The sequence below is a fragment of the Schistocerca cancellata genome, chromosome 2 (assembly GCF_023864275.1).
Source record: "Schistocerca cancellata isolate TAMUIC-IGC-003103 chromosome 2, iqSchCanc2.1, whole genome shotgun sequence".
NCBI lineage: Eukaryota > Metazoa > Arthropoda > Insecta > Orthoptera > Acrididae > Schistocerca > Schistocerca cancellata.
Window position 1 is genome coordinate 125001400 of NC_064627.1, and position 68644 is coordinate 125070043.

The 68644-nt window shown below is 44.1% G+C and overlaps 1 protein-coding gene and 1 non-coding gene across 2 annotated transcripts; both read left to right on the plus strand.

Annotated features, from left to right (window-relative positions):
* Nucleotides 1-16657: 16657 nt before the first annotated feature.
* Nucleotides 16658-40018, plus strand: LOC126151607 (trypsin-1-like). Its single transcript, XM_049915955.1, has 7 exons — nt 16658-16769; nt 17228-17326; nt 27317-27450; nt 29550-29641; nt 35101-35213; nt 39230-39429; nt 39726-40018. The coding sequence occupies exons 1-7, from the start codon at nt 16658-16660 to the stop codon at nt 39873-39875; spliced, it is 900 nt and encodes a 299-aa protein (XP_049771912.1). The 3' UTR covers nt 39876-40018.
* A 918-nt stretch (nt 40019-40936) lies between these two features.
* Trnat-ugu (transfer RNA threonine (anticodon UGU)) lies at nt 40937-41011 on the plus strand. Its single transcript has one exon. It is a non-coding gene; the product is annotated as a tRNA-Thr (tRNA).
* Nucleotides 41012-68644: the final 27633 nt, after the last annotated feature.

Below are 68644 nucleotides of genomic sequence, written 5' to 3' on the forward strand. Positions count from 1 at the left end.
CTGGTATGGAGCCCCGCGGTCACAAGCTGGATCAGGCAGCTTCTTCCACTTAAAGAGAGCATCCCTGCATCGCCCATGGCTGGTACGGATTCTGTTGAAAGAAGATCAGGTCTTGCGTGGTAAGTCGAATCCACTTGGAAGTTTAGCACCTGAGAAGATGTTATGCAGGTGCACATCGGTCACTGCTTCCCACCGACATTTCCATTCTTCAAGAGGTTTGAAATTCTTAGCAACCATGTCAGCAGCATCACACAGAGTTGGATGACGTGATTTCAGTCTCCTGCGATTTAAAAGTGGCAGGTCGCTATGCACGGGTAGGTTAGAATTCCTTGAGATCTTGTGGAACTCTCTCATGAGGGCAGTACATCTGCGTAGATCAGGAGGCATTATACCGGTTAACAGTGGAAGCAAATAAACTGGAGTAGATCTGATTGTGCCAGATATTATGCGCATTGTCGTATTCAGCTGGGTATCAACAAGCCTTGTATGATGACTACTCATCCAAACAGGTGCACAATACTCAGCACTTGAGTATACCAAGCCCAGAGCTGAAGTTCGCAGGGTGGTTGCTGAAGATCCCCAGGTAGTTCCGCATTGCTTATGGAGGATGTTGTTTCGAGTCCTCAGCTTTTGAGCTAAGTTAAGAATGTGTTGTTTGAAGCATAGTGTACGATCCAGGATGACACCAAGATATTTTGGGTTCCAGTTTGTGACGAAGAATTCTGCTTCTGAAACTTACTTCCAGTTTTACGTTCGCCAACTGGTTATTTAGATGGAAGCAACACACTTCTGTTTTACTCACACTGGGTTGGAGTCTCCAGATTTTGAAGTAATTGTCTAATGCAGACAGGTCATTGGCTAAAATCTCTTCTGTTGTCTTCATTTCTTGGTGTTTGACGGCTAGAGCCAGGTCATCGGCATAGCAGTATTTTCTGGACGAAGTGTCAGGTAGATCAGATAGGTATAGGTTGAACAGTAAGGGTGAGAGGACTGAACCTTGTGGCAATCCGTTGTTCAGCTTCCTCTCCTTACTTATGTTGCTTCCAGTGATTACCTGGAACTTCCGATCTCTTAGCACGCTGTTAATCAGTCGAGCCATTGTTCTGCAGTGTATGATGCGGAGAAATTTGTAGATAAGGCCTTCCATCCACACAGTGTCGAAGGCGGCAGTTAGATCAACAAATGCCACAGATGTTTTCTGCTTCATTTGGTATCCTGACTCTATGAAGGATGAGAGAGAAAATACTTGGTCGCAGCAGCTACGCCCTGGTCTGAAGCCTGCCTGATCAACTGGAACGTTCTGTAAGATAGCGCTACTTATTGTGTTATATATTAGCCTTTCAAAAAGTGCTACTACCTCAGTAGTCGGTATTCCTTCGGAAAATACAACGGAAAAACAAAGAAGGAACAAGTTTTGAACGGAGGTTTCCGTTTACTGGCGGTTTAGCTGCGGGCTAGACGCGGTTCACGTCTGATGGTGCCTGATCAGCTGTCGTCAGAGAGCACGGAACACTGTTCTCGTGAAGTCTTCTTCGACATGAAAGATTAAGGTCTAACTGTGTTAGTCCTCATGAACTGAACAGTTTTGTGTTGGAATACGCCCAGATAATAAACTCCAAGAGGCGCTGTTCTGTTGAAAGTAGACAGATGAAAGTGGTTAGAATTGACTGTGCTGCGAAACGGAATGGCGAAGAAACGACACAGACAGCTAAGGGTCCGCATGGTCGCCAGCCGCGTCACGTCAGGTACGTGCCCTCGCGGATGTGGTTCTCTTATTCATCCAACAGACTAGGTATATGGCCAAAAGCTTGCTCGTTCTGTGGGCCTGATTCACTCTATGTTATCTAAGAGGGGGTAGGCATGTGGTATGTCCCCCCCCCCCCCAGATAAACATTCAAATACAAATGAAAATAAAACATGGTTACATTTTAAATTACCATTTTAAAAAAAATTTCTTACCTAAGGAATCATTATTACTAAGCACTTAAACAATTGGCAATACTCGGGAACTTATTCTAGAATACTTGAAATCCCACAAAAATGATTATCCTCATCATTCTATTAACACAGTGACACATGGAAACACTCGGTTGATGCAAATACTAAATTACTGTTGCTGTCAGACTCTAGCTAAGACTCTCTAAACATTTAATAATAGGATAAATGAGGCATGGAAAAAATGAACAATAGTAAAAAAATAACACATCGACATAAGTAATTGGACATAAATAACTAGACATAAGTAATTAGCAACTCGTCATAGTGATACGAGCGGTGGCAAAACCGCAACAAAAGCAAAAGTTCAAAATATAATTTCTTCAAACAAAACTTCCTTATCCTCCAGTTACATTTCGTAGCAAAATGAATGCAAGTATCCCCTGGTTTTCCTCTATGCTCTCATTTATATTTTCATGTCAACTGATAGTCTTTGGTACTTTTACCTACAATAAAACTGTCGTTGAGTCATGGCAATGTTGTGTGTAATGCTGTGGAATAGTGCAATGTCATGTCAAAACTTCCTTTAAGAAGATTCTGATGAAAAATGGTTCTATGTCTCCTTCAATGAACCGACAATTATTAAACGTGTGATAAGCAGTTTCCTGTGTTGACTTCTTAAATTAGCATTCCAAAACAATTTTTTACCTAAGGCATCATTATTACTAAGCACTTAAACAATTGGCAATACTCGGGAACTTATTCTAGAATACTTGAAATCCCACAAAAATGATTATCCTCATCATTCTATTAACACAGTGACACATGGAAACACTCGGTTGATACAAATACTAAATTAGTGGTGCTGTCAGACTCTAGCTAAGACTCTCTAAACATTTATTAATAGGATAAATGAGGCATGGAAAAAATGAACAATAGTAAAAAATAACACATCGACATAAGTAATTGGACATAAATAACTAGACATAAGTAATTGGCAACTCGTCATTGTGATACGAGCGGTGGCAAAACCGCAACAAAAGCAAAAGTTCAAAATATAATTTCCTTCAAACAAAACTTCCTTATCCTCCAGTTACATATCGTAGCAAAATGAATGCAAATATCCCCTGGTTTTCCTCTATGCTCTCATTTATATTTTCATGCCAACTGATTGTCTTTGGTACTTTTACCTACAAGAAAACTGTCGTTAAGTCATGGCAATGTTGTGTGTAATGCTGTGGAATAGTGCAATGTCATGTTAAAACTTCCTTTAAGAAGATTCTGATGAAAAATGGTTCTATGTCTCCTTCAATGAACAGACAAATAATTATTAAACGTGTGATAAGCAGTTTCCTGTGTTGACTTGTATTTGCAAATATTGGTGATCATCAGTCACCCAGTTAATCGTTCAAGCATATGACTGTTGTTCCTTTTGTTAATTCTCTCACCTACCTGCTTCCATATATTCATTATTGGCAGCTCGACGAAGCTAGTTGCATCGTCGATATGACTTACCTGTCGGAGCTCTTGTTTTTAATAAAATTAGAGTTCATTTGCCATATATAAAGTGTGTAGGGTGCAATGTAAGGTCCTTTGTATTGAAAAGATGCGTATAGTTATTCAAAGGGTTCGTTATATAATGGTTAAGAATTTCTGTGTGGAGATTCAGTGCAGCTTGAGGTGCTAAGGTGCGACACGCGTCGCGCTTGAGAGATTGTAAGTTGCTGACAGCACAGCTGACGGTACGACTGCGTCCGGTTTCATCTGGCTAGGCGGTAGTACTGGCGTTCACACTGGGTCTGTCCTCTTTCTTTGCGTGGACTTAAGTTCCTCGGTATGGTCACAAAATTTCCTTCCAGAGTCAGCTTATGTTGTTCACGACAGTTATGCATGGAGGATGTTCTTTTCCAAGGGACTCTAATAACTTCAACCGCTAGAGGTCAGAAAACTATCGGGTTACAATTATTTTACTTTAATACTCCGTTCTTCTAAAATTTAGGTAACTGGCTTCTAAATAAACTGTATTTTGCGATGTCATTCCAAACCCAACTCCTTGGCTAACGCGTTTCCCACACAGTGGTCGTTTACAGGATAGATATAGCGGCAAGTGCCGGCTTCCTTGACGCCATATAGATTCGTTTATTAACCATGGTGGCGATACAACATAGCCGGAGATCATTCTGAAATTCCAACGTTTTCTAATCCTGATGGTTTAGACAAGTGAACAAGGAAAAACTTCTTCTCTCTCACGATTTTGTTCCTTACTGAAAACTCAAACAAACAACACAAATAGATTCCTATCTTTAGATAAGACTAGTAAAATCTGTAGGACAATATTAAGCTGGTGAACTTATTTCTACAACTATCCCTTTAGGTTTGCAGTTTATACTGCAACGAATGTACAAAGACGTAGCGTGTAGCTGAATTCGCGCAACGGGGCAAGGGGCACGTGGCCAAGGATGGTGTCGTCGAGGGGCGAGGGAAGAGGTGAAGATGCTACCCGCGCCAAAGACAGAGGCGGTGGGTGGGGGAAGGGGGAAATGCAATGGCCGCTCTCCTCGGCAGGCAGGCGGGAGGGAAGTGAAGGGGGCCGCATTGACAGCTGACAGGGAGGGCGAGACGCGCCGCATGTGAACAGCTGTAGACAACAGCGGCGGTATTTACGTGACTCCTTCAGTGGCATTTAATGTACAGAAATACGTGGAACCAAGAAAAACTTACCTTGTTGTCTGTTCACACCGTATCATGAAAACAATAAAATAGAATTTGAGGAAGACTCCTTTTACTTTAGAGTACCATATTTGTTGTTTAACTTGGACGTACTTATTCATGTTATTATCGTTGTGTGATCGTTTAGCAAAACATACATGTAATAGGGCGTATTTCAATGACAGGTAGATGACAGCATGTAGTCACTGATCTACTGGCAGTTACGATGGCGTGTTACTATCATGTTCTTATGGTAAAGCTATGTTTGTGCACTATTCACTAAATTAACAGGTGAAGTGTGAATCCCTTTGACATATACACGATTAACCCATTCTTAACTCAGCGTATTCTTTTGATAAGGACAACTTTCCCCTTAATTCCATGATTAAAAATGATTTGTGTTTTTAATTCTCGACTGCTGCGATAACATTACTGGAGACGTTAAATGACACAAGACAGCCCGCATCTCGTGGTCGTGCGGTAGCGTTCTCGCTTCCCACGCCCGGGTTCCCGGGTTCGATTCCCGGCGGGGTCAGGGATTTTCTCTGCCTCGTGATGGCTGGGTGTTGTGTGCTGTCCTTAGGTTAGTTAGGTTTAAGTAGTTCTAAGTTATAGGGGACTTATGACCACAGCAGTTGAGTCCCATAGTGCTCAGAGCCATTTGAACCATTTTTTTGACACAAGACAAAATGATTAAAAACCTCATTCACTTCCATTAACATGTGACATCATAAATTCTATTACCAATGGTTTTCAATTCTTATCTCTACTTATAATTAACATGCACAACTTAAATAAATGTATTGTAACGACGATGTTTTCCGTCAATTAATTCTCTTGCAGCATGCAGGACTTTTCCCACTGTTTACGTTCCATTTCAGATCTACTTTCTGGAACGTAACTCATAGGGCTCTGACCTTAGAGCATATTTACCTTGCTGTCTAGGCTGTTTTATTACCTTCTTTCTTGCTTTTTCGGGTGGAACTACTGGAATAATAGGCCCGGTTTCACTGTTAGGTGGGGGTGGCTCGCGTCCTCTATACAGTTTCAATCTCTGAAAATGTGCGTTCTGCTAACTGAATTTTCGCATTTATTGGCGTAGTAAGCCGGATGATACGGTGCGGCCTTTATAAGTAGGTGTAAACTTCTTGGTTCTTCCCTTTTTTACTACTGGATTGCTCAACATAACTAGGTCTCCCTCTTTGTACTCAGGCATTTTTGCTTTTTGATTGCTTCTCTTTAACAGTTGGGCGGTGGCGTGGGCATTGTTCCCTCTTACTTTTTTTCCAAATGGCTTTTAGATGTCGTGCTAGACCTTTCACATCTTTGGATTCAATTCCAGGGGGCAGTTTGTCAATTTCGAAAAGCGTATTCATAGGGCGGCCATATACTGCTTCATAAGGTGAGTACCCTGTAGCTTCATGGACACAGCTGTTATATGCTGACGTAACGTAATGAACATACCTGTCACGGTCAGAATGATGTTTATTAACATAGTAAGACAGCATGCGCATAACGGTGCGGTGGACTCGCTCCAGTCGACCGTTCGCTCTTGGGTGAAACGGTGTCGTTCGCCACTATTTAATTCGCAATAAACGACAAACTTCTGTAAACAATGCACACAGGAAATTTGTGCCTTGGTCTGTGAGTACAGCTTCAGGGCCTCCGTACGGTGACACCAAATGGGTGACAAAAGCACGCGCTAGTGTTTCAGCGGACATATCCGGTATAGGAATGAGAATCAAGAACCTAGAAAAATTATCTATAAGGGACAAAATCTACCGATTATTTTGGGGGCTCACAGGAAAAGGACCGACAATATCTGCTGCTACTACGGCCCAGGGATAAGTGGCTTCTGGTACCTGCTGTAAACGCACTTTCGTTCGTGGTGGTAATGGCCTCTTAGCGCAAGGTAGACAATTTTAAATGTACTTTTGCACGTCTTTCCGTCTTCCTGCCCAGAAATAACGGGTGACTATTCGGCAATTTGTAGCGCGAAGGCCGTTATGACATGCTTGCAGGCTATCGTGACACTGTGCGATAATCTTGGAATGTAATTCTTTAGGGATTACTGCCTGTTTACCCAAGGGAGTCTTTCGATATAAAATTCCATCTTCGACTGAAAATTCAGGCAAAGCCACATATTTCTGACATTCGACATCTCTTTACTGTGCCTCCCTTAATTATTCAATAGAAACGTCATTAGCTACGATCACTCTGACTTTTCGGCTTAATGCGTCGGCGTTTTGATGTAACTTGCTCGGTTTGTGTTTTACTTCATATTCTAATTCGCCCAATTTCTATGTCCAGCGAGTTAGCCTACTACTAGGGTCCTTTAAGCTCAACATCCACCGTAACGCTGCGTGATCAGTGATGACAGTGAATTTTCTCCCATACAAATAACATCGGAAATAAGTTACGCCAAACATGAGTGCTAGAATTTCCTTCTCAGTTGTGCTGTAATTTGACTCTGCTTTATCAAGCTGTCGAGACGCATTACCAATTGGTCGTCCTTCGCCGTATATCTATCGTGACGGAATGCCTCCTACAGCATAATCTGAGGCGTCTACTGACAGTATGAATGGTTTTTCAAAATCCGGGTATTCTAGTACAGTGGCTCTAATTAAAACATGTTGAATTTGTTGCATAGTTTCATCACATTCTTTGGTCCAAATAAAACTTACTCCTTTTTTCAATAAATTAGTAGGGGCTTAGCAAGGGTAGCATAATTATTCACAAAACGTCTGTAGTTGTTTGCAAGGCCTAAAAATAACTGTAGTTCCTTGACATTTGTCGGTGTTGGAAATTCTCTTACTGCGGTGGCCAAACGGGGGTCCGGTTAGACACCTTATCTACTTCTTATATGACCTAAATATTGTACTTGTGATTGGGCGAAAGCACGATTTTCTAATTTTACTTTCAAATGAGCTCCTTTTAACCTTTGCAAAACATTCCTCAGTCTTTCTGCATGTTCTTTCATTGTTTTATAAAAAGTAATAATGTCATCTAAGTACACCAAGCATGTTGTGGGTTTCAACCCACGCAGCAGCAAATTTGCAAATCTTTGAAAAGTTGAGGGGGCGTTTCTCAAACCAAATGGCATTCTTACAAATTCATACAATCCTGTAGATACAACAAACGAAGTTTTATGGCGGTCCTGGGGTGCAACAGGGATTTGATGGTACCCAGAACGCAAATCAAGATTGGTAAAATACTTACAGTTGCCCAGTCAGTCTAATGTGTCATCAATGTGCGGTAACGGTTATGTGTCTGGTGTCGTTACCCGATTTACTGCCCGCATATCGACACATAGGCGATAGGCTAATTGCTGCTGAAACGTGTCTTCAACTACAGACTGCAAATGGTATGGTATACGGTAAGATTTTTGTGCAATTGGCCAAGCTTTTCCGGTCGGAATTTCGTGCTGAACCAAATCCGTAGCCGGTAGAAACTGCCTCTCATCAACCACGATAATTCCTCTAATACTGCAACATCTTTATCTCCTCACTGTTTAAATGACCTAACTTCTCTGCTAACTGACTCCTTAACGTCGACGCGACATAGCGCACTTCTCTAACTGAAAGTTTCTTTCTTCTCCTTCCTTTCTGATCTTTACCTCGCTGCTCGTCAGCTCCTCCTATTTCCTCAAAAATTTCCTGTCCACTGGCAACAATAGTACCCTTCGGTATCACAACATCTTTTACGCCAAAATTATATATACTTACGGGTATCGCAAAACCCTTCTGTCTCCTTTCCGGTCGGCAGATACTTCTCTTTATAAGTACTGACTGACGATCTAAGATATCATTCTAGGTGAGCGGGTCATCCAGAATGTCTGTCTTGCGCTGTTCTTGATTTCTGACATCTATCCAGAGAATCTTTCCACTTCCGCCTTTTATCCTCACAGGGTCAGTGGTTTTTATCGCCCACATCTGCGGTTTTGTGGGGGACTGTGAACGGCGCCTTTCACAGCTCCCTCGTGTCTGACGGGGGTGCGGACTACCAAATCTGTGAATTGCTTCACCGAACTACACAGTTTGTTTGATAATCCACCATCCCCTGATAACTGTGCAGAAAGTCATTCCCTAGTATGATATCAAATCCACCTTCTTTAGCCTTACTACTTGCATCCTCTGACTGTATTTACCCTCGTCTATTTGCAGATTCGCTACACATGAACCTGCAGGGACAATTACTTCCTCTTCAAGGCCACTGATATGGAATCGAGGTGGCTGTAACACCCTTCGATGATTTTTCTCTACAAACAATACATTAACTTGAGCAGCAGTATCAACTAAAATTCTAACTGTTTTGTTCCCGAGTACGCCAACTAGACTAACGTGTACCACCTCTTTACATTTTCCGCTCCTAACCGGGTGTATTACTTTTGTCGGGGGGTTTGGGGGGGGGGGTGGCGGAACCTGCTCCCCACGCGTTTCCCTGATTGGCGCGTTGTGGCGGTGGCAACGTATCTTATTTGAAAATGGTCACTTTGTGGGGCAAACATTATTAGCATGCCCTACTGTCTGTATCGGAGTAACGCCTAGTTAGTCCGTGTGCCAATACTTCAAAATCATGAGTGTCACGCAATTCGTCCACCGTTTCTATAAACATTTGGGCTTCCCCTGTCAACTTCGGTCTGGCTACATTGACCAATAGATCATCCGGCCAGGCACAAGTGCGACCCACATCACGAATATTTTGTAGGAACATTGCCAGATTTTCCCAGAAAAGATGGGAATGAAATCAGACGCAGGAAAATTGCTTACGGTCGCCATGTTAGCAGGAATTGTGGCGTTTGCATTAGAGACAGAATCAGTGTTAGTTGGCACTGCTTGAGCATTTGTTACAGGGTTGCAGTTCATGCACTAGCTTCCAGCGTCTGTTTCAAGAGGCGGTTTTGTTCAAGTAACTCCAGATTTTGTCTGAATAACTGGCGCATTTGAGCATTAATGGCCTCTAGTAGGGTCTTGCGAGCCAGGTGCCTGTGCGGGAGTATCCCGTTCTGTCGTTCGTGTTCCCAACGGCATGTTTACAAATTTAACGGACACCAGTGACCAAAAAAATTAATAGTTGTTACCAAAATAGGACGGCAACAAAGTTTCCTAATGCCGTGGCGGACGATCGACAAAGATAATGTTGAAAGCATCGCGGCGACTTAAATGGCGGTGCGACGTGTTGGTGGCGGCGATGGAGTGCCAGAGCGGCAGCTGGCGGGCGGCAGCGGCGGCAGGCCCCTGGCGCGTCGGCGACAGCGGTTGGGCGGCGGTGGGCGGCGGGGCGACGGTGGGCGGCGCGGCGGCGGATGACGGCGACCGGGCCGGTCGCGCAACGCAGGCCCCTCCAACTCAGGCAGCGTCCGGCTCACGTGGACGGCTAACGTGGGCTGCCTCGCTGCAGCGCGCGCTCTGTGAGTGTTCCGTGGAGCAGCCATGGGTCGAGTGGGGCAAACGGGGCGGCCAGTTGGCGCATTCCATGCGCGGTGTGCACGGCGTGTTGCCGAAAAGGATTTAGTGTAGCGACAAAGTCGCTACGGGAACGGGTCCACACTTCTGACAACAGTTGTATAGGATGGGCGTATGGGCAGGCTGTGGGTGTTATGAAATGAATAGGACAAAATTTAGACAAAGGCCATTTATTGGAGAAAGCATGCTAAAAAGGGGTCACATGGGCCTAGGGACGTGAGGGTGAGTCAGAGTTTGGCGGAACATAGTTCGCGAAATACAGTAGAAGAAGAATGGGTAGCTTTGAGGAATGAAATAGTGAAGGCAGCAGAGGATCAAATAGGTAAAAAGACGAGGGCTAGTAGAAACCCTTGGCTAACAGAAGAAATATTGAAATTAACTGATGAAAGGAGAAAATATAAAAATGCAGTAAATGAAGCAGGCAAAAATGAATACAAACGTCTCAAAAATGATATTGACAGGAAGCGCAAAATGGCTAAGCAAGGATGGCTGGAGGACAAATGTAAGGATGTAGAGGCTTATCTCACTAGGGGGAAGATAGACACTGCCTATAGGAAAATTAGAGAGACCTTTGGAGAAAGGAGAACCACTTGCATGAATATCAAGAGCTTTGATGGAAACCCAGTTCTAAGCAAAGAAGGGAAAGCAGAAAGGTGGAAGGAGTATATAGAGGGTCTACACAAGGGCGATGTACTTGAGGATAATTTTATGGAAATGGAAGAGGATGTAGATGAAGATGAAATGGGAGATATGATACTGCGTGAAGAGTTTGACAGAGCACTGAAAGACCTGAGTCGAAACAAGGCCCCCGGAGTCGACAACATTCCATTAGAACTACTGACAGCCTTGGGAGAGCCAGTCCTCACAAAACTCTATCATCTGGTGAGCAAGATGTATGAAACAGGCGAAATCCCCTCAGACTTCAAGAAGAATATAATAATTCCAATCCCAAAGAAATCAGGTGTCGACAGATGTGAAAATTACCGAACTATCAGTTTAATAAGTCACAGCTGCAAAATACTCGCGCGAATTCTTTACAGACGAATGGAAAAACTGCTAGAAGCCGATCAGTTTGGAATCCGTAGAAATGTTGGAACACCTGAGGCAATACTGACCCTACAACTTGTCTTAGAAGAAAGATTAAGGAAAGGCAAACCTACGTTTCTAGCATTTGTAGACTTAGAGAAAGCTTTTGACAAAGTTGACTGGAATACTCTCTTTCAAATTCTGAAGGTGGCAGGTGTAAAATACAGGGAGCGAAAAGCTATTTACAATTTGTACAGAAAGCAGATCACAGTTATAAGAGTCGAGGGGTATGAAAGGGAAGCAGTGGTTGGGAAGGGAGTGAGACAGGGTTGTAGCTTATCCCCGATGTTATTCAATCTGTATATTGAGCAAACAACAAAGGAAACAAAAGAAAAGTTCGGAGTAGGTATTAAAATCCATGGAGAAGAAATAAAAACTTTGAGGTTCGCCGATGAAATTGTAATTCCGTCAGAGACAGCAAAGCACTTGGAAGAGCAGTTGAACGGAATGGACAGTGTCTTGAAAGGAGGGTATAAGATGAACATCAACAAAAGCAAAACGAGGATAATGGAATGTGGTCGAATTAAGTCGGGTGATGCTGAAGGAATTAGATTAGGAAATGAGATACTTAAAGTAGTAAAGGAGTTTTGCTATTTGGAGAGCAAAATAACTGATGATGGTCGAAGTAGAGAGGATATAAAATGTAGACTGGCAATGGGAAGGAATGCGTTTCTGAAGAAGAAAAATTTGTTTACATCGAGTATAGATTTAAATGTCAGGAAGTCGTTTCTGAAAGTATTTGTATGGAAGTGAAACGTGGACGATAAATAGTTTAGACAAGAAGAGAATAGAAGCTTTCGAAATGTGGTGCTACAGAAGAATGCTGAAGATTAGATGGGTAGATCGCATAACTAATGAGAAGGTATTGAATAGAATTGGGAAGAAGAGGAGTTTGTGGCACAACTTGACTAGAAGAAGGGATCGGTTGGTAGGACATGTTCTGAGACATTGAGGGATCACCAATTTAGTATTGGAGGACAGCGTGTAGGGTAAAAATCGTAGAGGGAGACCAAGATATGAATACACTAAGCAGATTCAAGAAGGATGTAGGCTGTAGTAGGTACTGGGAGATGAAGAAGCTTGCATAGGATAGAGTAGCATGGAGAGCTGCATCAAACAAGTCTCAGGACTGAAGACCACAACAACAACAACAGTCCGGCCAGTCCGAGCGGCAAGCCGGGCGAGAAAACTTGTTCCCCGGCGCCGCAGCACGGTAGAAGCGGGAGATGTTGACCGATACAGGGCGCACGTCCAAGAGAGCAAGAAGACGAGAGAGCGGACCCGGTGACGGGCGGCCGGGTATATTTGACGCACCACGTGCCTTCCTCCCCCCTGATTGGTCGGGATCGAGAAAATCATGTGGGCAATATGGATTTTTCCAGAGCGTCGTCTGCTAAGCAACGCCTGGGGTGGCGTCACCTCGTCAGCACGTGGAGGAGGCGCGTGGCCAAGGTGCCCTTCATCGGTGCTGTTTTCCTGTCGCTAAACTGTGGGACGAAAGAATTTACAGCCAGTTAACACTGCCGGCCGTGGCTTGGCCCCAGTGGGAGGATGAAATAACCGTTTGGAAGCTCATACAATTAAATAAAATACCCTACTGTCTGGCTCTTCCTTTACAGTACCCTCGAATAGAACTTGTGCTGTGTTGATGCATTTTAAAGCAAAACCATTTGCAGGACCATTTCGCAAGAGAATGATGCCTTATATGACATGTTAGCTGACTATCATATATGAGGACAGCTGTTGGAGAGGAAAGCGGAAATTCCACGTAGAAACCGCTACCATCTAACGGAAGTTCCACAGCGTGACTCAAAATACAAACAACTGGAAATACCTACTACCATGACACAAACACTTTTCCTGTCACAGTTTCACTAGGTACGATGCTGGCTTGCTAGTTGAGCACTTGGGCGATTTCGGTTTGGAAGTAGAGTGATCGATGTCATACCTGACACTGTGGAAAATTGGATGTAATATTCCAAACGAATTATGCCAAGAATAAAGCTCTGCTTCCTGGATTCGCTATGTTCCACGCACACATCTCTTCAGGCACTAGCTGAAACAATCCGTCAGGAAGCAGTATTGTACGAGTACACTTGCTCGTAGACGTTATTGAGAAACTGCAGTGTGTATGCATCGACACATACATGCTGGGTCCAGCCTTCTATTATACCACACCAGGGCTTTCTTGGGACACAGTGTTACAAAGAATACATGATAGTATCAAACTGTTGATAAATATTGACATGTTGTTCATTTACGAACGTGTGATTCACAAGGAACGGACTTTGCCAGTGTGTCTCCACAGGTACGCCGAGAGAAATAATCCGTGAATGAGTGAGAAGGATTACATGTCATGTGATGTTGTCAGTTACATGCTTTACTTGGATGGAAGCAACATCTAGGTGCACGCCATTAACAGTCCCTCGAGATTTTACGCTGTCAGAAGAGAAAATCATTGGATTGGATAAGTTCCGGAATGTCACACTGTGCTTTCTGGCAAAGGTTATGTCGTGGAGGTGCACCTGGCATATCCTATTGAACTGCGGCTTGCCACTGTGTACGTAGCGCCTAATTCCATACAGTGGTTTCGCCCCCAAGCAACAAGATCAGACGTCTCACCCATCCATTCATGCCTACTTATTTCCTGCTGTTCGCAAAATCATCAATGCAAGAAAGAAAGCTACAAACCTTTTTTCTTCCACTAAATATTGATAAACACTCAACAAAAAGGGCTGTTTGCGTTTTGAAACTGTAACTGAGGCACACCTGTATTTTTACGTATATTAATATTCTGAAATCACATACGCTTGTATCTAGTTCATTCCTTACTTCTGACAACAAGCCGAAATCTGAGTTGTGTAACGTAGGTGGAAAGTTGACAAATCGCGTAGAAATTCGACAAAATTCATTGCATGAAGAACCAAACTACTTTAAAATCTGAACTGAATTAAAAATCAGTACAAATGTGTTTTGCGAATAAGTACACTGAAGTGCCAAAGAAAGTGGTATAGGCATGCTCATTCAAATACAGAGACGTGTAAATAGGCAGAATATGGCGCTGCTGCCGGCATGTCGTATATACGACAAGCGTTAGGCGCAGTTGTTAGATCGGTTACCGTTGCTACAGTGGCAGGTTATCAAGACTGAAATGAGTTTGAACGTGGTGTTGTACATGGTGCACGCCAGTCACTGTGCCCGAGTTCTAGGCTATTCAGTCCGGAACCGCGCTGCTGCTACTGTCGCAGGTTCGAATCCTGCCTCGGGCTTAGATGTGTGTGATGTCCTTAGGTTAGTTAAGTTCTCAGTTCAAGGGGACTGATGACCTCAGATGTTTAGTCCCATAGTGCTTAGAGCCAGTTGAACCACTTGGCGCACGAGCAATGGAACACAGCATCTCCGAGGTAGCGATGAGGTGGGGATTCTCCCTTACGACCATTTCACGAGTTTACCGTGAATATCAGGTATCCGGTAAAACATCCAATATCCGGCATCACTGCGGCCGGAAAAAGATCCTGCAAGAATGGGACCAACCACAACTCAAGAGAATCGTTGAAAGTCACAGAAGTGCAACCATTCTGAAAATAGCTGCAGATTTCGATGCTGAGCCATCAATAAGTGTTAGCGTGCGAACCGTTCAACGCATCATCGATATGGGATTTCGGATACGAAGGCTCACTCGTGTACCCTTGATGACTGCACGACACGAAGTTTTACGCCTCGCCTGGGTCCGTCAACCGCGACAATGGAATGTTGATCATGGGAAACATGTTGCCTGGTCGGACGAGTCTCGTTTGAAATTGTCTCGAGCGGGTGGACGTGTACGGGTATGGAGACAACCTCATGAATCCATGGACCCTGCACGTCAGCAGAAAACTGTTTAAACTGGCGGAGGCTGTGTAAGGTGTGGAGAGTGTGCAGTTGGAGTTATATGGGACCCCTGATACGTCTAGAAGCGACTGTAACAGGTCACACATATGTTAGCATCCTGTCTGATCACCTGCATTCATTCATGTCCATTGTGCATCCCGACGGACTTGGGCAATTCCAGCAGGACAAACCCCACACGCCCAGAATTGCTGCAGAGTGGCTCCAGAAACACTCTTCTAAGTTTGAACACTTGCGCTTGCCACCAGACTCCGCAGACATGAACATTATTGAGCATATCTGAAATGCCTTGCAACGTGCTGTTCAGGAGAGATCACCACCCCCTCGTAACCTTTACGGCTTTATGGACAGCTCTGCAGGATTCATGCTGTCAGTTGCTTCCAGCACTTTTTCAGACATTATTCGAGTCCATGCCACGTCGTGTTGCGGCACTTCTGCGCGCTCGCGGGCGTCCTACACGATACTACGCAGCTGTACCAGTTTCTTTGACTTTTCAGTGCGTAAACTATAAAAATGAGAATTATGTGTACCGAAACCACTTCCATGCACAAGTATCCCTCACAAGTCTCTGCCTAGTGACTCGGATCAGTTCAAAGATAAAGACCATGCTCCTTCCTTTCCTCCTGCACATTGTTAGTCTGGAACGTGCCTAGACGACCTTGCGAATCGATGACCTGAGTGATTTTGACTGCTACATGCTGACCACCAACAGCCTTCTCAAAGAAATATTTACAGATGTACAATAAAACTTGAATGAGATTATATCGCACAATTTCAGAGTTGTAAAAAATGTAAGAGGGCTACAAAATTTGTTTTTTTTTCTAAGAACATATCATTCCTAAGAAATTATATGTGGACATGATTTTTTTTAAAACAAAAAGCAAGGTACACCGAACACAAAAAAACAACTCGCTTACGTGTTTGCGTAATTTAAATGAAAATGCATTGTTAAGGGAGCCAGCATTTCATACAGTAGATTCTTAAATGACTAATCCTCAGCTGAAAAGAGTACAAATGGAGAAATGTGATCCACATACTCTTGTTTCTATTGCACTGTGTTATAGATATGTTACAGTAGAATAGAGTTTTAAAAAACTTAGGGAATATTTTTGTTAGTTTACTAGTTACATAATCTCTGTGCTAAAGTTCAATTCTAAAAATTGCGTTGTCTTTAATCCATACAATTACCCGACCTCTCGGAATGCTCTAATCATGTGCGTTATGGCTTTATACAGTGCTTCTACCGTAAGAGCATACACGTCGCATGCACAGTTAACAACACTCACATCCTCGCACGTTGTGGGCCTGAAATAGCTTTCTGGAAAATGATATTATCGAGCTTGGTCCAAAGGCTACTCTTGTGCCCTCTGAATACACTCCAGTGAACTGCTAAATTAGCGCCCACTTACTGTAAGTGAAATGGAAGACAGATATCCCACGATGACGCAAAACTATGCATTATCTAAAACCAGATTTCCGTTACTTGTTGTTACAGTAAATGGAGTACCGGAGATAAGACCAGATGCTACATATCTCAGGTATTTATCGTGGTTCCCACGATAACCAACGGTCACATGTCCACAAGCCACATAGATAAAGCATCGCGCGCTGTTGTGACCACAGCACGACTCCTCAAGATGCTCAGACAGACATTCCTTGTCTTGACCCTCGTCGCTTGTGTGTTGGGTGAGTACTCACAGTGGAACAGTACGCAGTACTGAAATTAACAGGTCAATCTTTAGTGGAGCAGTAGCTGCCCTAAGCTTTTGTGTCAAGTGAAGACAGACTATAACTACCTAAACTACATCTTTCAAACTGTGTTCCTTGGAATAACCGAATGATGGTAATTTACACGATCATGTAACACTGTTATGTTCCATTGTACTCATAGTCTCCATTCTAAACCGTGCCCCGACGATGCTGAACTCATTCGTCGTGAGAGAGCTCCAGTGAGGAATAGGTGGAGGGCCGAGGAATGAGCGGTAGAATATAAATGTCGTGTGCAATTCTGAATAGTACGTCAATCGCTCATCTGCGAGAACGCTGCCCGTCAACATTTTGGCTCGCATCTGATGCATGGGTTTTGTTAGCTCGTTGCTTTAATGTTTGCTGGGTTCGCTAAGTGATGCACGCTTTGTCTGCAGGTGCGTCGCTGCCAGTGCGTCGTGTACCCCACACTGGACCGGCTCGTCGTTTCGCTGTCTCCAGGGGGCGCATCTTCGGGGGACACGACGCCGCCAGAGGTGAGTATCCGTCCCCTAAGGGTCTTCCGTTGTTATTACTAGATTAACGAAGCGTGGTACACATCAAGTGAAGAGTGTGGTGTCACCGCCAGACACCATACTTGCTAGGTGGTAGCCTTTAAATCGGCCGCGGTCCCTTAGTATACCTCGGACCCGCGTGTCGCCACTATCAGTGATTGCAGACCGAGCGCCGCCACACGGCACGTCTATTCTAAAGAGACTCCCTAGCACTCGCCCCAGTTGTACAGCCGACTTTGCTAGCGATGGTTCACTGCCTACATATGCTCTTATTTGCCGAGACGACAGTTTAGCATAGCCTTGAGCTACCTCATTTGCTACGACCTAGCAAGGCGCCATAATCAGTTACTATAAGAACTATCTTCAAGAATGTATTCTGAACAGATATTGTGAATCATGTACCGTCAAGAGCGACGTTCATCATTAATGGATTAAAGTTAAGTATCAAACTAATTATGTCCGAAACATCCTGGCAGATTAAAACTGTGTGCCCGCCCGAGACTCGAACTCGGGACCTTTGCCTTTCGCGGGCAAGTGCTCTACCACCTGAGCTACCGAAGCACGACTCACGCCCGGTCCTCACAGCTTTACTTCTGCCAGTATCTCGTCTCCTACCTTCATTCTGGTAATTATGTCCGCTTTCTGAATTCTAATTCCTTGTTGTTGTGACTTGGCAAGACAGCCAAGCCACTATGATTGGTAGCCGAAAGGCACGCGTTAAGCTCACGCAGGCTGGCGTGAGGTCTGGAACATTTAAGGAAGTTAGGCTTTAGCAAAAAAGGTCTTAGCTGTTGGAATACTTAACTTAAATCCATAATTGGTGAACATCGGTCTGACGGTACATGCATCACAAGATAAATAGCAAATGATAATGGCGCCTTGCTAAGTCCTAGCAAATGACGTAGCTGAAGGCTATGCTAACTATCGTCTCGGCAAATGAGAGCGTAATTTGTCAGTGAAGCATTTCTAGCAAAGTCGGCTGTACAACTGGGGCGAGTGCTAGGAAGTGTCTCTAGACCTGCCGTGTGGCGGCGCTCGGTCTGCCATCACTGACAGTGGCGACACGCGGGTCCGTCGTATACTAGCGGACCGCGGCCGATTTAAAGGCTACCACCTAGCAAGTGTGGTGTCTGGCGGTGACACCACACTTGTCATGTTCCAGACCTCACGTCAGTATAGTTCTTCCCTCCTCACGCCAGCCTGCATGAGCTAAAACGCGTGCACTTCGGCCTCCACAGGTAAGACTTTGTTGGCTCTTCTGCCAACACAAAAAAGAACATTTATTGTTTTCTATGGGGCAGCGTACCCGACTCCGCAACACACTAACACAGCAGAAAAAACTGTAGATGAAGTTCGATATCGTGTGATGAACAGGATGTCAGCTAGTGTCCTTTGTTAAACACGCACTCCACACGACTCATCAGTGTCTAGTGAGAGGTCGTTTGTTGCCCATATATGTCTTAATAGTGTTCGAAATGTAGTATTTAAAAATTAATAGACACACTTGCAGTACTTACAGCCTAACTGAAATATTAACGGAGCCATCTTGTATAAAACGAAACCACAGGGGATAAGCAGAATAATGTGAACAATGGTAGTAATGGGATGATTGTGTGTCACGGTCAACAACGCAGGTAAGGAACGTGTCCCGCTGGACAGTGCGTGTTCAGTACGGACGAGACATCAGTGCAGGCTGTTTACGACTAGTGCACACTTCGTATTTGCATTCAGAGACCGACGTCGACGTGCAATGAATTATCAGTGTTCCAAAGAGGGCAGATTCTGGGCTCCCGATTAGCTGGAGCATCGGTAACCAAGACAGCCAACTTATTGAATTTTTTTTTTTTTTTGCAACAGTCATAACAGTCTGCACAAAACATGGAAAGACATACTGGGGGCAAATCAAAACTAAATGACAGAGATCGTCGTACGGTAACACGGATTGTGTCAAAACAACACAAAACTACGGCGGCTAAAGTGACTGCAGAACTCTTCGAGACGCCGTATCCATCGCCAGTGTCCGCCGAGAACTCCAAAAACCCATAACGCGAATATTCATGTACGAGCCGCTATACCGAAATCATTAGTAACGACAGCCAACGCAAAGAAGAGTAGAACATGGTGTCAGGAGCATAACTCCCGCATGACTGATCAGTGGAAACACGTCGTATGGTTCGGCGAGTCATTGTTTTCGGTATTTCCAACTTCGGGTCGAGATGATGATGTTTGGTTTGTGGGGCGCTCAACTGCGTGGTTATCAGCGCCCGTACAATTTCCCAACCTTTGCTCAGTCCAATTTCGCCACTTTCCTGGATGATGATGAAATGATGAGGACAACACAAACACCCAGTCATCTCGAGGCAGGTGAAAATCCCTGACCCCGCCGGGAATCGAACCGGGGACCCCGTGCTCGGGAAGCGAGAACGCTACCGCGAGACCACGAGCGGCGGACCACTAACTTCGGGTCGAGTGAACGCCTGGAGAACGTCAAAAGAAGCCTACAACCCTGATTACTTGATTCCAACTGTTAAGCTCGGAGGTGGAAATGTGATGGGGTGGGCAGCCATATAATGGTATTCTGTTGGTTCCATCATTACCCTCAAAGGCCGTGTTGCAACCAACGACTATGTGAACATTTTAGGTGATCGGGTGCAACCCATCATTCAAATGTTCCCCAACAGTGATGCCATATTTCTGGACGATAATGCACCCATTCGCACAACCAGGACAGTATGAGGGGCAGCGTCATCCCTGGCCAGCACAGTCCTCGGACTTGAACATTAACGAACGCTTGAGGGCGGTATTGAAGCGCAGACTCCGGATCCTCCCTCGTCGCTACAGGAGTTAGAAGAGGTTTTGATCGGCCACTGGAAAGTATATGATCATCATATGGCAGTATTCCAAGAAGACTCGCAGCTGCATTGTAGACAAATCAGGATCCATGCCCTTGCTAGGAAACCATGCCCAAGCAAGTACAGGTGTTCACATTATTTTGCCTATCCACTGTACTATACTGTATCGTTGTTGTTGCTGTAGTTGTTTGCGTGCCGAAAGTACACTGCATCTCTAAAGTGCTATACATTTTGTGAATAAAGAGCAAGGAAAATACATGGTACTGAACAAATTTACGAAAGCGGTTCTAAAGGTGTAGGACATTCACAGTATAAAGTTACTTGAATAAATAAACCAACTTTTGGCGCGGTCGCAAAGAAGAACTAATGGACATTAAAATAAATAAGTTGGATGATTGCATTCGAACCACAGCCTTTGCCCCCTCACTACCATATGCTTTGTCTTTCCAATGTCGTATATTCATCCACTACACCGTGATGTAGATTAAGATCCCAGGTATCGCGCACTAAGACCATTCACCCTGGTGGGTCCCCGTTTGAGAGTAATTGACGAATAAAGAATTCGGAATTTTGTGTGATACTGAATGGCGTTAGAAAAGTTGCATTAATCAGTCTCTTTGTGGGGTATATGGGTTAGGCTAACTGATTTGCATGCAGGAAGCTGTGGGTTCGAATATCATCAGGTACAGTAACTATCTCGAATTTTTAAATCTTTATCTAAATGATCATTATTTTTATTAATGTAATAGATTTAAATGTAATTTTTTTATTTCCACTCCTATGGCACATAATTCTAATTGTAATATAAACTTATTTTTAGCTCTCTGTTTACTTCCTGCCATCCTTTCTATACAAGAAATCTTTGTTCTTGTGGTTTTAATTAAGTTTATATATTAATTTCCATTTACTCTCTTTTGTTTCATCACCCTATTTTTCCGTCCATATTATTGCGTTCATTATCCCTATTTCTCATTTGGTTGAATATTCTTTTACTAATGAACCTGTCTTTAATTTATTTTTCATCTGAGTTATTTTGTCCATAGTGCAATAGATATTTAGGTTTCGCTTAAAATGTTTACCTGACGATTACCAAGCAAAAAAAAAAAAAGCACATCTCGTAATAAAAATACATTTCTGACTTCGTTGCACAAATATAAACAGATTTCGTCTTCCGTTTTTTTTTACTGACAGATCGAAATTTTCAAATAACTGAATTTTATAACAGATAAACATAACTAAACTCATATTCACAAAAATCGCAATTGTAAAAGGAATTATACAAAGAAAAAATGCAATAAATGAAAAAGTTCATGATTTTAGTGACTAAAATGATGAGACAAGGGAACAGAAATAAAACATTACATTTAAACCAAATAACTGACTAACAATAACGATCCAGGTAACCTCAATAAGGATTTAAAAATATAAGTTTTTGTATACTTCACAAGATTCAGACCCACAATCTCCTGCTTGCGAAGCTCTTCGTCTTTCCATTACATCACGCAACGAGACTACAGAAGATACCTTCTTAACGCTATTGAGTATCACACAAAACACCGATGTTTTTTCGTCAATTACTCGCAAACAAGGGCCCACCAGGGTGAATGGCTGCAGTGTCTGATGTCTGCGATCTTAACCAACATCACTGTAAAGGTAGTTTCAAAAAGTCCGTCGTACCACCAGCGACCTCTCCTTGTAAGGGGAGATTACATCAACAAATATTTTGCTACTGTAGGTATTGTGCAGGATTGCTAAGCTGCTACACCTACTGTGTAATTGCGTTGAATTCCCATGTACCTAGTACCCTTACTTTGTCACTCCATTTAATGGAAGCTAAACACGATGGGCACTGAGATAGAATGAAAGAGCGAGTTTGAGTGACTGGGGGCGATTTTGTGAAGTAGTACGGCCGAAGACGTTGTTTTCATACTGAATCTTGCGGATTCCCTCTCAATTATTTAGTTGATGGATGGTTGCCGCCGGCGTTGCCTAATACGCTTGTTGAAACGGTAGCGGGGCATCCGTTACAGATATAATAACTTTGCTTTTCCGAGTCTGCAGTATTTTTAAGTGTCTGTAGCCGGCCATATCTTCCATATCTCACAAGACAGCTGAAAGTATGTTGGTGAGACAAACTGTTACATTTCCGTTGTCAGGTAGTGCATCATTCTTCAAGAGTGCAATATTGAGTACAACCAGTAAAATAGACCACAATCCTCACTGGCGACTCCGGCTACGTGCGATTTCTACGCTAGCAACAGGTGTTTGCAACAGATAACGAATGCCTTATAGAAGAGCTACTGTGTGGTGTTCAGTGACCTTAAATGAGGATAGGAGCACGAAGGTGCGAGTCAAGCACGCAGCTGAACTGCCTCCCTACGTCTCTGCTTGGTGTTACAGATTATCATTGGGCTTATGGACAGATGGTAGACACATATGCTCGGAAGTCGCTGATTGCGTATCACAGACATCGCAAGCCTTGCTAACTGATTAGGTTTCGCTTCACTGGACAATTATTTAATTTAATTAAGACTGATGTGAACCCGACGCCTTCCAGGAAATTGATTACACAAACTGCTTCAGTGCGATAGGTCTCTATTCATCGTATCTAAATCAGCATGTGACGGTGTACACCAAGACAGTACCAATTCCGAAAAACAGCTCGTTCTGGCTGGCTACTTTCCCCTCAGCATTTCTTAGCCTCCCGTAGCTGACTGGCTCCTGGCGGGCCTCCCTCCCTCCCTCCTCCTCCCCCCCTCTTACTCTCTCTCTCTCTCTCTCTCTCTCTCTCTCTCTCTGTGTGTGTGTGTGTGTGTGTGTGTGAGTGTGTGTGAGTGGCAACTTGATACTGTCTCTGTGCGTGACGCCAGCCAGCAGGAATACAGGGTGTTACAAAAAGGTAAGGCCAAACTTTCAGGAAACATTCCTCACACACAAAGAAAGAAAGAAAGAAAATATGTTATGTGGACATGTGTACGGAAACGCTTCCTTTCCATGTTAGAGCTAATTCAAATCACATTAATCATGGAATGGAAACACAGAAACAGAACGTACCAGCGTGACTTCAAACACTTTGTTACAGGAAATGTTCAAAATGTCCTCAGTTAGTGAGGATACATGCATCCACCCTCCGTCGCATGGAATCCCTGATGCGCTGATGCAACCCTGGAGAATGGCGTATTGTATCACAGCCGTCCACAATACGAGCACGAAGAGTCTATACATTTGGTACCGGGGTTACGTAGACAAGAGCTTTCAAATGGCCCCATAAATGAAAGTCAAGAGGGTTGAGGTCAGGAGAGCGTGGAGGCCATGGAATAGGTCCGCCTCTACCAATACATCGGTCACCGAATCTGTTGTTGAGAAGCGTACGAACTCTTCGACTGAAATGTGCAGGAGCTCCATCGTGCATGAACCACATGTTGTGTCGTACTTGTAAAGGCACATGTTCTAGCAGCACAGGTATAGTATCCCGTATGTAATCATGATAACGTACTCCATTGAGCGTAGGTCGAAGAACATGGGGCCCAATCAAGACATCACCAACAATGCCTGCCCAAACGTTCACAGAACATCTGTGTTGATGACGTGATTGCACAATTGCGTGCGGATTCTCGTCAGCCCACACATGCTGATTGTGAAAATTTACAATTTGATCACGTAGGAATGAAGCCTCATCCGTAAAGAGAACATTTGCATTGAAATGAGGATTGACACATTGTTGGATGAACCATTCGCAGAAGTGTACTAGTGCAGACCAATCAGCTACTGATAGTGCCTGCACACGCTGCACATGGTACGGAAACAACTCGTTCTCCCGTAGCACTTTCCATACAGTGACGTGGTCAACCTTGTACAGCAGCAACTCCTCTGACGCTGACATTAGGGTTATCGTCAACTGCAAATGGCTCTGAGCACTATGGGACTTAACATCTATGGTCATCTGTCCCCTAGAACTTAGATCTACTTAAACCTAACTAACCTAAGTACATCACACAACACCCAGTCATCACGAGGCAGAGAAAATCCCTGACCCCGCCGGGAATCGAACCTGGGAACCCGGGCGTGAGAAGCGAGAACGCTATCGCACGACCACGAGCTGCGGACTCAACTGCACGAAGAATTGCCTCGTCCATTGCAGGTGTCCTCGTCGTTCTAGGTCTTCCCCAGTCGCGAGTCATAGGCTGGAATGTTCCGTGCTCCCTAAGACGCCGATCAATTGCTTCGAACGGCTTCCTGTCGGGACACCTTCGTTCTGGAAATCTGTCTCGATACAAACATATCGCGCCACGGCTATTGCCTCGTGCTAATCCCTACATCAAATGGGCATCTGCCAACTCCGCATTTGTAAACATTGCACTGACTGCAAAACCACGTTCGTGATGAACACTAACCCGTTGATGCTACGTACTGATGTGCTTGATGCTAGTACTATAGAGCAATGAGTCGCATGTCAACACAAGCACCGAAGTCAACATTAGTCCGCCGCTCGTGGTCTCGCGGTAGCGTTCTCGCTTCCCGAGCACGGGGTCCCGGGTTCGATTCCCGGCGGGGTCAGGGATTTTCACCTGCCTCGAGATGACTGGGTGTTTGTGTTGTCCTCATCATTTCATCATCATCCAGGAAAGTGGCGAAATTGGACTGAGCAAAGGTTGGGAAATTGTACGGGCGCTGATAACCACGCAGTTGAGCGCCCCACAAACCAAACATCATCATCATCATCGAAATCAACATTACCTTCCTTCAATTGGGCCAACTGGCGGTGATTCGAGGAAGTACAGTACATACTGACGAAACTAAAATTAGCTCTAACATGGAAATTAAGCGTTTCCGGACACATGTCCACATAACATCTTTTCTTTATTTGTGTGTGAGGAATGTTTCCTGAGAGTTTGGCCGTACCTTTTTGTAACACCCTGTATATTGCCACAGTTCTCCCACGAAGTTTGTGAGAGGTTTTTGTAACTCATGAAAACTATTTGCACTGTATTATCCGCTAGACGCTGACAGTTCAAGATCTGGTAAGAGATTCATTAGAACATCGTTTCTGGCTACGTTATGGAATGTAATTATGTCACTTGGAAAGTTATTAGTATTCCTCTACAGATAACGTTGCAGTAATCACATTATTTCATTCTGTTTCTGTGTGTTAAGACGCTGATATCCATCATCTTTCTGTAAACTGACGATATCATGACTTCACACTCACACACAGGAATATGGAGACATATTACCTCGTAATATTTACGATCACTTTTCTAACCTTTGATTTTCACGCAGGGCTCCGTATCGTATTAACAGAGTACACAAAAGAAGTATGGTTCTCTCTATTTTATCAAAAATCCCGGGGGGAACTTGCCTTATGTCCAACTCCCAAAGGTAAACGTTGTCTTAATGGACTTATTCCAATACTATACGTAGAAGTTCCATTAGAAAGTCCATCTTGAAGTCGATTAAATCTATGTGGCGTAGCCACAGGATTTCTGTATTTCTCCAAAATGAATACCACTATTCCTCATGCCGGCACATTGTCATTTCCATGGCGGAGAAACAGTAGCCTGGCCTCGATACTGTGTCTTCCAGGGATGTACTCGGAGAATTCATCACGTAAATAATAACAAAATGACCAACATGTCTCCTTCTTTAATACTAACCACCATCCCATGTCTAATCTCTCCTGACACTCCAATTGATCACATTATTTATTGGCATAAAGTTATCGTAAAACGGTTACATGCTGGGTGTAACAAACTCCACTGGCGGACGTTACAGCAGAGGCATTGTGCGTCACGAAAAGATTCACTGTTGAAATTTCGAGAGAGCGCTTTCCAGGAAGAGTCGGACAACATATTACTCCCTCCCCCCTCCTACATACGTCTCGCGTAATCACCATGGGAGAACATTTGAGAAATTAGGGCCAGTACAGAGGCACACGAAAAATCATTCTTACCACGCGTTATTCGCGAGCGGAACTGGTTTGGAGGGCTCAGTTCAAATTCAAATGGCTCTGAGCACTATGGGACTTAACAGCTATGGTCATCAGTCCCCTAGAACTTAGAACTACTTAAACCTAACTAACCTAAGGACAGCACACAACACCCAGCCGTCACGAGGCAGAGAAAATCCCTGACCCCGCCGGGAATCGAACCCGGGAACCCGGGCGTGGGAAGCGAGAACGCTACCGCGCGACCACGAGATGCGGGCGGAGGGCTCAGTTAGTAGCATAGAAAGTTCATTCCGCAACGCACCATTGGGTGGCTTATGGTGTATGACGCAGATGTAGATGCAAGAACACCCACTGCAATATGGAGTACCATACCTCGTGATATTTACGGCCATTTTACGTAAGCTTTGCTCCTCACATAAGGGCCTGACTTGTAGTGATAGTATACATTAAAAATGCACGCTTCATGGCTCATCTCCATTTTATTTAAAATCTCGGCAAAAACTTTGTGTTATGTCGAAATCCAAAAGTTAATATTCGTTTATACGAAACTGCTCAAATACTGCATGCAGTTCTTCCAATAGAATGTCCATATTAATGTCGGTTATCTCAACTTCATACGGTATGGCCACAGAATTTCTATATTTCTCCGAAATTATTTCCAATATTCATCTTGTCGTCACATTGTCATTTCCATGTCCTTCCTATAATTAAAATGAAAAATAATTGCCATCACTTAAAATTACGCAAGTTTCTGCGTCAATCTCATTCCCACATAAACTGGGTTTCGAGGATAGAATTTCAAACATGCATCATAGCATGCAACAGTAAATTCACAGGTGTTGCAGATTGAATGTCCAGTTTGATAAATGAGTTCCACTTTTCTCGAGGGTTTCAGAGTATTGAATATCTTTTTGATGTTTTATCTAATGATGGAATGTCATCTGAAGGGTAAATGGCGATGGACTGATGTAATCACAATCACTCACAGATACATGCACCTGGAACGGACAAGTGTCCTGATTCAATACGTTTCAGGAAGACGTAGCAAGGTCAAACTCTTCGGACACAAATTACTGACTTGATATTGTCGCCATCCTGTTTCAAAAGTTACACCGACACAGTAAAAGAACTCAAGCAGTTGTGTTATACCTTAAGCGTGGATCTTCTTCACAGGTGAGATTCCTTATCAAGTGTCGCTGCAATATGTGCTGCTCATTTACCGGATGCACAACTGCGGCGGCTCCATCATCTCTAGCAGTGCCATCCTCACCGCAGGACACTGTTATCAAGGCGTTGGATACTACATCGTGAGTGTGCCTACAATGGAATATTACAGTACCTAGCTATAAATTATGTTTCCTCTTCAGAAATTCAGTCAATTTTGGGGCTTCATCTAGATCTAATGGATGCCGATTTTTAATGCTGTGCAACACTTATGAATTCTTCAGGGCAAATGATTCGCAGGTTAGGAGTCTGAACGGATATTACTGTTTGTCTGTACTTTCACATGTTCAGTTAAGTTAGAGACTAAATAACTAACACACCAACGATTATCTTTTTAAAACTATTGAGAAATCGTTTTAGACCTTTTCACAGTGTTATGCTGTTATCCAGTTGTACAGGGCTATTACAAATGGTTGAAGCGATTTCATAAATTCACTGTAGCTCCATTCATTGACATATGGTCACGACACACTACAGATACGTAGAAAAACTCATAAAGTTCTGTTCGGCTGAAGCCGCACTTCAGGTTTCTGCCGCCAGAGCGCTCGAGAGCGCAGTGAGACAAAATGGCGACAGGAGCCGAGAAAGCGTATGTCGTGCTTGAAATGCACTCACATCAGTCAGTCATAACAGCGCAACGGCACTTCTGGTCGAAGTTTAATAAAGATCCACCAACTGCTAACTCCATTCGGCGATGGTATGCGCAGTTTAAAGCTTCTGGATGCCTCTGTAAGGGGAAATCAACGGGTCGGCCTGCAGTGAGCGAAGAAACGGTTGAATGCGTGCGAGCAAGTTTCACGCATAGTGATGTGAAAGATTCAGTGTTTAAACCTCCTCCACCAAGAAACGTGCCAGAAATGCGAGCTCGCATCAACAATGCTTTCGAACTCATTGATGGGGACATGCTGCGCCGAGTGTGGGAGGAACTTGAGTATCGGCTTGATGTCTGCCGAATCACTAAAGGGGCACATATCGAACATTTGTGAATGCCTAAAAAGCCTTTTTGAGTTTTTGTATGTGTGTGCAAAGCATTGTGAAAATATCTCAAATAATAAAGTTATTGTAGAGCTGTGAAATCGCTTCAATCATTTGTAATAACCCTGTAAGGTAAGTTTTGTTCCAGATTCTAGCTAAAGAACAACCCTTTTTTGGTTGTTTGATTCTCTTTGTTGGCAATGGGTTATTTTAGTAACGAATTAGTATTTCAACGAATTATCAAATGCAAAAAAAGGAACGTGGAGAAATTTTTACATACAGCAAGTAAGATTGCTGGTACAAGTGTTCAAATGATATGGTGAAATAAGGTGTATCGAGTATATTTTTTATGTGGCTACTGCTGCAATTCAAATAATAACTATTTAAAAATAATAAAGATATAGTAGGTATCAAGAGGGACAGGTACATGGGCTATTGGTTTATTAAGGTCCGATCTATCGTGAAATGGAAACCACAGTGAAAACCCGATTAACCTGTGCATATAGGTGTTGGGCAGTGTCTCTAGTACGCCCGTCGATCGCATCACGTCGCTGTTTTCACATCTGAGCGCACAGCAAATATGTCTAGGAAATGATGCCACCTGCCAACTATGACTACCTGCCGAGAGAGAGTCTCTTGATATCATGCTACCCACATAACATAACTGTCGTCCACTTCCTTCTTCATGACAATTCTCGGCCACACACTACAGTGGCAGGGAAGATGCTCCTGCAGCGTTATAAATGGGATGTGTTTGACTACTTAACACACAGCCCGGAGTTGGCTCCCTGTGAGTTTCATATCTGTTCACATCAACCGCTGGCTGTTGGCTCAGACATCGGGCTGCAGATAAGCGCACAGAACTGACAGAACGCACAGGTGGCTGCTTCCTTTGATGAGGGTAGAGGAATTTTGGTACAACGCTACGACAGTTGTAGGAGCGGCGACTGTCGGGAACGTGGGGCTAACTGTCGCAAATAAAACATTTATTGATTTTTACCTTGCTTTCCAGTTCTCGACTGATCGGACCTTAATAAACGAACAGCCTTTGTGAATTGACTAATGATAATGATCGTGGGCTCGTACAATGATTTTATGTCATTTATAGATGAATAAGAGTTCATCCGGCAAGCATCGCACATATGCACCTTATCCACACTCAGTGACATAAAACCGTTACCTGGTAGACGGTGTAACGTGTTGACAGGCTGTCGCTGGAGAGAACGACCTGAGCACCAGCGAGGGCAGCGAGCAGGAGATCCGAGTCTCCGAGCAGATCGTGCATCCTGACTACCCAGGGTAAGTACGCTATCTGACCACTCTCTCTGAAAGTTCGGTGATGAAATTACGTTATTTTCACATTTCACGATATATGAATATTTTTCCATAAATCTCGATTGTCTTAAGTCACATGAAGCAATTACAGCTTCACTGAAATGAGCAGTCTTGTTCTACTTACAAGAGGGATGTACGAAATTTCTAGCACCGGTATGATTTATTTTGAGCCCAACAATACAAACGCACTCTCCATAACGGACATCTAAGGGGATGGGTATACTTTACGTCCACGCTAAAATTTTTTTCAAAACTTCGTGAAATGTTCTCCACATCTCCACATACGTTAACAACTTACATTTCAAACGGGTACTGAAGTTTTAATAGTGTCCAGAAGACGAAAATACCTTTCAGCACACTCTTAGTAATATTAGCACACTTTCAATAACGTGTAGAACAGGGTGTGTGGAAACTTCAGACCCATCCTAAAAGGAAGTTAAAAAAAAGCATACTTCGTTCTCACGTCTGTTGACTTTTGATCACAGCATACTTTTAAAGACATAATGATGCGTAAATGACGTACTGAATCTGACTATACAGAATATAGTTTCTTTGCGAAAAGCGTCATTTACTACTAGTAGAAGAATTCATTAAAAACACTAAACACTTTTGTCATAATATTAATACATAAAATAACTGATTAGGGTACAATATTTTCTAAAGATAGGCGTGAAGTATCCCACCCCCACGTTCTGCGACGGTTAACAGAGGGTGTAGGGCACGACAACGACTCAAACTTGCGTAAAGAAAAAGACACAACCATCAACCGTTTTTGAAAGAAAATTTTCTTTGAAACTTTTGGCGTCATTGTATAGTTTTTGGTGGTCATTAGCATTGAAGGAACACGCTGCCGAGTGCCGAAGAGGTTAGTTTTATAAGTTGCGTGTCTCGCTGTAGGTACTGCTTTTTTTCTTTCTTTCAAAGGCCATTCTGACAACAGATTTATTTAGTCTATGCAGATGAAAAATATCCAATGAATCATTTACTATTAATGTGGACCTCACCGTGGTGAATGAGAATGGAATGAACGTTCTAATGAGGACAGAATATAGATTCAAAGTAAATCGGAGAAAAAGAAAGTAATGAGAAACAGAGAAATGAGGATGGCGAGAAACGTAATACCTGGATTGATGATCACGAATTAGACGAAGGTAAGGAATTCTGCTACCTAGGCTGCAAACACTGACAAGAAGAAGACCTGAGGGAATGACTTCCATGGTACTAGAGGGCGTTGTAGAGGGTAAAAACTGTGGGAAAAAACAGAGGTTAGAATACATACAGCAAATAATTGAGGACGTTGGTTGCAAGTGCTGCTCTGAGATGAAGAGGTTGGAGCAGGACGGAACTCGTGGCGGGCCGCATCAAACCAGTCAGAAGACTTAAAAAGAAAAAAAAAACTGAGAAATCATATATTCTCTAAAGTTTTGGAAATGGGTCCTCATTTTCATGTTTCTACGATATGTATCATACCAACTTGTGCAGTGCTCCACAAACTAGACATTACATTTGACACAAATGTAGGTACAATAATATAAATACAGTAAGTATAAAATTAATAGTCATAATAATAATAACGTCGCTAACTCTTCCATCGCTGGTCGCAAGCCCGGGGCCTCATCTCGCAAATGATGAGGCGGTAGGAGCGGGAGTATCAACCTAGTCGAAAAACCTGGGTCCATCTAGTTCCGGGAGATAGTACCCTGTTATAGGGTACCTCAACGGCATCTACGGTGGAGAAGATGGACTTCAAATCAGCGTAGGTGGCGAAAGAAGGCAACCCAGTACTAGGGACTAACGGAGTATACGTATCAAACCCTAGGCGCATCTGCAGTCCTAGCCACTGGCGAATGGTCAGCGTCTGGTCACTCAGTGAGTGCGGCTGCAATACATGCTTCAGAACTGAAAAACCAGGTGGGTTACCACTAGACACCAATGCTTACAAGGAATCATGACTCGTGTAAGTAATAATACCAATACCCCAGTTGGTAACCAATCCTCCCGTCGACAGGCGGCAACCGGGCACTCGGATTATGGGGGACCCGGAATCCCACGACCACAGAGAAAGTCGGAGTTCTCTGGGAAACTCCCACACAAGACACCAACTTACATAGGCACACTCAACATTCAACACTCTCGTACTGCCTGGAAAGCTGCACAACCTAGTGACAGAACTCGATAGGTAGAAGATACTGAACCTCGCACTGCAAGAGACACGTATCAAAAACGAAGGCACCACAGACTACGGCAAGTACCGCATCTTTAAGAGCAAAACCGACAGGCAAGTTGCCAAAGGCGCTCCACTGTTGGGGATGGCCTTCGTGTTCCATAATACCATACTCGACTCCATCAGAGAGGTCACACCAGTAAACAACCGACTGATGACCTTGCGTGTTCAGCGCGCCAACAAAAAATACAGGCTAATCAATACACACGTCCCCACTAACCAGAACAACGAGAGTGACCCACAGTCCGCGGATAAATTCTGTTCAACACCTGACAAAGTATTGTCCAAAGTCCCCAAGGATGACATCTAACTTCATATGGGTGATTTTGAAGTACGGATCGGCAGTGAAAAAATGCAAATGAAAACAGATGGAAATTGTCCCGCATAGTAATTCACCAACAAAAGTGACACATGGCTCATAGGACTTTGCCAGCAGCACAACCTCAACCATAATTATTATGCTATTTGAGATGTGTACATGAACAACGTACTGTTGGAAAGAGCTAACTCTCGAGCTTTACATGGTTCCCGCTAGGTAGCATCAGTGTACGCCCACTTCGGTTCTAGCAAAAATGGACAACAGAAAGCGTTTTGGTTCTACGTTTTGCGCAGAACAGGTCAGTAATAATCGTTCAGCTTGACTTTCGTACTAGGTATGGCGTGCATCCTCCTATAGCACACAGCATTAGATGATGGCATGAGCAATGCCGAGTAACAGGTTGTTTGTGTAAAGGCAAATGGCCGGGCCGTCACCGAGTTCCTGACACAGACGTAGAACGCAACCGCCGAATCTTTCCATCAGTAAATGGGGTATGTTCTCAACTGACTCGGTTGTTTTAACCCCCTCCACTGACGGAATGATCCGCTTCCTAATTCCGTATGTATAAAACCAATACGGACTTGTAGCTGTCACGCCTTTGCGCTTACTGCTACGTATTTTAACTGTAAATAGCTCAGTCCTAATGGTAAGAGGTAGTAGTGAATTCACGTTGTTAATATTTGAATACAGCACAGCTGCCACAAGCTCAGCTCACTTTTACTCCACTCCTACCCTCGCCATTGCACCACATTAACTAGGTGCTACGTGGACCTTGCTAAATTCACTTACGTATACATTTTTGACCGTTACTCGCCAGTATTTACCTAATGATTAGTACACTCCTAACCGGACTATTTCCCTAAGAGCTGTGATGATTGAACTGGTTCGATCCACGGCCTACAGTGCCCTACAGTTCACACGGTAACACTGCCTACCTGACCCACTTAACTTGATAGTGAGCTTATGTATCCAATCACCACTGCTAGCAGCAGTGGATAATCCTATCAGCACGACGAGAGCAGCGGGCTTATCGTCGAATCCCCCTGAAAATACTTGTAACTACAGTCGCCAGCTCTGAAGGAGCAAAAGAATAAATCAATTTTTGGCTCGTTTCAAAGTGAAATGGCTTGAGTTGAATTTAAACTTAATTCTGAATATTACTATTTCTGATCATTCTAGATGATTCTACAAAGCAAATACTCTCTCAATTTCTGTAAGTTGGCTTGGTAATTACTATCAAGACGGTTTATGCAACTTGGGTTAACAAAATTCTATCCTTCAACTTATTTAATGATTTTGGATATTACTCTTTGGACAATTGATACAGAATTAGTTAAGTGACTTTAATTGAAAGGTTACCCAGAAAAATTTAAGTAACTGTAAATAGGCGACTCATTCTGGTGTGACCATTGCTCTTTTCAACATTCTTATACGCTAAAGTATTCTACAACCAAAAGAATTGTAAATGGAAGAGGCGATGGTGGCCTCAGTCTGATTTCACTATACTATGTTTGAGGTTACTACACTTTACAATGAACAACATGCGTCGTAATTTTACTCATTACTATATTCTGTCCTCTGCACTTGCATAAAAGAAAACTGGTATTCTCCTTTTACATATATACAATGTTCGACTTAACAATTGCAAGCAGTCTTGCCTTGGGTAGACGTGTCGGTGCTGGTGGTGAGATGCATGTGGCTAACGCTGCTCTTCACGCCTCATGCCCTTAATGGCGGCTGGAACTACGAGCTGTAGCACTCGTATAAGCTACTGCACGTCCGCCATAAAATCTGGGCGTAGGAACTCTTACAATCAGCCCCAGTGGCATAGAGGCGGCTTCAACAACCATTCGTCGCGTTTTACTCCAAAAACGGCGACCATATACGCCTCTTCTCTGTTGCACAATCACTTTTGCGTGAGCACAGTTACGCACGTCCGATCACGTCAACACTCCCCAGGCAGGAGACAAATAACGCCCCGTGGAGTTGTGTAATTTCGTTCTTGGTGAGATGGAGCATGACGGTTTTCTTCCACGCTTGGTGTTTAGCGACGACGCAACATTCTATTTAATGGGAAGGTTAACCGTTATAATGTGAGAGTATGGGGTACGGAACAACCACGTGAAGTTGTACAACATGACAGGGACTCTCCAAAATTTAATGTTGTTTTGTGCAGTTTCACAGGGAAAGGTGTATGGTCCACTATTCTTTGCCGAGAACACTGTTACAGTAAGCACGTATCTCCATATGCTTGAGAACTTCCTTTACCCCCAGTTGGAGACTGACTAGAACGACAACAGGACGTGGCACCGCCGCACTGGCATCTACAAGTGCCGGAATTTTTAAATCAAGGGGTTACTGAACGATGGATCTGTCGCACTGGACCCAATGATTCAGCTTTAAATTATTGGTCTCCAAGGTCATAGGACCCTACTGTATGTGACTGTTTCTCGTGTTGGTTTATAAAAGGCTCTCTTTATGTGCCTCTATTAGCAACAACAATGAATGAACTGAGACATCGCATAACAGCAGCTGTGGAAGCTGTACCTCCTGACATACCCACCACCGTGTGGGAACAATCTGAATATTGCGTTGACATATCCTTGTATTTCAAGGAGGGAATATTGATACCCTATGAAAAACTGCAAAAAAATTTTTTATGTTTGCCGTTCATCAAAAAACAAAATTCATTGTATATATTTAATAGTTTCAGAAGTATAGTCAAATCAAATCGTTTGATGATTTTTGTCTGTGACTTTTCTAATAGTAAACCCGTGTTTGAAAAAAATTAGTGTTCCGATTGATATATCACTTATACACACTTGAGAAAGCAGCTAACATATACCAGTGCTTACAGAAAATGATTTGTTTCTCCTTTAGCGGTACCGTCGTAGCTCCAAGCGACATCGCCGTCTTCAAGCTGCAATCCCCACTGACTCTGGACGATTACGTGCAAATCATCGGCTTGCCCAGCGCCGATTCACTCCCTGAAGGTATGTGAAATAAGAACCGTAGCTGTTGCTTCACTATCAGATCGTAAGATGTTTTCAGCTTAAGTTCAGAATATTTATTAACTGTGCTATGAGAGTCCCTGGAAATGAAAACTGAAGTACGGGAGAATATAGTACCTTCTAACACTTTCCAGACTTTCGTCATTAACGAAGCCTGTAATTGAAGTTAGATGCTCGTACATTTTCTTACTGCAATTACGTAAGTAATGGCATTCAATTGGTGTGCTTCTGTCATTTTTCGAAATTACAGAAGTTACTCCAAAAAGGTAAGATTCTTCCAAATTTGAAAAGATGTTTCAAGGTACAACATAGTCACATACAGGGGTGGGTAAAAATTTTAAACACCGCATCACGATCTTACGGTGTAGAGAAACCGTTGGCAGTGAAAATAATGGACTGGATAATTAAAGGTCCTGTATTGCTTTCAAGCAAGACGAACGAAAAATCAAGACATGTTCATAGCATTTGTCGATCTGGAAAAAGCGTTCGACAATGTAAAATGGTGCAAGATGTTCGAAATTCTGAGAAGAATACGGGTAAGCTATACGGAGAGACGGGGAATATACAAAATGTACAAGAGCCAAGAGCGAAGAGCAAATAATAAGAGTGAAAGATCAAAAACGAAGCTCTCCGATTAAAAATAGTGTAAGACAGGGATGTAGTCTTTCCCCCCTACTGTTCTATTTGTACATCGAGGAAACATTCATGGAAATAATTCAGCCATGGAATTAAAATTCAAGGTGAAAGGACGTGATACGATTCGGCCATGCCATCGGTATCCTGAGTTAAAGTCAAGAAGAATTACGTGGCCTGCTGAACGGAATGAACAATCTAATGAGTACAGCATATGGACTGAGAGTAAATCGAAGGAAGACGAAAGTAATGAGAAGTAGCAGAAACGAGAATAGCGAGAAACTTAACATGAGGATTGACGGTCACGAAGTAGCAAAATAACCAATGACGGACGGACATGGAGGACATCAAAAGCAGGCTAGCAATGGCAAGAAGGGCATTCCTGTCCAAGAGAAGTCTACTGTTATCAAACATAGGACTTAATTTCGGGAAGAAATTTCTGAGAATATACGTCTGGAGCAGATCATTGTATGGTAGTGAAACATGGATTTTGGCAAAACCGGAACAGAAATGAATCGAAGCATTTCAGATGTGGTGCTACAGGCGAATGTTGATAATTAAGTGGACTGGTAAGGTAAGGAATGAGGAGGTTCTGTACAGAATCGGAGAGGAAAGTAATATGTGGGAAACACTGAAAAGAAGAAGGGACAGACTGGTAGGACATCTGTTAAGACATGAGGGAATGACTTCCACGGTACTAGAGGGTGATGCAGAGGGTAAAAACAAAAACTGTAGGGGAAGACACAGATTGAAATGCATCCAGCAACTAATTGACAACGTAGGTTGCAAGTGCTACCCTGAGATGGAGAGATTGGCAGAGGACAGGGATTCACTGCGTGCAACATCAACCCCCCCCCCCCAAAAAAAAAAGAGAATATCTTTTTCAAGGGAATCATATACCATTCTTCCAGAAAAACAAGGGCAAGTATGCTGCAAAGTAGAGAACAGAGATCGATTATATTTAGACCCGGCGACTGTGATGGCCTGGTGAGATGCGACGGTTCGTCCTCGTCCTCAAAAAAGCTGTCCTTGTCTATAAGAGCTGCGTGAACAGCCACCCTGCCATCTTGGAACGCAGTGTCACAATTGGGAAACAAACGTTGTACCATAAGATAGACCTCATCAAACAAAATGGTCATACAGTCCTTGGCGCAAAGAGACATTCAAGAGAAACAATTGGAGCTGACAGAATACCGGGACATGGCTGACCAGATCTCACTGAACCCACGCCAAGCTTCACTTTCGCTTCCTTTCTTTCGTATACGCCATAGTCCCGCAGCTATCGCAGGGTCGGCGTGGTCACAACGGATTTTGCAAGGTTAGTTTTAGGGGTGGCCAGATGCCCTTCCTGGCGCCACCCCGTGCTCCACAGGGATGGACTCACTGTACCCCAGCTGTCTGCATCTAGTGTAGATCGTGAAATAGTGCGAACGTGTTTCAAATGTCTGCGACGCGTGTGACTGAGGCGGAACGTAAGGACTATCCTGGCATTCACCTAGCGGGATGTGGAAAACCACCTAAAAGCCACATCCAGGCTGGCCAGCACACCGTCCCTCGTCGTTAATCCGCCGGGCGGATCCGATCCGGGGCCGCACGCCAAGCTTCACTCCTGCGATGTAAACTCGGGCAGAAGTTGGAAACAATGTGAAACGTGACTCAACCGATCAAATTACTTTCTTCAACTGCTCTATAGTGCTGGTGTTATGGCTTCAGCACCACGATTTCGTGTTATGGACATTTGCATCACTGGAAAGTGGTTATTGAATTTCAATGCGCTTTGCAGTTCCCTGCTAATGAAGCTCCCTCTGTGCTGTTTTGGTGCTGACAGCTTTCGACATTTAGTTGTGCAGTGACTTTTGTAGCTACCGTTCTGTTGTTTTTCACCGCAAACCTCTCCAGTAACGATGTGTCACGATTACTCAACACACACTTTCATCCGTGCTGAGACTTAGGGATGATGTTTTCTTGTCTTTCCCTTTATGAGGTACTAATCTTCCATAAAGTGCCTCTTGAAAGAGCAGACCCTTCGGATTCCTTAATTAGGGAAGCACCCACAATAGAGCACCAACAATTTACTTACCTCAGACACAATGCACTTAGCCGGTCGGAGTGGCCGAGCGGTTAAAGGCGCTACAGTCTGGAACCGCACGACCGCTACGGTCGCAGGTTCGAATCCTTCCTCGGGCATGGATGTGTGTGATGTCCTTAGGTTAGTTAGGTTTAAGTAGTTCTAAGTTCTAGGGGACTTATGACCACAGCAGTTGAGTCCCATAGTGCTCAGAGCCATTTGAACCATTTGAACAATGCACTCACAGCAACTTATAACATTTTTCAGATTATGACTTCGCAACGTAATAAGGACATTGTTCAGGTAGGATCAGTGGTGAGAGAAAAAGAAACATTGCCAACTGGCTCGGAGCACTATGGGACTTAACATGTATGGTCATCAGTCCCCAAACAGTGCCAACTGCAGCCTTGGTTAACATCTCCATTTACGTTAAAGAATGTCTTTCTAGCGGTGATTTCGTATTTTTGACGAACCCCTGTATGCAGGAATAAATATTCTATTGAAATTTAAAAGTACAGCGATCGGGAAATTTTTTTCATTACTACATTTAAAGGCATATCTTTTAAATTGTTGCTCCACTAGACACCAGTAATCAGTAGGGGAAATCAAATTAAGTAAAAATATTACCCATCCCTTTTAAAAGTGAAGTACATTATGAAACTTAAGCTATTGAAAACCACCACAAGTTTCTGTCTTCAAGATAGGTATAATAGTCAACACATTGATGAAATTTAGTTAACCTGCGAATATTACTTGTTCTATTCTGGAAATCACTGTTCCGTCACAAGATGGTGCACAACCGAAGAGTCGTGGCTTAACTGTTCACGCGTTACATAACTTGTTCGAAAAATACGTAGCATTTTGTCTTCCTTATGAGTACTGTAACTCAAGAGTTAATAATATATACCCCATAGTTTTAATTTGTTACGCACCACAGAAATGTGTAGATCTGAAAACATTTAAAAACTCTGCACAAATCACAACCTCACGTCTCATAACAACTAAAACAGTAGAAAATGCCAGAAAACTACTTAAGACGGTCCTAACTCACATACCCTTATGTGATCGCTAAATTGGAACACCAACCGGGATATGTCATGTCTTCCTAGGTACACTACCCTATAAGGTACAACACTCTCCAATATCATCGGTACAGAAGAGAATGTCAGTAAGTATGCAATTATCAAACCAGTTACGCCTAAAGACTCCCACAAACACGACGAACAACCTGGACTGACTTCGTCTTTATTATGCCATAGCGTTGCGTCTGCCACGCCTACGATTCCGTTTTTTGTAGGAGGATCTGCGGCGGTCATGTCTGGCTGGGGTGCAACAGAGACGGCCACCACGCCTGATATTCTGCAGACCGTCAACGTCACCATCATCGACTACGAGACATGCAGACAAAACATAGATGACCTTGAGTTTGGAGACAATCCGCTTACAGATACAATGGTCTGCACGGGACCGCTATTTGATGGCATCTCCGTCTGCAATGTAAGTAGCTGCTTGCAGTATTTGTGCTCGGTTAGTCCAGAATATGTCGTCTATATTCTAACTTAATAACTCTGATCTAGAGATACTAGAAAACTTACCTTCCTTTTTCACTTATCTAATGACTAAGAAACTGAGTATACTCACGTACGTTTGCGAGCATGGGAATTATTTCTATTCGCCTATCTTATATTCATTACAATTAGTTGTAACACTTTAAGAAGAGAGGTGGGCTTCGTTTTTCTAGAAATAAAGACATGTTTCAGCTTCACCCTTCATATCTCGTATCTGTGTTTCAGGGTGACTCAGGTGGACCCCTGGCGCAGAATGGCATTGTGATCGGTGTGGGGTCCTGGGGGGTAACGTACCCGACGTGCGGATACCCAGGCGCCCCTTCCGTCTTCACCAGAGTGTCTGCTTTCATAGACTTTATCAACGAAAATCTGTGAACCGGCACCTCATATGTATAAATGATTATGTGGATGGTCAGATACAGCTTTAATAAATTACTTCCCATCGTCTGTAATTCCGTTCAGTTGTCCTTCTCAATTGAGTAAATAATGTCAAACTTGAAACAGGAATGCTAATAAAATTAGCAATTAACATTCTAGAACTGGTGTTCATTTTTTTCTGTATTTTACAATCTCCCACAGCTACCCTTACTGTCGTGCCACATAAGACGTAACTCTCACTGTCAACACATTCCACACATACTGTGAATCGTATCCTTACATGTATCCAAAAAGACGCATCACGGAGAAATTATTCGAGTAGTAATGATGTTCTGTACATGTACAGACACATAAATAACATGATAATTAAATTGAAACCCTTAGCTGCCGACCGGTGTTGTTCATATATAGCAATGGGGACAGCTGAAAATGTGTGTCCCGACCATGACACAAACCCTGGATGTCTTGCTTACATGGCAGACTCTGTATCCATCTGAGCCACCGAGGATACAGATGAATAGTGCGATTACAAATACTTATCCCCTGCACGATTCCCGTGAGATCCACTTTCCCAACTGTCCACAACCTACATTCGTAATGTTCCTAATAGATATTTGCCCATTCACACATTACTCGCGCCAGACTAAGCTGACGAGTCCCGTAAGTATTCGGGCAAATCGTGTGCATTCGCACAAAATAAGGTCAATGGCCAGGTAGCCTTCAATTATATGAAGATGGTATCTGTTCCCGAAAGATTTCGATTAAATTATCATTTCATTCTAGAGAAGCTGCATGGTCATAAATGGTATCTGTTCTTTCGGGAACAGACACCATCTTCATATAGTTAAAAGCTATGCGGCCGTTGATCTTCTTGTTCGCGAATGCGCAAGCTTTGCCCGAACTCGTACGGGACTCGTATGCTTAGTCTGATGCGTGTAATGGGCGAGTGGGCAAATATCTATTAGGAACACTACGAATGCAGGTTGTGGACAGTTGGGAATGTGGGTCTCACGGGAAGCGTGCAAACGATAAGTCCCTGCATTCGCACTATCTTCTGTGCCCTCGGTGGCTCAGATGGACAGAGCGTTTGCTTTGTAAGCAGGAGATCCCGGGTTCGAGTCCCAGGCAGGGCACACATTTTCAGCTGTCCCCATTGATGTATATCGACAACACCTGTCGGCAGCTAAGGGTTTCGATTTAATTATCATTTCATTCCAGAGAAGCTGCACAGTCATCAGTGGTATCTGTTTTTTCGGGAACAGATACCATCTTCGTATAAATGATAACAGTTTAAGAAAATTTGGACGATTTATTGTACAGAAAGAGCTTCTCAAACTGAGAAAGTCAGTACCGCACTGGTCCATCTGTGGCCTGTAGGCAAACAGCTATTAGGCTTGGCATTGTTTGATAGAGTTGTTGGATGTCCCCGCTGATATTGTGCCAAATTCTGTTCGATTGGAATTTTAGATTGTCAAAACACTGAGCTAGTTGGAGGACGCTGTCCGTAATGCTCCAAATGTTTTCAGCTGGGGAGAGATCCGGCGACATCGATGGCCACGGTAGGTTGTAGCAAGCTTCAAGACTAGAAGTAGTAACTCTCGCCGAGCTCGCGGCAATTATCTTACTGAAATATTCGTAAAAGCCCTTTACGGCACGTCATGAATGACAACAAAACGTATCGTAGAACATCGTCAACGTACCACTCTGCTGTAAATGTTCGTATCTAAAATTACTGGTGTGGTGTCACCGCCAGACACCACACTTGCTAGGTGGTAGCTTAAATCGGCCGCGGTCCATTAGTACATGTCGGACCCGCGTGTCGCCGCCATCAGTACTTGCAGACCTAGCGCCACCACATGGCAGGTCTAGAAAGACGGACTAGCACTCGCCCCAGTAGTACGGACGACATTGCTAGCGACTAGACGTACGAGGCCTTCCTCTCATTTGCCGAGAGACAGTTAGAATAGCCTTCAGCTAAGCACATGACTACGACCTAGCAAGGCGCCATTAGCCTTACCTACTTTAAGAGTTATAGTATAAATGTCTCAAGAAGAACGCTGTATTCATCAGAGAATAAAAGTTAAGTATAAAGCAACTACGTACTTTTCTTGCTACCATTCAATAGTTATCCTGTTTCAGACTTCACGCCCGTCTGCATTAGTTAGCGTGCCTTTCGGCTACCTCCCAGTGGTGTGGCTGTCTTGCTACGCCACAACAGTTTGGCGACGAGTTAAAAAAGGGTTTTGTTCTTTCTAATTGCTTACATTTACTTGTGTCATGGCTTCGCCACAATCTCCAGATGTACTGTCCGAATTTTATCGCTTGCAGAATCAGCAGACGCAGGCGTTATTGGATGCCCTGGGACAGCTCGTCCAGGGTCAACGTGCGCTGCAAAACGATGCGGCCGCCGCCGCTTCGCCGCTCCCGCAGCCACAACATGCAGTTGCACCGCCGTTTCGCAACTTTGACGCGGCGCAGGAAACATGGCAGGAGTGGTCCCGACAGTTTGGATTCCATCTGGCCGCCTACAGAATTCAAGGTAACGAGCGGCAGCCTCACTTATTGTCTTGTGTCGGCGTGCAAACGTACCGTGTGATAGTGAAATTGTTTCCCCGACGCGACGTAGCAACTCTGTCCTACGAGGAAATTGTGTCGGCTTTAGATGCCTATTTCAAAGAAACAGTTAATGTGGTTGCAAAAAGGTATACGTTCTTTCGTACGAAACGTACGGCCGGTCAAACTAATAGGGAGTGGGTTGCAACTTTGCAAGGCCTTACTAGGGATTGTGAATTTCAGTGTGACTGTGGCCTTCCTTATTCAGATACAATGGTGCGTGATGCAATAGCACAGAACGTTTCTGATGTTCGCATAAGGGAACAGATTTTGAAACTAGTTAATCCCTCCCTTCAACAAGTGATAGACATATTGGATAGGCAAGACACACTTGACTGTGCTCAGGAATCTTTTGAAGCTTCGCCAGCAGTGTGTAACATTAACCGGCCCGCTGGACGCGCTGCGCGGCCCGGTAACCGGCCCTCGCGCACTTCGACGCAGCTGACGCCGCGCTCTAAACCAGGTGTGCCTCGCCAGCCCGCAAATGCAGTGAAATCATGCCCGCGGTGTGCTACTAGACATTCGCGTGAAAATTGCCCGTCACGCCAAGCTATTTGCTTTTACTGTCACAAGAAAGGACATGTTCAAAGTGTTTGCCAGAAAAAGCTCAGATCAGACAATCACAACCGTTCCAGGCCCTTTGCTTCGCGCCGGAATCGAACCACGGACACTCAGGCTCGGGAACCTTCGCCCATGGACATTCACGTAGTTAATGCCACTCCGCCCAGTGTTACTCTTTCTAACAGTGACTGTGTTCGTCCCACAAAAAGTGTGCGTCGACGTCGACGGCAATCCCGTCACGTCGCAAGTGATTCTGTAGCAGTGTCTGTTCACGTTGCACAAAACAGTCGCTCTTGTCGTCAGCAGGACAATAAACTTTTTGTAGATTTGGACTTTGCCGGACAAGTGATACCATTCCAGCTCGATACCGGAGCTGCAGTTTCATTGCTCAATCACGCCACGTACAAACAACTGGGCGCACCGCCGTTGCGTGCCGCAAAAGTTCAGCTCACTAGTTATTCAGGACAGCATATCCCTGTGTTAGGACAGTGCAGCCTTCTTGCAACATACAAGGGACAAACAAAACTTGTGTCGTTTTACGTTCTTCGTTCTTCTGCTGCAGTGAACTTGTTTGGTTTAGATTTATTTCAATTGTTTAACTTGTCTATTGTGAATCAGGTTCTCTCAGTGAACCAGACTGTGCCTTCAGCCAGTGTTTCTAGTCTATGTGAGGAATTTGCAGACATTTTTGCACCGGGCCTTGGTTGCGCTAAGAACTATGAAGCACATTTGGAACTAAAAGTCAACGCGCAACCGAAATTTTTCAGAGCGCGCAATGTTCCCCACGCATTGCGTGATGAGGTCGCAAGAACATTAAAAGATTTAGAATCGCAAGGTGTCATTGAACGTGTGCAGGCTTCTCTCTGGGCCTTACCCTTAGTGATTTTGCAAAAACCTTCCGGCAAATTGAGACTTTGCGTGGACTTCAAAGCAACAGTGAATCCACAACTAGTGACTGCTACTTTTCCTTTGCCCCGCCCGGAAGATCTTTTTGACAAACTGTGCCCGGGAAAATATTTTTCAAAGTTGGACCTAGCAGATGCGTACTTGCAAATACCGGTGGACGAAGAATCCCAGCGCGTATTGGTGGTTAACACGCATCTTGGACTATACAGATTCAAAAGACTGCCATTCGGGTGTGCATCCGCCCCTGCATTGTTTCAGCAATATTTACAAACTATTTGTGCGTCGGTCCCTACTGCAGCAAACTATCTGGACGATATAGTGATCTCCGGAAAGACAGAAGCGGAACATTTACAAAATCTCCGAACATTATTTCAGGTCTTGCGACAGAATGGTCTTCGTTTGAGGAAGGACAAATGTGTGTTTTTTGCTCGTGACTTGCCATATCTGGGACATGTCATTAATGCCCAAGGCATACATCCGAGTCCAGAGCACCTCCGTGCCATACAGGACTTGCCTTCGCCGCAGACTTTGAAGCAGCTACAGAGTGTGTTGGGAAAAATAAATTACTACCATAACTTTATTCCGCATGCCTCTTCCATTTCAGCTCCGCTTCATCGCTTACGCCGTAAAGGTGTTCCGTTCGTCTGGTCGACGGAATGCGAACGCGCCTTTCGCCAATTGAAATCGGCGTTACTTTCAAATACTTGCCTTACGTCATTCGATCCCCAGAAACCCCTTTTGTTGATGGTAGATGCCTCGGATTTCGGGATCGGTGCTGTGCTTGCGCACAAAGATGGTTCGCATGATCGCCCTATTGCCTTTGCGTCCAAATTGCTCTCGTCAGCGCAAAGAAATTATTCCCAGATAGAGAAAGAAGCTTTGGCTCTCGTGTTTGGTGTTACGAAGTTTCACGATTTCTTGTATGGTCGTCACTTTACCATCATTACAGACCACAAACCTTTGACATCGCTTTTTCATCCGAACAAGCCTGTACCTCCGCGTACCGCGCAGAAATTCATTCGCTGGTCTATTTTCCTATCGCAATACCGCTACGATATCTTGTACCGGTCCACTGCTAAGCACGGAAACGCAGATGCGTTGTCCCGTTTGCCTGTTGCTGAGGATAAAGCATTCGATTCTTCCGAACTTGCTTGCATGTTCATTGATGCGGAAACTGATGACGTGGTCGAATCGTTTCCGATTGATTTTCGTCGTGTAGCTACCGCCACAGCTGCTGACCCTGTCCTTGCTACCGTTTTGCGTTTTGTTGCTACGCAATGGCCCTTGTCGAAGTCGCGGATCGAGGATCCGTTGGTTCGCAGATTTTTTGCTCACAAGGAGACTTTTTGTACGACGTGGTGTTTTGTTGTTGCGTTCTGATAATGATCAGTCTAGGGTCGTGGTCCCACGTTCGTTACAGTCATCTGTCTTAAAGCTTCTCCACCAAGGACATTGGGGTATAGTGCGTACGAAACAACTTGCTCGTCAGCACTGTACTTGGTTCGGAATCGATGCTGCGATTACGAATATGTGCTCTTCTTGCATGGCGTGTGCCGAACAACAATCCGCACCGCCGCGGAAATTCTTTGCATGGCCGAAAGCCACTTCCCCTTGGCAACGCTTACACATAGATTTTGCTGGTCCATTCTGGAATGCTCGATGGTTGGTTGTTGCCGATTCCTTAAGTAATTTTCCTTTTGTTGTCCGGATGTCTTCCACGACGTCCTCTGCCACCATCCAAGCGTTGTCTGCTATCTTTTGCATTGAAGGTCTTCCGCAGACCATTGTTTCTGACAATGGTCCACAATTCATGTCCGCAGAATTTCAGTCATTCTGCAAGGCCAATGGTATTCAACATCTGACATCCGCGCCGTTTTCGCCCCAGTCAAACGGTGCCGCTGAACGTTTGGTCCGGACTTTCAAGTCACAGATGTTGAAGTTGAAAGAGTCGCATTCTCGGGAGGACGCGTTGTTGCTCTTTTTGTCTTCGTATCGCTCTCAGCCCCGCGATGGTCGCTCGCCGGCTGAGTTGCTTCACGGTCGTCCTCATCGAACCTTGATGTCTTTGCTGCATCCGCCGCATCAGGTTCCTGTGCAGCGGCAGACTCCTGCTTTTGCTCCTGGCGACGCTGTATTATATCGCAACTATCGCGGTTCAAGGCGTTGGCTCGCAGGGCGCATTCTTCGCTGCCTCGGCCGCGCGATGTATTTGGTTATGGGGGCCTCTGGTGAGGTGCGTCGGCATCTCAATCAGCTGCGCCTCTGTCGTCGCCTGGGTTCTGCCGCTCCCCGTCTGCTTTCAGCGACGGAGCCGTCCGGTCAGCGCCCTGGGGACCCATCTACTGGCTCGCCTCATCCCCAGGTGTTACCGACGATGCCTTCCATTCTGCCCCATGGCGTCGCGCCGCCGCAGCCGCCGCTGCAGCCGCCGCCGCTGCCGCCCGCAGAGGACGCTTCGCTGCAGCCGCCAACCGCCTCCCTGGGTCACGCGCCGCCGATCGCTTCCCGTGACCAGCTGTCGTCCGCCCTGGACCTCTGGCCCGCTCCGGACCACATGGCGTCATCGCGTGTCGGATACCCCGACCCAATGGAGGTCGACCCTGTCTCATTACGGGCGCATACGCCGCATGTTGACGTGCACCCTGGAGTAGGTTTCCAGGCGTTTCCTAGCTCCCCTCGGACCGAATGGCCGGGTGCGGGTGGCACAGCCTCGCCTGTTGTTAGGCTCCCCACCTCATCGCATACGTCAACATGGGGCCCTCCCCACGGCGGGCGGAAGCCTTATAACACGACCGTTCGCCGATTTGCGGGGGAGGAATGTGGTGTCACCGCCAGACACCACACTTGCTAGGTGGTAGCTTAAATCGGCCGCGGTCCATTAGTACATGTCGGACCCGCGTGTCGCCGCCATCAGTACTTGCAGACCTAGCGCCACCACATGGCAGGTCTAGAAAGACGGACTAGCACTCGCCCCAGTAGTACGGACGGCATTGCTAGCGACTAGACGTACGAGGCCTTCCTCTCATTTGCCGAGAGACAGTTAGAATAGCCTTCAGCTAAGCACATGACTACGACCTAGCAAGGCGCCATTAGCCTTACCTACTTTAAGAGTTATAGTATAAATGTCTCAAGAAGAACGCTGTATTCATCAGAGAATAAAAGTTAAGTATAAAGCAACTACGTACTTTTCTTGCTACCATTCAATAGTTATCCTGTTTCAGACTTCACGCCCGTCTGCATTAGTTAGCGTGCCTTTCGGCTACCTCCCAGTGGTGTGGCTGTCTTGCTACGCCACAACTGGTTTTATTCTTCAGACAGCAGATATGCCAGTTACACAGTGTTTAAAAGTTTCTACTTGACTCTCTTATATCACCTACAATAGGAGCACTGTAGTCTTTGGCTTTCAGAACTTCGTTCTGCATGTTTGCAGTGATCCTTAAATTTACCTGTATATTTTAATGCGAAATAAATGCCAATTTCTTCATTACTTGTTTATGCGTGTAGGTCATTCTTTACCATGTACTTTTATGCTGTGTGATATTGTAATCTTAAACAATTCTGTGTTCCAAAATGGACACATACAGAACATAGTTCCAACAAATATTGCTCAAAAACACTCTAAGATAGAGAACACGTCGCACCATGAAAGAATTATCCGAATGGGACGTCATGTACAGATACAGAAAAATAAATGATTTATTTTAATTTAATGATTTATTCCAGAGATAGAGCTTCACAAACTGAACAAGACAAAGTGTTAGTGCACCTCTGCCCATTGCGCAAGCAGTTATTCGCCTTGGCACTATTTCACAGCTTCTGCGTGTCCTCCTGACGAATATAGTACCAATTTCTGTTCGACTGCGGCATTAGATAGTCAGAATCCCGATGGGGTTAGGGTTGCCTGTCCGTAATGCTCCCAACGTTCCCAATCGGGGATGGATTAAGCAAACATGTTGGCCAACGTAGGAATATGATTGAGTGGCGCAACATTTTCTTCAGTGACGAGTCGCGCTTCGCTCTGAACCTCGATGGGCAGTGAACATGTGTGTGGAGACGGCTAACATATTAGTGGAGTATCAACATGAATGTCGCTCGCCATACGATTCAACAACCAGGAGTGATGGTCTGGAATGCCGTTTCTTCTCGTAGTGAGACCTCTTTGTTTGTAATAAAAAATGGTTCCAATGGCTTTGAGCACTATGGGACTTAACATCTGAGGTCATCAGTCCCATAGACTTAGAACTACATAAAGCTAACTAACCTAAGGACGTCACACACATCCATGCCCGAGGCAGGATTCGAACCTGCGAACGTAGCAGTCGCTCGGTTCCGGACTGAAGCGCCTAGAACCGCTCGGCCACTCCGGCCGGCCATTCTGTTCATTATTCTAGTGATTATCCCAATTCTGCTTGTTTTATTTTGACGATAACCACGGGTCCCTCTCCAGTGGTCCTCGACTTCGACCCTTTCCAGAAATGACGAGAAGCTTTTGTGATTACTTTCCACGTAACGTTTTGAATCCTCTGGGAGCTTTTTCCATAGTTTCCACACTTTTCTGATTCCGTTCGTCTGTTTCTCAAGTCAGTCATTTTCCGATACCACATTTCGTAAAACTCTTTCATTGAGTTCCTGCTCTGTTGTGATATAACCTGACCATGATAAACTCCTGCCATAATAGGCAGTCCTGTTTCTGCTCTGACCGGTATTCCTCCATGAATTGCTGTTTAAATACGCCAAATGACATTTGTTCTGTATCCAAATTTAGGCCCCATCTTTTTCCATCACCAGATAATGCGCTTAGGACCTCTTTACCATGTCCCCGTCCGTTATGTAATCAGGAAAATTCCTTTCACAGTTTTTCAAAAAATCTAACGGGTGCCATCCACTACGCCTTTTTTCCAGATCGAATCATCTCTGTCCTCTAGCCATTTGTTACACGTTAATCTGTCAGTGACATAATTCGATTTTTCTCTTATTTTCCGTTCAAAATCACTTTATCTTGAATTTGGGACGTGTTCTGTTCACATTTCATTTCGAATATTGTCACTTGTTTACTTCATTTCAGAATTGTTCTTCAACGTCATTTTTGTGGTTTTAGCTTTAATATCATTGAGGTTTTCACTTTACTATTGATTGATCTTCGAATTTTTGTACTTAAACTTCGTACCTTAACAATCTCAGTTGAAGTAGCTTATAAATAAAGCATCCAAATTTACTCTTACTTTAGCTTTTGCTACTCCTTTTACTTTAGACAAAAATTCACTTTTAAATACATGAATGCCAGAATTGTTCATTCAAATCAGGATACTCGGTTTTAGCAGCACTTTGGTGAGAACCCTGTGTAGGTTCGTCATCAGGACTGAAGTTATAGTCTCGAAAACGAATTGACGTTTTGTGTGATTATGATTGAAGCAACACACAAATTAAGTAGACCATGACAATATACATTCCGTAACTGAATTCATGAAGTCTGTGCAGCACCGGCGAAGAGTAGTGGCAGGCGCAATGGTGGCTGAATGTACTCGCGGCTCTTGATCTGCGAATGCTATATAAAGTCTCATCTTGGCTTCGAATTTTCAACATATTAGAGCCATTCCATTATTCTATGAATATCAAATAATAACCAGATCCACATCTGAGGCAAATGCATTCTAATGCAGCTTCCAATTGCCTCTCTTAGCACTGTCGAGGTGTACCGCGCTAAGGTTAGTCACACACTGTGTGCCGTTCACACGAAGGAGCCGATCAGTTTGACCGCCCAACCCGCTTTCACATCGCACCATGCAGAGGGCATTTCCCTACAGCGTTTACATGTTACAAATGCAAGTTCCCTAAGCACGAATCAGCTTTTAAGGAACATACTTCTTTCATAAAGATATTGATATTATAATAATTTAAAATTTGAACTTATTCTATTGTTTTCTTTTCATATTTACATTACTGAACTAATTTTCTTGCAATACATCATCCAGGAGTTGAAACAACAAGGAATGCACAGTTCATAAATTACATATACACAGTTACTTAAAATAAATCTACTCCTAATCGATATAAGTCTTACAACTTGTTTATTACTCACGTTTCTGCTACGTCCATAGTGATGTTTACGACAACCAAACGGTGTTGCAATTTTTTTATTTATTTTGATATTCCACAGTAGTGTCTTCATTTGTCGTAGGACCTCCTTCCCTGCCCTACTTTTGATTTATATAACCTTTACTGGTATCCTGAATAGAACCAACCCGTTTAGAGAAAAAAATATTTCCATTGCTTACTGAACGCCCTTCGTATTTAGCAACCGTTACTGGAACCACTTTAATAATTATGTTGAAAATTGCCACCCATACAAATTTCCACAATTTGAAATCTCGTTAATTGCTTCTCGGCATTTTGTCTCCGATCCAATATCAGGCAAATAATATGCTTCTTAAGTTCAGTGGTATTTAGTCTTTTCGGACATGTGAAACTAATTAGAATTACTGTTGGCTCGGCTTCAACTGTTGTGTGCTATGGAGATTTTGTGAGTCTGCCTTTAAACAGAATCATCAGAACTCCCTCGAGGAATGCTTCGAAGAAAGGAAATACGCTGCTGTCTGCAGTAACTTTTAGCATCGCGAGTAAGAATTCAGGCTGGGTAACTAAAGGTTGTTTGTGATTTAGCTCAACATTATAGCGAAACATATACAGTGTGTCCAACGTTCGCACTGCTCCGACTTTTGAATTTGAGACCTTAGACGAGAGTTATCACTCCGAAAGAGCGATTAAATGGTTTTTAATCATTTAGAACAAGCGAAGATCATTCTTCAGCCTCAGCGATCGGCAGAATTGCTCAATATTTTATTGTCTCATGTAGTCTTTTACCTGGAGTTGCTGAAAGTATTTGTGACGACATTAATCCGTCAATGTCTTACGTAAAAATCTCGTAGGCTAGTAGATTATAAAACCACATTACGCTCCAACGTGATCGAGATCAGGCCAAAGAATTCTTGTGAGGTGAACACTTCAGCGGGACTTTACTCGGCATCACTATCATTCTAATATCTCTTAGCCCTAGAGCAGCTGTTGCGGTCTAGAATTAAAGTTTATCGTCCACATCTCCACGAAACGCCTCTGATCGCTTCTGTCGCTGGGTCTGTAGTTAAGGACTGCTTCTTGGAATCTAATGTTGGGCATCCACTTGCGTTGCGCACCTGGCTGAGAATTTTTCTAGATACTGCTATACTGTCAGCAATATTAGTCAACAGCTGTAGGTTCTCTTCGTTCCCTTTACTGTACGATATTGTGTGGCCTGTAGTCCAGCGTGTGAACTTTCACCCTTTAGCTGTTTTTCTGTTCTCATTCTTCTTCCGTGCTCCCACTTCAATAGCTTAACAAAGCAAAGGTCTTGGCAAAGTTTTGTCGAAACGGATGCGTGCGTTCGCTTTTGATTTCATGACCTTGATTATTGATAGTGTAGACAATATTCTTTTGAAATGCCCAAAGTAAATTAAAAGAAATACCTTTCGATTTTTGCACTTTTGCCAAATTTTTATTACTGTTATAGCTTTTCCTCTTTTGAAGTACTTGTCAGCGACGGACATTATTTCGGTTTCGTTGGTATTTACCTACATACACTGTGTGATCATAAGTATCCGGACACCCACAAAAACTTACATTTTTCATATTAGTTGCATTGTGCTGCGACCTACTGACAGATAATCCATATCAGCGACCTCAGTAGGCATCAGACAACGTGAGAGAGCAGAATGGCCACGAGGGATTAGCCGAGCGGTGTAGGATGCTGCAGTCATGGACTGTGCGGCTGATCCTGGCGGAGGTGCGAGTATTCCCTCAGGCATGGGTGTCTGTGTTTATCCTTAGGATAATTTAGGTCAAGTAGTGTGTAAGCTTAGGGACTCATGACCTTAGAAGTTAAGTCCCATAAAATTTCACACACATTTGAACATTTGATGTGCGCCTTTGCTCAAATGCTAATTATGTGGATCTCATCGCCATAAAAGGATGCAGCTATGTTCGCCTGATGCTGATGCTTCCTTCAGAGCGTTACATTTTGGATGGCCTACAGTGTATTCTCTTTAACACCAGTGTTCGTAAGTGTTTCACAAGTTGCGACACCTGTGTCACGAGCTGTCGTTAATAACCGGTCTGCAAAATGTAGGGAAACATGTGTTAATGTACTTCCACAAAATGATGTGCAAAATTTGTTATTTCGGTTAGATTTTGCTTTCGTGTTTCGTTGTGTTTTGAAAACATTCAAACTGTAGTGAGGTTGGTGAAAGAGGGTCTCAACTGAAGACTGAATGCAGAAATAATATTTCTTAATTGTTCAATGATGGTTATACACTCATGCTCATAAGTTAAGGATAATGCTGATACATTGTGAAACAACACTCTGTGGGTTTAAATGACCTCGGGGTATGACCACGCGGTGCATCTGACCTGCGGTCGTCGCACGGTGGTGCTGGCAGCTATCCACATACGCAGAGGTGTGTTGGTGCATGTCAGAGTACGGTGCAGCGAGTAAGTGTGCAGACGTTTCCAGACGTGCTAATGGTGACTGTGTTGAAAATGGCTCAAAGAATACATACTGATGACGTTGTGAGGGGTAGAATACTAGGGCTACTGGAGGCTGGTCAAAACCTGCAGGTTGTAGAACGGGCCCTCCGTGTGCCACAAAGTGTGATCTCAAGATATGGTAACGATTCCAGCAGACAGGAAATGTGTCCAGGCGCTACAGCACGGGATGTCCACAGCTATCTTCCATACAGTTTTTACCCAGTAGCTGTAGCTCCCTCCACTACCTTGGCAGTTATTGTTTGAAGTGTGGACACATTTCATCCCGTGTCAACACATGTTACTCTGCTCACCGATTTTGCGGCTAAACTCCTCGCTTCTTATCTTATCAATCCACTTGTGGTGCGGATGGATATTTCAAGCTGCCGCAGCACGACCAATGCCGACCCACACGCTGGAGACAGCAGTATCGGAAACAGCGGACGCTTAGATTTTTATGTTCACTGTCTGGACGTTTTGTAGAGTAGAGGAGAGTAAGGCATAAGAATCGAATAGAAGACCCTTATAATGGGTTATATACCCTAGAATACAGAGCAGGAGCTAATTGGAGAGGCCGCAGCGAGCAGAAACGTATACTGCAGTGTAGTAAAAAAGCTAATTTCGTAAAGTTTCGCTGGGTCGGAACTGCTGAAGAATGGCGAACAGCCTAGGTCGATAACAGCACTAAATTTTCTGTGATGATGGTGCTTGCCAAATCTTGGGAGTGGTTACGCTGTTGATATCCCCATGAATGGCTACAGTGTGAGTCTTACCTGCAGCGATTGACGCCGCAGCTGTATTACTCTTCCAGGCGATACTTCTTCCTTCAGTAGATCCATTGGCCAAATAATATACTGCGTTCTTAGGAGCAAATCAGTCAACCAGCATCATCCGAAGAAACTATTTCTAGCTGAAGAGTTTTAAACTACGTGACAGTTCAAGGCCCTCACCGTCTGAAGAAGATATTTTTTTCTTATATAAAAAATATCGGAATTTAAATCAAGGGTTTTGGTTTGCAACTGACTGGCTGATTTTCTTCGACCTCTTCAAATTTCTACAGTTGCTGAATTGCAGACATGTTTAAGATTTTGATTTCCATTTCGTTCTTCCTGAACACGTAGGCTATATACCACAATGATCAGAACAACAATTATTCTAGTCTTCTGTACGTATATAGCAACTAACGAAGCGTACGTAAAAAGAAATAAGCTGTATTTATTTTTGGAGAGGGTCCGCCTTAAACAAAACAATTTTTAACTTTCCTTTTATTTCCCAGACATGTTTCGCTGAAGTTTCGGCATCATCAGTGGTCTTTTTTATCTTTGTTGTTACCACATGCTGTAATTCCCCAGATTTTTATGTTTTTACCACAGCAGTGGTCACAAGGGAGATGGTAAAAGAGCCGTTGATGATGGTGAAACTTCAGCGAAACATGTCTAGGAAATTAAAGGAAAGACAAAATTTTGTTTTGTTCAAAGCGGACCCTCTCCAAAAACATATGTATTTGCAAGCTACTACGGAGAGAAGAGTTTCAACCTCGAGACGACAAATAAGCTGTTAAAATACCCCTTCAGGATAGCTGATGCCACATCCACATATAAATGTTGTAATAAATAGCTTGTATTATTTACTGTTAGAGATATCTGGAACCGAAACACACGTCAATAAGATGAATCAATAGTCTATCACGACCAGACAACAACATGTTACGTAAATCTGCAGGCTTATAAGCTACTTTCGCTGTAAACACTTAAGTGTCATCGATAAGAATCTCTACAATTACTGTAGTAGATACAATCGAGATTGCATACAACGCAGCGTCAAGACGCCATCCCAGAACAAAGTTTCTTACTATATGTACATTAGACACATAGTCTTGCATACTCCCCCAGGCTGCATGCGTGAAGGACACAATGCAAACAGGAAGGCTACTGGTGGCCTATCTTAAAAATGCATTCTTCTGAGGGAAAATGTTCCTGACGATAAAGAAATTTACGAACTAATCACTACACACTTTGGCAGAGCGCAAACAGTGTAATATGCTTTTTGTATTCGTACACGCAAAAGTTTCATGTCACACGAAATTCACTGTTGCGCAGAATTCACGTTAAAAGAAACTTCTCGTTACATCATCAGCGGCATTTCACAACAGTCAGTAATATGATATGGATATACCTTAATCTATTTTTATTTCGTTAGAGTTTATACCTCCACTACTCTCTCAAGTACCTTGGAAGTTATTCCTGGAAGTAATTACAAATGTTCTACCTTCACGTTGTTACTCTCCTCGCTAATTCTGCGAGGAATCGTTTCCTTTCTTCAATCCACTTAATTTCTAACACCTGTCGAAGGAACTACACATCAAACGCTTCGATTATGTTCATTACGGGTTTTTCGTGATTATTTTTCATACAGCGCCGTACACCAAACGTACATTCTGAAGATCGTCATAAAATGAAGGCCGATTTTCGATAGTAGTAGACCTCTTTTGGCCAGGAAACTCTTCTCTAGTGCTTGTCTGTGTTTTATGTCCTTAACGCCTTATCCGTCGTTAGTAATTGTAGCAGATTTTCCTTCATCAACTTAGTGGACGCCAGTTTTGATATTAAATTTATAATTAAAGACATTACTGCTAGTCGAAATTATTTTCGTCTTTATTCGATTTTATCTCAGTCCTTAGTGTGTGTTCATTAGATTTCAATCCCTTCAACAAGTCCAGCAATTCTTCAGTTTCACCGAGGACGTGACTCTTCTCAATGATATTCTTTCACCCTGAACTTCAACCCTGCTCATAATCAATTCACTTATGTCCGTCTTTTGTACTTCGCTCTACGGATTGAACAATAGCTGTGAAAGACTGGGTCTTACTACGTTTCTAATCCGAGCACTTCATTGTTGGTCTTCCATTCTAATTGTTTCCTCTTTGTTCTTGTACAGAACACTTTGTATATTACACGTCTTTCCCCCTAGTTTACCTCTATTTCCCCCAGAATTTCGAACACAGTATACCGTTCTACATTGTCAAACCATTTTTCTGTGTCGACTAATCTCATGAACGTGTCTTTGTTTTTCTTATGTCTAGCTGCATCTATCAAGCACAATGTCGAATTGCCACTCTGGTGATTTTACTTCTCCTAAAGCTAAACTGAGATTCGTCTGCCAGATGCTACAGTTCTCTGCCATTCTTCTGTATGTTATTCTTGTCATCAACTTGGATACATGAGCCGTTAAGCTTAGTCTGCGACAGATCACCCACTTATCCACCTTTTGCTTCGTGATTGCGAGGATGATATTTTTCGAAAGAGCTGATCGTATATATCTAAACTGATATATATATATATATATATATCTAAACTGATACTTTCTACAAATCAACTACAGTAGTCGTTTGGTTGTCAGTTTTGCCAATGTCTGTACAAGGTCTGAAGGCATCTTATCTATGGCATCCGCTTTGTTTGATCGCGTTCTCCAAACCACTTCTAATTTCCTCTCTTCCGCTCTAATAGTGGATCCTATGTCTTCCTTCACGTTTCTTCTAGAGTCATTTCGCTTATGCTTCTCTGTACTTTCTGTTATTTACTTTCGTAAGGGGCTTACAGTGATGTATTCCTGTCTTTTCCGGATTATTTTTGTACTTCCTTGTTTCATCGTTCAGTTCATTCCATGTGACAGCTAATGTCACTTCGTAGTTATCTACATTCTACGTCTATATGCCAAAATCAAGTGTTTTTTTTTAGTGACGCTCATTCCTCCTCTCCTGAATTGTCTACTGTGGTAGCCATTATCGCTGTTTCGACAACCTTAGAGGAATTCAAACTCACCTCATCCTTCCTTAGTACTTTAGAATCCCACTTCTTCCCACATTGATTCATGATTACTACATAGTGATCTGAGTCCATATCTCCTCTTGGGCAAGCCTTACAATACATTATCTGAATTCTGTATCTCTATCTGAACATGCTGTCTTCACGTATCTCCAGGCCTTTCCAAGTATATCACCAGCGCTTGTATGTTATGTACACTGCATTCGCTGTTGGTAGCTAAAAGTTATTGCAGAAGAAATTTCATCTCCTTCGTTCCTACTATCTAGACCATATTCCGCTGTAGCTCTGTCTACCATTACTTCCTCTACTATAGTATTCCCAGCACTAATCATTATTAGACATTCGCCTCCCTTTATATCTTAAAACTCTTTAAATGCCCTCATATGTTTTCTCTGTACCTTCATTTTCTGACTGTGATGTCAGTATATTGTGGCGTTGATTTGCTGTCCGTTCTGACGACAGTTACTCCTGTCAATGAAGTGTTCACAGTCACTGATTCTCTGCCCGATAGTCCTAGCAATATTTAGTCCTAATTCATTTCTACTATTTTCTGCTCTGTTCATATTAGCCTACTTCCGCCTGCACATAAATGGTTGTACTCTTTCCATTTTACTTCACTGGCCCATCACTGTATCTAAATTCAGTCTCTTCTTTTCTTTTTTCAGATTTTCTAGCTTCCCTACTTCATGGAGACTCCTAACGTTCTGCATTCGAAGAATGTTACAGTTTCTTTGGTTATTCGATCTTTGCCTTCAAAGACACGATTTTCTTGGCAGTTTCCTCCACGTGATACGAAGAGGGGACTAATCTGGAATCTTTCGCCAATGGAAAGATTGCAGTTACAGGACACATGTCCTGTGAATTCACTTAAGGAGTATTTCATACAGTGGCCTACAAATATACGTAAGGTGTATTTCATACAGTGGCCTACGTTGACTTCTTTATCCGTTCGCACACCAACGGCAAGGGGATATCCGAACCTTGACTTCTTATAGCGGAAAGTTTCGGCCGTCTTTGTAGATGAATTTTATTTAAAATTTAAGCAGTGGTGGGATCTAACCTGGGACCCTGAACTTTTCCGTAACTACTGGTTCTGAAGTTATCATGAGTAAATCACACGGAGCGAAAGGTTTCCTGCAGTGTGTACAGAAACAAACTGTTGGCACAGGGCTTGAAAAAGATGAAAGGAATGCAGCAGAATAGAAGCGAGCAGGACAGGGTTGTGTCTATTTCACAACGTACTCAGCCTGTGCATTGATAGTAAAGGAAACTAAAAATAAATTCGGAAAGGGAATTAAAGTTGCCGACGACTTTGTAATTCTAATAAAGACGGACTTGGAAGGATGGTTGAATTAAATGCATAGTGGTACAAAGGGAAGGTATAACGTGAGTATCACCGAAAAAAAAACAGCTGTTATTGAATGTGGAAGAAGGGAATTGCGTTAGGAAACAAAACAATAAAAGTAGTACATGAGTTTGTATATTCTGTGTTTATGATGACTGAAGCAAAGTGGGTGTTTCTTGCGGACTAGAAACAGCTGGAAATGCGATTCTGAGATAGAGAAATAGGCTGACAAATAATATGAAATGCTACCAAGTCTTCTTTGCAAGTAGTTCTCTGGAGAGTAGCCCCGTAAGGAAGTGAAGTGTAGACGATGAACAGTTCAGGCAAGAAGAGAAGATTTTGAATTGTGGTGCTACAGTAGACAGCTGATATTAGACTATTAGATGCAATAACTAACGAGGAGGTACTGAATAAAACAGTGGTAAAAAATTGAGAACGAAAGTTTTAGTTTGTAAGACAGAAGCTCAGACAAGAACAAATCGCGAAGTTTTTAATTGACAGAAATGCAGGAGGTGTTGTTTATAGTGGAGACTTATGACGCAGCTATACATCCATTAGCACATCATCTCAGTCCGACTCCGTCAGGGAATTTTTTTGCTATCTAATAGATTTCAGGTGTTGTCCATTCAGGAATAGTAATGTGAGCTTTGACGATAGGAAAGTAAGGCCAACACAACACTCAGTCTCCAAGTGGAATAGATGTCTGATCCGGCCGAGAATCGAACCTGGGCCGCTTCATGTTGCTACACACCGCGCTGACTGCGCAGCTAACGAGATGGATCCATGCCAGGGTAGTGTCGGAAACAAATACACAAGTAAGTAGTACAAGTACCATTATTACTGTATTTAACAGGAAACGCAAACGGAACATAGAACTCTGGTGTAACTGAACGCAAATAACCACGCGGAATAAGCAACTTTCAGTAACTAATTCCGCAGCTTGACTATGTAATACAAGTCTCATAGTTCCTCTTACAACTCTGTACGTACCAAATTATATTGCGAGTAACTTCCTGGAGGCCCATTGTACTGGGAGTGGTACCGCTCACTGGGTCGCACTATCGTCGTATATTTTTCAGCAGCTGAACGGAGAGTCAGAGCGATGAAAACAGACCGCAGTACACTGATGAACCAAAACATTATGACCGCCTGCTTAATAGCTTGTTTGTCTTTCTTTGGAGCAAAACACATCGGTGACTCTGCGTATCAAGGTTCTGACAGTTTGCTGGTAGACTTGTGGAGAAGTGTAGCTTAAATGTCTGCGCCCAGATCACGTAACGCACGTTAATAATATGCTCCCGATTTTCTCCATGGCTACCGATAGTGACCCACATGGTTTCCATAGGATTTACATCAGGCGAATTTGGTCGCCGAGACATCAACGTCAGTTCACTTCAATGCTCATCAGAGCACTGTACGAGGTGCATTCAAGTTCTAAGGCTTCCGATTTTTTTTCTAATTAACTACTCACTAGAAATCGATGAAACTGGCGTTACTTCTCGACGTAATCGCCTTGCAGACGTACACATTTTTCATAACGCTGACGCCATGATTCCATGGCAGCGGCGAAGGCTTCTTTAGGAGTATGTTTTGACCACTGGAAAATTGGTGAGGCAATAGCAGCACGGCTGGTGAATGCACGGCCAAGGAGAGTGTCTTTCATTGTTGGAAAAAGCCAAAAGTCACTAGAAGCCAGGACAGGTGAGTAGGGAGCATGAGGAATCTCTTCAAAGTTGTTATCGCGAAGAAACTGTTGCGTAACGTTAGCTCGATGTGCGGGTAAGTTGTCTCGGTGAAACAGCACACGCGCAGCCCTTCCCGGAGGTTTTTGTTGCAGTGCAGGAAGGAATTTGTTCTTCAAAACATTTTCATAGGATGCACCTGTTACCGTAGTGCCCTTTGGAACGCAATGGGTAAGGATTACGCCCTCGCTGTCCCAGAACATGGACACCATCATGTTTTCAGCACTGGCAGTTACCCGAAATTTTTTTGGTGGCGGTGAATCTGTGTGCTTCCTATGAGCTGACTGGCGCTTTGTTTCTGGATTGAAAAATGGCATCCACGTCTCATCCATTGTCACAAACGACTAAAAGAAAGTTCCATTCATGCTGTCGTTGCGCGTCAACATTGCTTGGCAACATGCCACACGGGCAGCCGTGTGGTCGTCCGTCAGCATTCGTGGCACCCACCTGGATGACACTTTTCGCATTTTCAGGTCGTCATGCAGGATTGTGTGCACAGAACCCACAGAAATGCCAACTCTGGAGGCGATCTGTTCAACAGTCATTCGGCGATCCCCCAAAACAATTCTCTCCACTTTCTCGATCATGTCGTCAGACCGGCTTGTGCGAGCCCGAGGTTGTTTCGGTTTGTTGTCACACGATGTTCTGCCTTCATTAAACTGTCGCACCCACGAACGCACTTTCGACACATCCCTAACTCCATCACCACATGTCTCCTTCAACTGTCGATGAATTTCAATTGGTTTCACACCACGCAGATTGAGAAAACGAATAATTGCACGCTGTTCAAGTAAGGAAAACGTCGCCATTTTAAGTATTTAAAACAGTTCTCATTCTCGCCGCTGGCGGTAAAATTCCATCTGCCGTACGGTGCTGCCATCTCTGGGACGTATTGAGAATGAACGCTGCCTCATTTTAAAACAATGCGCATGTTTCTATATCTTTCCAGTCCGGAGAAAAAAAACCGGAGGCCTTAGAACTTGAATGCACCTCGTAATAGTGTTCTGGCTCCGAGACACTGACAATTGTACTATTAAAAGACGACATCGCTTTCTGGGAAGACATCAGGCATGAAGGGACACCTGTCAGCATGCCTTCGATTGCTACCACGGGTTCCATGATAGCGCTGGAAAATGTCTTCCATAGCATAATATTGCTCCCACTAGCCTGTTTCCGTGGCGGTCTGCACGTCTTGAGCCGTCATTCACCTCGATGACGGCATTTGTGGAGGCGAACATCGCCCTAGTGTAGCATCAATGTGAGGCGACACAGTGATCGACGGTGAAATCGCAATGATCCCGTGTCCACTGCAATCGGATTGGACAATGTTGTCGGGTCGACATGTGCGTCTGCTGTAGAGCTTCTTATTAGACAGTTTAGGATGAAAGGTGTGCTACCGAACATTTGTGCGCGCACCAGCACTGTGCTCCTTCGGCAGAGATGTCACAGATCACCATCTACTCTACTTTACAGAGCGGACAAGCCTCCTAACCACACGATGTAAAGAGTCGTGGACGTCCAACCATGTAGCGCCTAGTGGTAGTTTCACTGACCTACCTCTTTGCGTAGATTCCCAAGACAGTAACATGTGGACATTCGACCAGCTTCCCTGTTTTCAAGATACTCACTCACAGGCTTTGCATGATAACCATATTCTCTGTTTCAGTGGCTTATATTAGTGGATTTTCCAAGCCCATATCCTCGCTATGGCGCTCCCCCTGTGTCTGCTCCGCTTACATGCTCCTGTTACCACGTCACGTGCCCGCAACGCCACCAGACGGCGACTAAAGTCGCGGTGGAGTGTGCTCATAGTCCTTTGGCTTATTAGTCAATAGTCTAAAAGCAAAATTTGTAACGTTTTACTGGGTCACAACTGCAGACGACTGGCGACGAATCAAAAAAATGTTCAAATGTGTGTGAAATCTTACGGGACTCAACTGCGAAGGTCATCAGCCCCTAAGCTTAGACACTACTTAACCTAAATTATCCTAAGAACTAACACGCACGCCCATGCCCGAGGGAGGACTCGAACCTCTACCGGGACAAGCCGCACAGTCCATGAATGCAGCGCCCCTGACCGCTCGGCTAATCCCGCGCAGCTGGCGACCAATCCAGAGCAGCCCCGAGGTTGATAACAGCGCTGAATTTTCTGTGATGGTGGTGGTTGTCAGATTTTTTTTTTGGGGGGGGGGGGGGCGACGGCTGCGCTGTTGATATCTCTATAATTGGCTACAATGGGAGTCTTACCTACTGCGGGTAACGCTGCAGCTGTATCACTCTTCCAGGCGAAGTAACGATACTTCTTCCTTCAGCAGACCCATTGGCCAAATAATACACTGCATTCGTAGGCACAAATCAGTCGGGCAGCAGTAATAAAAAAAATTAAAGCTGAGGAGGTTTAAGTTACATAGACAAAAATACCGACTTACATTGATGAGCCAAAACATCATCAGCACCTACTTGAAAGCATGTTGGTCCACGTCTGGAACGCTGTTCAGCAATGATTCTGCATGCCATGGATTGGACAAGTATTTGATAGGTTTCCAGAGGTTTTGGTACCAGATGCCTACGCAAAGGTCGCACACTTCCCACAATTTATGGGAGGTTGGTGTATGGGCGCGGAGTTGGCGCCCAATAGCGTTCAAATGTGGTTTCATCGCATTCAAAGAAGTCGAATCTGATTGCCAAGACATCAACATGAGTTCAGTATCATGCTCCTCAAAACATTGCAGCACGATTCTAGCCTTGTGATACGGACAGTTATCCTGCTGGAAAATGACACCGCTGCTAGGGGACGAAATGGCTCTGAGCACTATGGGACTCAACTGCTGTGGTCATAAGTCCCCGAGAACTTAGAACTACTTAAACCTAACTAACCTAAGGGCAGCACACAACACCCAGCCATCACGAGGCAGAGAAAATCCCTGACCCCGCCGGGAATCGAACCCGGGAACCCGGGCGTGGGAAGCGAGGACGCTACCGCACGACCACGAGATGCGGGCTGCTAGGGGACGACATGAAGTTGAAGGGGCTACAAGTGGTCGCTAATAAATTTTACGTAGTCCGCAACGGTCATGGTGCCTTCGATTGCTACTGCGGGTCCCATTGAAGCCCAGACGAATGTCTCCCGTAACATAATACTCCTCCGACCGGGCTGTGTCCGTGACGAGCTGCATGTACCGAGTACCCGTTCAGCTTAACGTCGGCGTATCTGAACAGGTCATCGATTTGTTTGAACAGTAAATGGGATTCTTCCGACCAGATGACATGATACCAATGATATCCGCACCAGTCTCAATGATCCCGTGCCTACTATAATCGTAACTGACGATGTTGCTGGCTCATCATGGGAACAGGTGGGGGTTCCAAGCTGCAGTACACCATGTTTAACACTGCGCGCTGAACGGTGTGCCCCAAAAAGTTTGTGCCTGCGCCAACACTGTACTGTCTCATCATACCTGCCACAGATCGTCACCTGTGCTGCATTAGAGGCTGGGGAAGCCTTCGATCCCTACGTTCTGTGATGAGGTATGGACGTCCATCTTCTTGTCTACTATTCATAGATTCAGCATTCTTCAATCACATCTTTCCACAGATGCTCACGACAATAGCAAGCAAACAGCAGACCACCATCTCCGTTTGTGACATGCTCACTTCCAGGCACTGGTCCAAAACAATCTGCCTTTTTTCAAAGTTGTTTAAGTCGGCGGAGTTCCCCATTCGCGCAACTTATCGCAACTACGATTCCCCATTCGTCTCTGCTCTTCTCACATACATCTCACGCGTCACGTGCCTTCAGTGCTACCAGCCAGCATACAACCTCACGATGGTTATAATTTTTGGTTCGTCAGCTTACAACGGACGTAGTTACGTTTTCTCAGTAGAAATTATCACATTCTGCGAACAGTGATCTCTTGTAAGTTAGCTCGCTATATTCGCCCACGAAACCTTGAAGGTTCCTTGAATTTCGGATAGCGTTCGATATACACTCCTGGAAATGGAAAAAAGAACACATTGACACCGGTGTGTCAGACCCACCATACTTGCTCCGGACACTGTGAGAGGGCTGTACAAGCAATGATCACACGCACGGCACAGCGGACACACCAGGAACCGCGGTGTTGGCCATCGAATGGCGCTAGCTGCGCAGCATTTGTGCACCGCCGCCGTCAGTGTCAGCCAGTTTGCCGTGGCATACGGAGCTCCATCGCAGTCTTTAACACTGGTAGCATGCCGCGACAGCGTGGACGTGAACCGTATGTGCAGTTGACGGACTTTGAGCGAGGGCGTATAGTGGGCATGCGGGAGGCCGGGTGGACGTACCGCCGAATTGCTCAACACGTGGGGCGTGAGGTCTCCACAGTACATCGATGTTGTCGCCAGTGGTCGGCGGAAGGTGCACGTGCCCGTCGACCTGGGACCGGACCGCAGCGACGCACGGATGCACGCCAAGACCGTAGGATCCTACGCAGTGCCGTAGGGGACCGCACCGCCACTTCCCAGCAAATTAGGGACACTGTTGCTCCTGGGGTATCGGCGAGGACCATTCGCAACCGTCTCCATGAAGCTGCGCTACGGTCCCGTCCACCGTTAGGCCGTCTTCCGCTCACGCCCCAACATCGTGCAGCTCGCCTCCAGTGGTGTCGCGACAGGTGTGAATGGAGGGACGAATGGAGACGTGTCGTCTTCAGCGATGAGAGTCGCTTCTGCCTTGGTGCCAATGATGGTCGTATGCGTGTTTGGCGCCGTGCAGGTGAGCGCCACAATCAGGACTGCATACGACCGAGGCACACAGGGCCAACACCCGGCATCATGGTGTGGGGAGCGATCTCCTACACTGGCCGTACACCACTGGTGATCGTCGAGGGGACACTGAATAGTGCACGGTACATCCAAACCGTCATCGAACCCATCGTTCTACCATTCCTAGACCGGCAAGGGAACTTGCTGTTCCAACAGGACAATGCACGTCCGCATGTATCCCGTGCTACCCAACGTGCTCTAGAAGGTGTAAGTCAACTACCCTGGCCAGCAAGATCTCCGGATCTGTCCCCCATTGAGCATGTTTGGGACTGGATGAAGCGTCGTCTCACGCGGTCTGCACGTCCAGCACGAACGCTGGTCCAACTGAGGCGCCAGGTGGAAATGGCATGGCAAGCCGTTCCACAGGACTACATCCAGCATCTCTACGATCGTCTCCATGGGAGAATAGCAGCCTGCATTGCTGCGAAAGGTGGATATACACTGTACTAGTGCCGACATTGTGCATGCTCTGTTGCCTGTGTCTATGTGCCTGTGGTTCTGTCAGTGTGATCATGTGATGTATCTGACCCGAGGAATGTGTCAATAAAGTTTCCCCTTCCTGGGACAATGAATTCACGGTGTTCTTATTTCAATTTCCAGGAGTGTATTTCTCACTGTCACTAATAAACAAAGTACGTGTCTACGGCATATTACAAGAGCCATGAGATTCGCTCTAGAAGTTACTAACAGAACACCTCAAGTCATTTTTAACGGAAGGAAATCTTCAGACGTAGAAGTAATTTCAGGCATGCCCAACACGTCGGGAGATCCACGAAGCTCTATTACAGCAAATTGTATCGAAATAAAATATCGGCAGCGGGTTCAGGGACTGACAGTTGATCCTCAGTACAAACAAATGTTACCTATTGCTGATAAAAAGGCGGACAGATCCTTTATTGCGTGTTTACATTATTAGTGAAAAATCTCCGGGAGCAGCCGGTACATCAGGTATCAGGAGGTAGATGTCGCAGGATGTAAAGTGGAAACATCACTTCAGAAAACATGTAGGAAAGCCACGTCTCGAAGTTTAAATCGAAGAGTTGACAGGAAGTGAAGTGCACCCACTTAGAAAGTAGCTTGTAAAGCACACGTTCACCCGATACGTGAATGCTGCTCGTCTGTCTAGGACTCGACTAGAGAGGAGTGACAGAGGATATTGAGAAGATCCATAAAGGAGCAGTGCGTTTCGTTACAGGCTATTTTAGTAAACACAGAAACGTCACTGAGGCACTCATCGAACTCTGTTGCTAGACGTCACAAGGAAAGTGTGATAAAATTTCAGTGAGTGTACTTTCCTAGAAGTGCCAACAAATTTATTTGTTTTTGAGCCTTGTCCGCTTCTTCTGTGTTCTTACATCTTTGTCTACTGGTGCGATCCGTCTCTGGCAAGTCTCTGTCTAGTCCCCACGTGGCGCTTCGGTCGCCTGTGAGTTGACTCTTCGGCTATAGCTTCTTGGAGCGGGTTGCTGACCACATGGGCAGTCAGTCAGTCGCTGACGCTGGGAAAGGGAGAAGAGGCACATGTGACGTACGGTGGGCTGTTCATGGAGCACTATTGTCTAAGGAGCCGGTGGTCCGTGGAGGTGTGTTGGTCGGCAATTTGTGGGCCTCATGTCGACGCAGATCCTGGATTAAGGAGGCATAGTTGCTGACGTAGGTGTTGGAGTGCTGTTCATTTTCTGGTGCCGTCTGTTCTGGCCCTTGGGAAAAGGTGCTTGTTACCTAACTGACATATGTGCTCCCGTGATGCTCCATTTACGGTGGATGGCATCTGATTCTCAATTACTCTGTCTCAATTATTAAATTTACTTTCTTGTGCCTCTGTCTAAGATTATCTGAGTGTCATATTTGATGTATTTTAGAATTTCTTTAAATTGCAACTTGTTCAACGTATGTTTATCCTGTCATTCTGGTCTGAAATTAATTATGTTACACGTTCTAGGTCGCCACATGTATTAATGGCCACTGAGGTAGCAATTGAGTATTACTTGTATTGGAAATTGTTGTTTCCCTTGAAAGTGATGTTAATAAAAATTCTCTACTTAAACTAGACTGAACTGCATGTGACAGCTTTAGTCTTTAATAAAACTTGCATCTGACTGCATATTTAACTGAACAGAACTTTATCTGACTGCATGAAAATAATGTTGTAAATTAATACTCAAAATACACATCTGACTGCATGAAAGTTTAGTGGTAAAAAATAAATGAATGTCACCAACCTTCATCTGACTGCATCTGTGGACTTAGCTCGTGCACTCCTTCCCGTTTAGCCGATAATAAAACATACATTCAACTCAGCCGTAGTGCAATGGCATAAAATTGCCATTCCAGATAACTTTACTCATTTTGGCCCTCTTTGTTACTTAATAAAAATTCTGTTCTGATCTGAATAATTTGCCAACTGTGCAATGGCATATAGATTATTTAGCACTGATAAATGAAATTATTAGCTTTACTCATGGGAACTTTAATGTACCTTTTGGTTCAATGCAAGCACAGGATGCGGAGAACGACATAAGGTGTGAGATGAAACTAATTTTATCTAAAAAATATTGTTCAAACTTTTAAGGGCCATGTGAAAAACTAAAACACTTCTATAGCATAGATTTACGAGAAAGTTTCACAAAACGCTTATTGCATCAACAATGGGATTTCTATCTAGCTTTTAGACATTATTTAACCAAAGAAAACCTATTGTATTAATTATTCTTTCTAGTTTCCCCAGGTATGTGCCGAGTTTCGCTCAATATATAGCTTATTATGTGCGTAGCGCCAATTCTTACTTTGATGCTGTCATAACCCGGCTGCCTCCTGCAGGCATTTAGCTCCGACTCTAAACACGTCTGCTGTCTCTGCGCATCTCCTCACCACTCCTCAAACTTTTACAGCGTGCACCTAGCCCTGTTAGCTGTCAAAGATCTTACTACTCGAAGATGTACTACTCGTCCAGCCTTGCGGTTGGGAACTATCGACATTTTTCACTGGCTCTATCCTGATCGAATCTCAGCACATACCTTTCACCCTAACTGATGTAACGACCATAAAACTGCATACAGTAGTGGTAAGCAAACGCTAGTGGCCCAGTGAACCTCAACTCATTTGGGTAACTGGTGTGCGTACTGTAAGACCTCCAGTACACACACCATCAGATTATTTGACTAGTCGCTCTAACGAAGAAGGCGAGTGTCAGTAATATGTCTCGTGGTCTTATCGTGGCGTGTTTATCTTCTGCCGTTAGGTCAGACGATAGAAATTCCACTTGCACGCTTAGAGTAGCAGATTGATGGTGACCAACTTTAATCAGAACTTTATTAATTTTCACACACATTTGTTAAAATAATAACAAGCATAAGAATTAATTACCTTGGTTCTGGATGCTATTTACAATTGACAGTCTGAAGCTGCTTTGGTATTAGTACGTGAATCTTATTCTCACATATATCTCTGATACTTGACAAAAGTGTCTATACATTTATCTTCATGGCTACATACAGGAATATGGTAATCTTATTAGGCTCAGACTGAAACTTGACTATAGGTGGTACAGACAAATGTAGAACTCGTACAGACTGGTACAGACAAATGCAGACTGGTAGAGACTAATTGGTGGTCTGTACACTCACTATAATACCTCATGCGTTCATGTAGCACTGCGTGAGTGTGATCTGTGAGGAGAAAAGGTTCTACGTTAGCAGCAATATCATTGGCTGCATTACATATTAATATGCGGATCGGCGGAAGCAGAATTTGGTCCATCTCTATGGCAGCGCCATCTCTTAGCGCGGAGATGGACGAGCGCTGCGCCTGCGCTGTTGTGCTTAGCGAGGCGCGCTCTAGTGGGAAAGTTGTGTACGCGCTGACTACGCAGAACTATGTACACAACAGTAACTGAGTTCCATAACTGCGAATGGCTGAAAGCAAGGGGAAACTACAGCCATAGTTTTTCCCGAGGGCGTGCAGCTTTACAGTATAATTAAATGATGATGGCGTTGTCTTGCGTAAAATATTCCCGAGGTAAGCTAGTCCCCCATTTGGATCTCTGGGTGGGGACTACTCAAAAGGACGTCGTTATCAGGAGAAAGAAAACTGGCGTTCTACGGATCAGAGAGTGGAATGTCAGATCCATTAATCGGGCAGGTAGGTTGGAAAATTTAAAAAGGGAAATGGATAGGTTAAAGTTAGATATAGTGGGAATTAGTGAAGTTCGGTGGCAGGAACAACAAGACTTCTGGTCAGTGAAAATTGTTCAAATGGCTCTGAGCACTATGGGACTCAACATCTTAGGTCATAAGTCCCCTAGAACTTAGAACTACTTATACCTGACTCACCTAAGGACATCACACACACCCATGCCCGAGGCAGGATTCGAACCTGCGACCGTAGCAGTCCCGCGATTCCGGACTGCAGCGCCAGAAC

Bases quoted from the DNA above. Each gene is read 5' to 3' on its own strand.
- LOC126151607 (XM_049915955.1), top strand. From the start codon at position 16,658: ATGTCCACAAGCCACATAGATAAAGCATCGCGCGCTGTTGTGACCACA. The intron at 16,770-17,227 runs GTGAGTACTCAC...CTTTGTCTGCAG, and splicing joins CCTCGTCGCTTGTGTGTTGG to GTGCGTCGCTGCCAGTGCGT. The intron at 35,214-39,229 runs GTATGTGAAATA...CGTTTTTTGTAG, and splicing joins CGCCGATTCACTCCCTGAAG to GAGGATCTGCGGCGGTCATG.